At 39.9% G+C, this 72,089-nt stretch overlaps 1 protein-coding gene across 2 annotated transcripts; it reads right to left on the bottom strand.

Annotated features, from left to right (window-relative positions):
• Positions 1 to 26,002: 26,002 nt before the first annotated feature.
• Positions 26,003 to 52,836, bottom strand: LOC149276722 (sodium-dependent phosphate transporter 2). 2 transcript variants are annotated; one of them, XM_089503366.1, is made up of 10 exons: positions 52,548 to 52,836; positions 51,155 to 51,295; positions 50,191 to 50,276; positions 39,709 to 39,805; positions 38,129 to 38,248; positions 37,329 to 37,529; positions 35,388 to 35,979; positions 28,805 to 28,990; positions 27,932 to 28,016; positions 26,003 to 26,167 (listed from the first exon to the last, which is right to left on the bottom strand). In XM_089503366.1, the coding sequence occupies exons 1-10, from the start codon at positions 52,834 to 52,836 to the stop codon at positions 26,003 to 26,005; spliced, it is 1,962 nt and encodes a 653-aa protein (XP_089359492.1). The 2 variants fall into 2 exon arrangements, with proteins under 2 accessions (XP_089359492.1, XP_089359493.1); XM_089503367.1 differs by lacking the exon at positions 27,932 to 28,016 and adding an exon at positions 27,345 to 27,429.
• Positions 52,837 to 72,089: the final 19,253 nt, after the last annotated feature.

The raw sequence follows: 72,089 nt of genomic DNA, 5'->3' as shown, positions 1-72,089 counted from the left end.
GTAGCTGTAAAATGCAACTCAAAGGACACTAGGAATGAAAAGATGGAAAGAAAAAAAGAGGGCAAATAAGAGTCAGATAAGAATAAAATAATGAATTAAGAGTAAAAAATTTTAAAAAAACTCCCTTTAGCTCACTAAGTAGGAGGGTGCAGAAGCAATGCAAACGTAACTCACCAACTTTATTCATCATTATGAAAATGTATCCATGACAAGTTTCACTTAAGTTGACAGAGATGGTCCTCCATGATGGCTTTCAAGAAATTGCTAATTTAATTACACATCATATTGTGGATTTTTTCTAAATCAAAAAGGTACCAGATCACCTAGTTAATTCACCGTTTCATCTTAGAAACTCCTCTTGCTCACTCGTGTCCCATCGACTAAAGGAATTGATGCTGAGAGCACACATGAAGTTCTAGTTTGTTTGCTGTCCTTATCCAATCTAAGAAAGAAAACTCTAAGGTCCTGAAAGCTTATGTAACTTTACATCTTTATAAAGTTGGCCGAATAAAAGATATCAACTATATCTACTTATGGGTCAAAATGGTTATATTGTTAGTCAACAATAACTCTTGCCACGTTTTTTCAAAAAGGAACCTAATTCTACCACCACCATTTTTTAAAGTGTGTTGTTGTTTTTGGTGTGCTTTCTTTTAACACACTTTTGGTATGATTTGCTCTAGCTCCTTTTGGCAGCTTTTCCAGGGAGGTACCTGCAGTGGATGGAAGATGGGAAAAAGGGTCTAGGGAGGAGAGGAGGAACAGTGGAGGGAGGGAAATGGGGGACAAGGGAGGAGAGGTGCTGTCTCTGGAGGAGGAGGAGGGGCACCTTGGCATAAATATTGTGATTTATTGCGTCACGATGAACCCATTTAACCCACAGGGCATGTGATTGTGTGGTTATCAGAACGTCAGTAAATTCAACAAATAAGGTATAAGAACAATTTACAATAATAGTGACATATTTGAAGAATAAAAACAAATGACAACAATTACACAGACACTGATGCTGAGGCACACCGCATCGGACAGAAGTCACAAGCACCAAAGTAAGAGACTTTACTTCTCGCAAGACGGCTGCGCTCACACTAAAAAATAAACAAGTTCTCAGGAAGGTCTTTCCAGATACTGCATTAAACCATGCAGGTCAATGGAGCCCAGCTAACTTATCACAGTGATTAGTAAAATAAATTTATAAAATTTAAAAAAGCGGGGGGGGGACCATCCAGTTCCAACAAAATGTATAACATAACATTATGAGCACTGACACATAATAAAGCACTTCCCCCATTACACATACCCAAATATTTGGGTTCCAGTAGCAACACACCTAGTAGAATAGTAACCATGCCCCCTCCACATCAGGCGCTTAAAAGAAGGTTCCCCTCCCATACTGCTTTTCTTCACTGAACAAGCGCTGTTCAATAAAGCTGTCTACACTCCTCTTCTCAAGTTTTACACATTTGCCTCGGCATCCAGACGGGCTCAATCCTTTACAGGAAGCCCATCCATTATAACATACATTGTGCAAAACGTTTCGGCACATATGCTCTCTCTTTCCCATTACTAGTCTTCAACAGTAAGTAAAGTCTCACTTATATAATTTATGTATGTCTCCAATAGAGATTGGTATGTCAAATGTGAATCAGTGAGTCCCTTGTATTCTGGCCATAATACGTTACACATTTCTTGTGTTTTATTTATATAAAGAATCATTTTGATTACATACATGATTTTGCTACATATGTTTAACCTTCTATATTGCCCATTGTAAACATACCTACCTCAAGATTTTAAGCTTGCAAGCAGGGCTCTCTTCACCTAATGTATCAGTTTGTATTAGTCTGTCAATTCTTGCCTTGTCATACCCCTTGAATATATGTATTGTATTAAGCGCTGCGTAAATTGTTGGCGTAATATAAATAAAAGATAATAATAATATCTGTTTTTGGTATACACCCCTTGCCCATTTTTCTGATTACCTCAACCTTACGTATTTTTGTAAAATATCAGGGTGCGTATGCTAATCCACACTTGGAAAAAAAAAATATATATATATGTAACCAAAGAAAAATAGGCACTCACGGGTCTTTGTAGTAAAGTGCGTTTAACACCAATTTATTTGATTCAGCACAGCCAATGTTTCGGACCACCTCCGATCCTTTCTCAAGACAAGTGCTGTATGGCAAAGTGAAACAATTTATGCAGTGCAGTGATTAATGTGATAAACAACAGGAGTGACTTACCCCACCTCTCAAACAACCATCATGTGGGAATGAAGACTGGAATCACCAGAACAACATGTGCATATCCCCAGTTAAACATAGTGTGTACCTAGTAAAACATCCCCCATGCAACAAGCGGAACCTAAAAACGTTCCGTTCAATATAATGAGTTCCCTTGGACATATAAGCCTATAAGCCCTATGGGGAATAATCATGTGAGATGATACAAGTAAAAGAGGAAAATATCTCAGTGAAATAGCAACTAAATAGTGCAAGTAAAAAAAATGTGTAAGTTTAAGAAATACATGGTACCATACCACAAGAACCTATAATAGACAAACTTTGGTGAAGGCAGAGAATTCTGCAGACTGCAAAGAAATATCACGCATGCAATGAATAGAAAACAGGACATATTGAAGTCCATAGAAAAATTATTATGCTCGATTTCATAGAAAAAATGGGGAAAAAGAAACATATTTATTTAGTCCCATTGGTGTGAGGGTATTACGAGCAATAATTTGGCTCTGTCACCTCCTCTTCGCAAGGGGGGAGGCATATCAATGGCACCCTTGTCGGCGGGGTGAATCACAATCTCCGGATCGGTGGATAAAGTAGTCAGTTCTAGGAGAACCTCCAGACGGAAACCTAGGCGAGGTTCCTATTCACTGTTACAACACAACACTACCTGGTTGGCTAAACTTCCGACTCGAAAAGAATGCTATAAATGTGGTAGCTGCGTTACCTGCAGCCACATGATTCAAACTAAATCATTTCAACATCCACATACAAATAAGCAGTTTGACATTAATCATCATATCACCTGTAAATCTGATTTTTTCGTATATAAAAGCACATGCCCGTGTGGCGTCTGTTAAATTGGAAAAACGGACTTGACAATACGGGACAGGATCCGGGACACCAGTCAGCTATCAATACATCGTTCCGTGATAGAACAACTGATAAGCCAGTGGCTAAACATTTTTTGAGCGAGAAACACCACTTGAACTCTTTACGCTTTGTAGCCATCGATATGGTCCCCCTCTTGCCAAGAGGAGGTGAAAGAGCCAAGTTATTGCTCCAACGCAAGACTTTTTGGATTAAGACTCTTAATACCCTCACACCAATGGGACTAAATGAATGTTTCTTTTTCCCCATTTTTGGACACTCAATGAAATCGAGCATAATGTTTTTTTCTATAGACTTATGATTGTTGCATTTATGAAATCTCAATATGTCCTGTTTTCTATTCATTGCATGCATGATATTTCTTTGCAGTCTGACGAATTCTCTGCCTTCACCAAATTTTGTTTATTATAGGTTCTTGTGGTATTGTTATGGAACCCAGTTTTATAACTATATATATATATCAGCAAGAAACGCTTATGGTTTTAGTGAATATAAGCTGGCTTTGACTAGTATAAAGAGTTAAACCTCACATGAATATGTGAGAGACGCAAGTAGCAGTATTCTAAATGTTCATGTTTGTCTTACTAACCACAAAGATAGCAGTTTGTTCTAGCTACAGGAAATGTACCGTTTGTCGCGCTAGCCACAAGATAGCATCTTGTGCTAACGGTTTTCTGCCTATATCCGCATAGTTTTAAGGAATAACCAATTAGTATGATTTATGTGTTAAGACGTCCCTCTTTTTGTACACTATATAACCTATACCCTAAACGTAATAAACCAGAGTGATTTCGGACCAGACCCAGACTGTGTCGTGTGTCTTATTTCTCTCTCCGTGCACGTACATTTATATTCATATAATTTGGAGCAGTTCAACAACTGAAGAAAGCTTTTATTGAAAGCATCCAAAACAGTTGGCGCCCAAGGAAGGAAGCCGTACCCGTCGGAGGTCCCTCCCGGGGAGAGTTCACGCCGTGAGCTGACGATTAGACCCTGGGACTGCAGCCCAGTTACAAGGTAAGATCGTTTCTTATCTACCTTGTGTGTCACTCGTTACTCACGTGTGTATTCGGAGGAGGGAACTCAGGTGGTTGACGCACCCTCGAGAGGCAATAAAAGAACCCCATGTAAATATACTGTTGTAGTACTTGTTGAACTGTGGTGCCTCCCTTTTCTGGCAAGCACACTGTAGTAGGAAGGAATCGGTAAAGTGCTGTGAGTCTGCACCGGATCAACCCAGTTGCCTTGATCCCCAGACGGTGACGTCAGACTAGCCAGCCAGTAAAGTGTTCACGGTCTCCACCGGATCAGCCCAGTTGTCCTGATCCCCGGACGGTGTCGCGAGACTGACACTAATTTGGACAGCCCAGTTGCCTGTCCCCAGTATATTGTATTACTACAGTGTGTGTGTGTGCCTTGTATCTGAAGGTTTCGGAACAGTTGCGGACAAGGTTACGATATTGTTGCGAAATGGGGAACGATAACAGTGTTCCAAAAGGGTATTGTACGCCCTCCCAAGTGGTTGCGGTGAGACGTGGGAAAAAGTACATCAAACAATTGCCCAAGTTGGTAAAGCGATATCAAATACCGAAAGGAGGTACATTATCAATTGCTGTCTGGCAAAACCTCCTGACTAATATGGCTGGACAATTGGGTGATGAAGGGTTGAAAGATACTGTCAAAATTTGGTTAGATTGTAGCAAAGAATTTAGATCACTCAATGGTGAGGAAATGTATGATGACAAACTGTTAAGATATTGGTGTAAAATTCCAGTGTCATGTTCGCCACCGCCCTATAATGGCGCCGAGTTGGCGAATAAGGGGTGGAGCTGTCCCGCCTGTATTGAAGTGACATCAGGTCCCTTTTGTCAAAATTGTAAGGCGCCTCGCCCCCTTCCTGGTCTAGCCACCATGTCATGCCAGACACAGGCGTCGGCGCCATTTTGTGACCCACCCGGCCAACCAGTTATAGTGTAAAGTTATCAGTCACTGACAGGGGGAGGTCTTAGCTCACTTCCTACCCAACCCTCTGTGCAGTATCCTGCACAGGCAACGGCGCCATCTTTATCTTCCGACAACGCCCAAGACTCAGGCCTACCTTCGGCGCCATCTTTAACGCCTGACCGCGCCCCAGTTCAAGGCCTACACCCGGTTTCGCTACCCACTACGACCGTTCCTACGGTGTCCCTGTACCCAGTAATCAACCCGGATGGTACATATATATTGCCTACCCCGGCTGAAACACCTGACCATATAACCCCAATTCTTGTGAACAGTGATAAACCGGGGACGGGGACCACAATTTTTCATATCCAGAACGCCCAAATTATTTCAAAACGAGACCAGGCCGAAGCCCCGATAATGATGATGAGTCCAGATGACGGGGCTGAAGGGGCGACTGGCGAGAGAACTGCGAGTTCTGATATAGACGACACTGACGGGGAAACCGCCGCCCCTACCCAATCCGATGCCGACACGGTTATGGTTCTTAAAACGGGCAAAAGGTTACCCAGACGGCCAGTCACTACACCCCAGAAAGGAGCTCGGCCCAAACACACGCTGTCTCCCCAGGTCCAACACCCGTCCGTTTCTTTTGCTGAGGAGACAGAAGATAGGCCTAGACAATCCACTTATATGGGTCGGGACCCAGTTATGACACAATTTGTCGAATTAATGAATAATATAGTGACCAGAATCCCTGACAGTACACGAGATGGGCTCGCCTCCACCGACCCACGGTCTAAGTACGTGGCATTCAATCCACAACAATTGTTTACCATTATCAAAGCCCTTCCAGACCCCGACACTCATCCCATGCCATTTTATCGACAAGTCTCACAGGCCTGGACCACCTATGGATGCACCTGGTCCGACCTTGTCAGTATCATTCAAGCCAAAACTGGTGATTACGCAGATCTCATACTTAATCAAATTATATTAGACCCATCCTATGTACCTGCTGATCCTAGATCCATTGAATCGGGTCAACAATTCATTAAACAATTGGAAATCTGGGCAAAGAATAAATTGACCGAGCAGACGGTATCCTTACAAGATATCAGCCAGGAAAAAGGGGAGACAGTGGAGAAGTATGCCCATAGGATTAAACAGCATTTTCAAGATTTAGGATTTTCTTTAAAAGAAACGGCACATATTCGTATGTTAGGTCGTGCTTTTGTAGACGGTCTCCGTCTTGATATTAATAGAGCATTCATTGCCTGTCGACCAGAATGGAGAACAATGGATTTTGACGGTATGGTACAGGTTGCAAGAGGGATAGACGCCGGCGGAGGCAGAAAGAAGCCCGCCACCGTGGCAGTTATGGCTGATGCCTCAAATGGGGTTCCTGATGGACAACGTCAACCTCGTAAATGCTACGGATGTGGGAAAATTGGGCACATAAAAAGAGCGTGTCGCAGTCCCCATTTGTGGGCTGCTTATCAAGCCCAGAATCAGAATCAGGGCAACAACTCGAGTCTTACTTCTTATCCCCCTCCACCTCCTCCTTCGCAATAGGAAATAGGCGAGCGAATGGAGGAGGAGGACTCTATTTGCATGGCCGTCTCTGCCCCTCCTTCCGGCCCCTCCCCTATGATCACTCTCGATGTAGCCGGAAAACCCTGCTCATTTCTTGTAGACACTGGCGCTGCTCGCAGCGTGCTCTGTGAGTCAGATGCACTACCGTCTTGGCTGTCCGATATACAGCTTCCATGTAAAGGGTTAGAGGGCGTGGTGCAACATAACCCACTCACACGCCCCTTACCTGTCACTAGTTCTTCAATACATTTACCATCATCTACTTTAGCACAATTTGTAGTCAGTGCCACCTGTCCTTTCAATCTGTTGGGAGCAGATTTTCTCAGCAAAATCCAAGCTAGTATTGTCTTCACCGAACATGGAGACGTTACTCTCAGCACTGCTCTTGCCCCTGAAGAAACCTGCATGTTGATGGCAGTGGTACACGATCATGGTACTGACACTTTGGACAACCTATCTACTTCCTTGAATGCTCTGCTTGATCACCTCCCAGAAACTCTGTGGGCCACTGGACCCATGGACATTGGACGTCTTAAAGTCCCGCCGGTGCAAGTTGTGCTTAAGGACCCCAACGTTCTGCCGTACAAAGCCCAATATCCTTTATCGGTGGCCCAACTAGATGCAATATCCATTTCAAGTGCTGCTAACAACACCTACCTCAATAAAGGTCGAAGGGAAGCCCACCTGGATACACGCCTCGCATTGCAAGAGAATCAAAGGATACGATCCTCCAGTCGGTGATGCCTAGAATGTATATCCTTTGCCAAAGAGTGGGCATCCCACTATTGTTCTTATTATTCATTTTCCAACACACGCAGGGCATTTTCCAAAACACGCAGGGGAAATCACCCCTGGCTATCAGTCATAAAGGGGGTCGAGTAGCCATTACAAGAGAAGACCAATCAGGTACACCCACCTTATGGTATAACTCTAGTAGTACCACGGTAGCCACATACTCATTCCAACCATGTCACATTCTGGACTGTGTCTCCAAACGCTATGTTACTGATGACACTGTAAAAACCCAGGACGGGTATATCACTGAAAATTACGATCCCGGATTTTGTGATGCTAAAGTAGGTACATGTGTTGGATATATTTGTTATTCTGGAGGGCAATGGGGCTACTTTTGCACATCTTGGGAATCTGTCATAACTAATTCAGGCACCAGTTGGGGATCTAAGCCCCCTGAAGCCCTAGCTCTTAAAGATAAAAATGGTAAACCATTGCTCTCACGAATGACTCTCATATCCACTGGAACTGGTGAGAACCAACGGTATGTTCTTACTATAGAAAATCCACAACCAACTGACGCTAGAAGATATATTTTTGGGATTAGGAAATATGAGAAAATAAATAGCAAGGCTCCCTTTTATCTTCAAGATATGTATAATAATGTAGAATGGAAGGAGCCACCAAGTAAATCTGCAAACACAAACCCATCAGTGCCACACTCAGCAGAAATACCATATGAGGTAATCCATGCTATCCAACGGATGACAGCTATTGCAAATCCCACTTATGATGATACGGTAGCCATAGAAACCGGATATAATGATATTAATCTATGGCTGGAGTGGATGCAATATTCCGCTACTAAGCACAATAAGTCTAATTGTTATGTATGTGGCCGAGCTCGCCCACATCTCGGAACAGTACCATTACAGTTACCCTATGAGTCACTGTTATGTGTATTGGGTTTATATACCAATACCAGCAACAAATTCCCCAAATGTGAGAAATGGAAAAAAGAATATCCCCTATTAACTGAAGCTCCCAGATTTAGTGACGGAATAACAATATATTCTGGAGCTTATGTTTGCATTTCAAATACCCAAGGTACTGGTAAATTTCTTGGGAATTTCTCTAATGGTAATTGTGCTAAATATAGCAATCTGACGGGAGCCCTTACGCAAAATCAGGTCTATGCACTGGGAGATGTCTATTGGCTATGTGGGGATATGAAACTGCGCTCCAGATTAGAATGTAGTTGGACCGGTGAATGTGCATTGGCCAAGGTTATCATGCCACTACTTATAATGTCGGAAGGGTCAGAAGTCCCCATTGAGGCCCAGTCTACTTTATCCCGTAAGAAACGTAGTCACTCAAAGACCCCTGAGGGAAGCTTTGACCCCCATGTGTATATAGATGCCATAGGAGTCCCAAGGGGGGTCCCAAATGAATATAAAGCCCGAGATCAAGTAGCCGCTGGTTTTGAATCTATTTTTCCAGTATTACAGTAAATAAAAATGTTGATTGGATTAACTACATCTATTATAACCAACAGAGATTTGTTAATTACACCCGAGACGCGCTCCAAGGACTTTCTGAACAATTGGAGGCTGCGACCCAGATGACTTTCCAGAATCGTATGGCATTGGACATGATCCTGGCAGAAAAGGGCGGGGTCTGTAAAATAATCGGAGAAACTTGCTGTACTTTCATTCCAGATAATACCGGTCCTGATGGGAAAGTAACTGTAGCTATTAAAAAGCTAACTGCACTAGGAGACGAATTGGAGCGTAATTCCGGAATCGATCATCCTTGGGCTGAATGGTTCGGATGGCTCAAAGGATGGAAACAAGGCCTAGTTCAGCTTGGAATTATTTTGTTGATCATTGTGATTATTGTTGCTTTCATACTCCTGTGTGTGGTTCCATGTTTTCGGCAGTTGTGTGCTAAGATGTTTGCTGTAAGCAAAACAACCCCATTGATGCTGATATACGGTGATAGTGAGCCAAGCAGGCTCATACCCTCTTATGAAACTGCTTTTGATGCGGCAGTCACCCCAAATGGTAATTCCCGCCCGATTTAGGGATATATAGATCCGAGGGACATGTCCAAGACCTGAAACCGGGATTTTATCCAGTAGGGATAATTTGTCGCCACTGCAGGTGAAGAGGATGCGGGACTATGTCCGGTAGGATCTGTTAGGATTAGGGACAGTAAGCCATCATATATTCAAGGGGGGACTGTTATGGAACCCAGTTTTATAACTATATATATATATCAGCAAGAAACGCTTATGGTTTTAGTGAATATAAGCTGGCTTTGACTAGTATAAAGAGTTAAACCTCACATGAATATGTGAGAGACGCAAGTAGCAGTATTCTAAATGTTCATGTTTGTCTTACTAACCACAAAGATAGCAGTTTGTTCTAGCTACAGGAAATGTACCGTTTGTCGCGCTAGCCACAAGATAGCATCTTGTGCTAACGGTTTTCTGCCTATATCCGCATAGTTTTAAGGAATAACCAATTAGTATGATTTATGTGTTAAGACGTCCCTCTTTTTGTACACTATATAACCTATACCCTAAACGTAATAAACCAGAGTGATTTCGGACCAGACCCAGACTGTGTCGTGTGTCTTATTGCTCTCTCCGTGCACGTACATTTATATTCATATAATTTGGAGCAGTTCAACAACTGAAGAAAGCTTTTATTGAAAGCATCCAAAACAGTATGTATTTTTTAAACTTACACATTTTTCTTTTACTTGCACTATTTAGTTGCTATTTCACTGAGATATTTTTCTCTTGTACTTGTATCATCTCACATGATTATTCCCCATAGGACTTATATGTCCAAGGGAACCCATTATATTGAACGGAACGGTTTTAGGTTCCGCTTGTTGCATGGGGGATGATTTACTAGGTAGACGCTATGTTTAACTGGAGATATGCACATGTTGTTGTGGTGATTCCAGTCTTCATTCCCACATGATGATCGTTTGAGAGGTGGGGTAAGTCACTCCTGTTGTTTCACATTAATCACTGCATAAATTGTTTGGTGGTCCGAAACGTTGGCTGTGCTGATTCAAGTAAATTGGTTTTAAACGCACTTAACTACAAAGACCCATGAGTGCCCATTTTTCTTTGGTTACATATATCCAGCTATTTTTGGAGCACCTAGGCAAATAAAAACCTGTGTATACTAACAGTATTTTTGAGTGTGCAGCCGCTCCCTTTGGTTTGTGTATATATATATATATATATATATATATATATATATATATATATATATATATATATATATATATAAATTGTTGGAACGCTAGACAACTCCTCTGTTCTATCCCTTTTCAACGGGTTACTCCACTCGGTATGCCCCTTTGAAGTAATTGCTCATATATATATGTTTATTTGTTATCATGCAGTATGTTTTATCAGTGTATATAATTTATAATCAAATGGGAAAGTCAAGTATGTATGTGACAACAATCGAGCATCTTGGTCAAATGTCAAAATTTATGCACACCTCCCAAATGTGGCCTCTTACCACCCAAACAACTCAACAAACCCATGCAAGGGTGGTATCACTGTACTCAGGTGTATGAACTCACATTGGGTGTTGTTGGACAGTGACACATACCAGGAGCTATAAAGTTCACAACCGAGTAACAATTTGTGTGTGTGTGGGGGGGGTGTGTGCTAAAAAATTACTACCACAAAGTTTGGCAAAGGCTGGTAATAGAATCAGCACATGGAAATACCAAAATACTTACATATGAAACATGCTGGGGTGTCTAGTTTTCAAACCTATTTGGTTTGATGGGGGGTAAATTCAACTGACTGGCTTCAAAGATGTCCAGAATGGGACATGGGTGCAGTATGACCATATTTTAGAAAAATGTTTTGCTACTTGTACTTATTCTCCTTTAACTTGCAAAAAAACATGCAAACATTGGGTATTTCTAAATCCAGGACATATATTAGAATCTATTTATCAGGTGTTTTAATTGCTTTTGTAGATGAGTAAAAAATGTTTCAGGAAAAAGTCACTGAGACTCTGTTTTGGGCATCCTGGTTTGTTATGTTTACAGGACTTTATTGTGTGGTTGTCACACAAAGGCAAAACAGCAAACAGCCCAATAGGACTAGTACTCCAGTCAGCAAGATAACAAGTAAGCATTTAAAGGAAGAATGCAGATGCACTCTTTTTCATTAGTGCTTTGGTGACAAAAATGTGTAAGGTGATGTGATCTGTATTTTCTCAGCTGCTGATTAAGTATGGGATAAAAACAAGGTATGCAATATTAAACCTTATTGTGACTTTCTTTAATGTATGAGCATATATTATATCTAGATGAATTTATATTTCCAGTTAGATAATATCCAGTCAAATCTGTGATTCTGCATCTTTTCTTCCCTCTGTCTGTCTCAGCAGTGGATTTCATCAATTTTAGCAATCAGAGGACCAGGCCTCATGTGCTCTAGCTACACAGAGCCCTTCCTCTTTAGGGGAGCAACGTAGTGCACAGTGGAACTTGTGATATGTACTGTATATATGGGCTAGGATACCTCTTAACATCTTAAATTATATGGGGTAGGAGTGACAGAGTGCAGCTGTGCCTAAACAGTGATCCCATGACGCAGATTTAGCGTCTTGACCCAGAACAACAACTCTTCACCCGGAGCCACTAGGCAAATCCCTGAGAGTTCCCACGTTTGCAAGGATGGCTATATGGCATTTGACTGCTGCACATGTTTTTGTGGGGACCTGGCTGTACCGAGCCCAACATTTCCTTTGTGCACATATTGAGATCTAGGTCTGCAATCCTTCACAGATTAGTATTTTGTTTAAAAAAATATTTGGCTATAATTATATTAAAGAAGCATGCAAATTGGTGCGATCATCCTTTGGTTATTGGCATTCTTCTGTTTTACTTAATCCTAGCAGGACAAAGCACTGCAGGGGACCTGGATTTAGAGAACTGCATTGGGAGGCGGGACTCGCCAAAAAACTTGCCGGCGCAGGCGGTCAGGCACTGTGCCTGTGGGTCCCGGTAATCCCTCGCAGTTCCGCAAGGCTACCTTCTCACTGCTTCCTTACAGTGTCTCCTCTCTTGCTCCGCCCAGGAACAAAACGGAGTCACGTGATGTGATGTCACTTCCTGTGACTCTGCCTTGTTCCTGGGCGGAGCTAGAGAAGAGACACTGAGGGACTTGCGGGACTGCACGGGAACTCTGTGGCATATAAAGGCATGTCTGGGAGGCACAGTGGCATATCTGGGGATAAGACATATCTGGGGTGCATAGTGGCATATAGGGGGTATAAGGCATTTCTGGGGGCAGAGTGACAAGCCTGGGGGCAGATGTGCATAGCTATGGGCAGATGTACATAAATGGGGGCAGGATGGCAGATAAAAACAAAAATGCATATATGAAAAAATAGTTTACATGTGAATGAATATTTACTACTAACACTTTTTTCCTATAGGGTAGTCATATTCAGGCTTTTTTTCCCCGTAAATATTGAAATTTTGGGGGTCGTCTTATAATCAAAAAAATATGACACGTAGTTTCATACGGCTTTCTTTTCTAACCATATTCATCTATATAATTCATCATTTAGTATGGGGGAAAAATATAAAACATTTTTGAAAAAAAAATTTCTTACAGTTTTACCTTTGTACACAAATAAGAAATAAAAGCCCAAAACATATTCATATACCTCTCATGAGGTTGGATACACCAAGGACTTTCATTTATTTTTGCAGTTAGAGGGTGAATATTGAGTATGCATATTATTTTTTCCAAACTGAAATATTTTCAAATTTGGTTAGAATGTTATTACACAAGAGGTTAAAGTGCCACTGTTAATGATAAACCAGCCACATAAGTATTGTCCGAAGGCAGGAGAGGAACCAAAGTGGGCTAAGGAAGATTGGATGAAGGGCGTCAAGGTTAGTTTCTAGGCGTCCCTAAAGAAGTGGGTCTTGAGGGATTTTTTTAAGGATTAAAGGCAGGAGGAAAGACTGATAGGGTGGGGAGGATATTTCAGAGGGTAGGGCCAGCCATTGAGAAATCATGCAAGCATGCATGAGAACTAGAAATCAGAGCACAGGATAGATGGAAATAAAGTGTATTTAGATTTAAGTGAGGAGATGTAAGTAAAGGAACTACTATGAAGAGTTTTGAATGCCAGACTCAGGATTTTAAAATGAATCCGGAAATGTACAGACAGTAAATAGACTGACAGAGAGGAGAGGTGATAAAAAAGCGATGGGTGAAGGTAAGTTTGGCAGCAGCATTCATAATGCATTGTAGAGGCTGAGCAGGGTAAGAGGGAGACCAACTAAGACACAATGTTACAATAAGGACAGAGAAAATGAGGGAACGGACAAAAGCCTTAGTGCCATCTTATGTTAGGAAAGGATGAATCCAGGCAATGTTTTTAAGAAGGAGATAGCAGATTTTTGAGATAACATTTTATCTGGGCTGGCAGCATCAATACACAAGGAGGGCAGCCATTTCATAAATTAGTACTAAAGCAAGGGTCAGGCTGGGGCATAAATATACACATAGTGCTGGCTAGGGGAGATACACAAGGGGCAAAAACACAAAACAAGGGGGTCAACGACAAAGCAGTGTGGAAAATACTTTTAATTTTTTATTGTTGTAGCTAAGCCCATTCGGATGTGGGTGTCGGTGTGGCAGAGCCTGTCCTGGTGTGTGTTTGGGTGTCGGTGTGGCAGAGCCTGTCCTAGTGCGTGTCTGGTTGTCAGTGTTGCAGAGCCTGTCCTGGTATGTGTGCATTTGGCCATCTGTTTCCCAGTACTTTACTTACTGTAGGAATAAATTGAACTATTTTTTTTTACTTATCCAGAGATAAAGTGCCCTCCTGAATTTGTAGTCACTTCAGAGGACAAAACTTTCTAGGCCTAGAAATCGGTGAGAAGAAAAGTTAAGGTATTGTGTTATTTACTCTATTTCAATCTGCATATCTCATGAAAAAATAATTAGTGGCATTAAATTGTGGCTTCAGGCGTCTTTTTTTTTTTTTTTTTTAAGTGTCTGGAAAAGATGGGCATGGAGGGTGAGCTGATTTGGTTGTGCAATGGGCCACTTGATTAGACTTGCCCCATTCCTTAGGCTGCCAGCCCTCCCCCGGTAGTTTTGCCCCCCGTGCACAAGGTTTCCCTTCCTGGTTCAGCTGGTCAAACCTCTTTGCACTCTCATGATTTGGGGTGTTATGTAATGAGGACATTCCACACGTGTGGTTTCAACATCCTCAGCAGAAGCAGGATATTTTTTTTGTGTTTTTATTCTTTGTTTCAGGTAGTCTAATTTAAACCATCTATCCCAAAACGTGCCTGCCATGTGAAAACGTAGAACAAAAATAAATTCTGTGTTCCATTTAGATTTGTGGATGCAGTGGACCACCTAGAAAGGCAAGTAGAGTCTTTTAGGAAATAGTTTTATGGGGTTAAATTGAAATGTGGGACCTCTACTGTCTTAAATGAGACAATGTCCAGTAAAGTAAGTTTGAAACTGAAATGGACATGCCCCAATCAAAGTCTTAACTAGTTCTTTTTTCGCCCAAGGCAGGAACAGAAAATTGTGTCCCTCCTCAGGTTATTTTGACAAAAGTCAATAAAAAAATAAGGACAACTGAGGTGCCAGGACCGTCATGGCTTTAAACGGGTGCAGAAAGTGATCTACGTTTGCTTTCTGCACCCAAACGGTGTTGCTGTAATTCCTCGACGTCAATAACATTACCGCCCCCCAACGATTCAGGAGGTTTTGTACTCTGTCACCACGACACGTGTATATATGAGCGGTTGGCACATTCGGCCTCTTCCACTCTACTTGGGAAAATTGGGACAAGTACTACACTCACACGTTCATTCCAGTGTCTAGTGGTTGTATTTTAGGAAGCATGCGCACCCCTTGGTATATGAAAGCAGTTAGTGAGAATTGAAGGATATTTCTCTGCATAACCCCTCCCCCCCTTTTTCTTCTTTCTTTCTTTCTCTCTCTCTCCCCCTCTCTTCCCTTCTGTTTTTTCCCTTGCAGTTTGTGAATTATTACTATATCAGCTTATTTACACAGATATATCTAGAAAAATGTTAAATGAGATTTCTCTGGCGGACTACTAGTTTCTTATTTTTCTTGTGGATGTTGATCTAATTCTGCCAGTACTCTGCATGATCTGGTTGCAATGTTCCCTTGACTATTTGATGGACAATTGTATATCTACCTGTGACGGATCGTCCTGTGCCCCAGACTGGACACATCCGCCCGTCAGCTCCTTCCCTCTCCCAGTAAGCGGACACGCTGTGGCTGTCCGAAGAAAGCAGTCACAGACCAGCACTTCCCTCAATCATGAGACAGGACTTAATGCTTTGAGGTTAAAAACAGAACTCTCTTTATTACAAACACACAGAATTTATATTCAATCTCCATTCACTGTGCACCGAACCCAACCCCCAATCCTATCAGCCACATCCCATCACAAATCCCATCAGCCACATCCCCTCACAAATCCCATCGGTATACAGGGGGTGTATCAAGTGAGAGGATTAAGGGATACAATGGGTTCCCCCACCTGTGTTATCCCCCCTGTAGTGCGGGTGCCGTCTGGGCAGACAGGGCTGTGCTGGCTGATTAAGAGCCCCAGCCGGATTACAGGATCGTCTCTTTGAAGGCCGGAGCTGCAGCCACATTCAAACAGGGTACACATAAATATAATAATAATAACAGTGAAGATCAGACATGGTTCTTCACACTACCAAATCACATTGTTACAGTTATCTAACCGTTGCAAATCTCAATAAAAATTCTATGTTCAAAAGAAAAAAGAAATAGGGACATTAACACCTTAACGACAAGACTGTTTCTTTCTCGTAGTACATTTTGGGACAATGGCTCTTAACTTTTTTCAGCGTTGCTGTTTAGCTATAATTCTCATCTTTCTCATATTGTGCTCCCACACATATTATATATAGTTTTTTTTTTCAGGACAAACAGGGCTTTCTTTAGATACCATAATTTTTACCATATCATCTAATTTACTATATAAAAAAAAGAGATAAAATATGGTGGGTTTTTTTGTAAAAAAATGACTTTTTCTCACTTTTCTTTGAGAAATCTTTTACCCATCTGCAAAAACGAATGAAAAAAACATGCTAAATAGATTCTACTATTTGTCCTGAGTTTAGAAATACCCAATTTAGAAGTACCACTAGCGTTTTGCTATTTCAAAACCATTTGTGTTAAGCAACATCTCCTGAGTGTAGCGATACCGCACATGCATGGGTTTGTTGGGTTATTTGGGAGGTAAAAGACGACCTTTGTGAGGTGTGTATTTTTTTGCCGGTTAGACATCTGGACAGTCTGTGCCCACTTCCCATATTTGGGACATCTTTGAAGCCGGCCAATTCAATTTACCCCTTCAAATCATACATTTTTTAAAACTAGGCACCCTATGGGCTTTTATAATGCCAATATATTTTAACTTTCTGTGTGGAAATTTTTTGGGAAGCTATAGCACTAATTGTAGGACTTGCTCGTAAAAAAACACACACATATATATATATATATATATATATATATATATATATATATTTGCACCTTTTTTGGTGACGGTGGGCAATTATTTTTACATGTTACCATATATATGTTTTTTTTTTATTATTATACACTGAGGTTGTGTAGCCCCCTCTGGGGCATTGCAGGCTTGCCTCAATGAAGAGGCATCCTGGAATGCCCCTCACCAGATTTGCATCTGGCGGGGGGGCATGATTGACAGACCAGTGACTTCACTCAATGGTCTGTCTTTTAACACACCGATCACCGTGATTGGGGGGTGGCGTGATTGACAGACCAGTGATTTCAGTCACTGGTCTGTAGTTTAACCCACCGATCTCCGTGATTCACTGTGAATCACGGGGATCGGAGATTGTGAAGCCCTCTCTGGAATGACACTATGACAGTAACCCGATTTGGAATGACACTAACCCAATTTGCATTGGGCTCGGGGGCGTGTTTAACAGACCGGTGATTTGCATCACTGGTCTGTTATTTAAACCGCCGAGCTCGGCGATCGGAAGGTCGCCGTACATGTACGTGGATTGTCGTTAAGGGGTTCAAAATATTAGAACAGATTTATAAATAAATGAGCATGAGCAACGTATATGTGACAAATTACAATCACAAATTGCATACAAAAGGGTAAATAAGGTATTAAAAAACCCCACAAAATTAAAGTGCTCTCACTATTAATCTGTATTTATTAAGATTGTATACAATCTTTAACCCCTTGATGACAATTGACGGTCCGGGCACGTCATGCACTAACATCCAGTTAGTGACAACTGAGGTGCCAGGACCGTCATGGCTTTAAACGGGTGCAGAAAGTGATCTACGTTTGCTTTCTGCACCCAAACGGTGTTGCTGTAATTCCTCGACGTCAAGGCATTCAGCAACACTGAGATAGGCATCAGGGGCCATGTCTGGCCTCTCCCCGGGGGCGTCAACATCCGCCATACAGTGTATGGCAGCGGACACCCGTTTCAAAGGATGAGCAAGTCCTAAAATTAGCTCTTTATCTTAAAACAACAGTTAAAATACTGGCATGTTAAATGCCCATGAGGTGTCTACTATTAAAAAAATATATAATTTGATGGGGTAAATTGCATTGGCCAGGTTCAACAATGTCCCAATTAACACTGGGGGAAGGATGAGCACATGTCTAAATTTCCAATTTGAAAAATGTGCATGCCCCAAATGTGACCCTTTTGCCCCCAAATAGCCAGGCAAACCCATGCATGGGTGGTATCACCGTACTCAGGAGATGTTACTGAACAAATATTAGGGTGTTGTGTGAAAGTGACATACCAGGATTAATTCATATATGAAGTAAAATGTGAAAAAGGCAAAAAATTACCACCACAAAGTTTGACAAAGACTGGTGGTAGAATTAGTGCATGGAAAGAGTTAAAATACTAGTATTTGAAATACCCTGGGGTGTCTAGTCTTCAAACATAGTAACATAGTAACATAGTTCATAAGGTTGAAAAAAGACCAAAGTCCATCAAGTTCAACCTATATACATATTGTGTCCCTACTGTGTTGATCCAGAGGAAGGCAAAAAACCCTTATGAAGCAGATGCCAATTGCCCCATACCAGGGGGAAAATTCCTTCCCGACTCCAAATATGGCAATCAGAATAAATCCCTGGATCAACGTTCTGTCCCTATTAATCTAATATCCATAACTTGTAATATTATTGCTTTCAAGAAACATGTCCAGGCTCCTTTTGAACTCTTTTATTGAGTTTACCATCACCACTTCCTCTGGCAGAGAGTTCCATAATCTCACCGCTCTTACTGTAAAGAACCCCCGTCTGTGCTGGTGTAGAAACCTTCTTTCCTCCAGCCGTAGAGGATGTCCCCTTGTTATAGATACAGTCCTGGGTATAAATAGGTCCTGGGAGTGATCTCTGTACTGTCCCCTTATATATCTATACATAGTTATTAAGTCCCCCCAAGCCGTCTTTTTTCCAAACTAAATAACCCCAATTCTGATAATCTTTCTGGGTACTGTAGTCCTCCCATTCCCCTTATTACTCTGGTTGCCCGTCTTTGAACCCTCTCCAGCTCCACTATATCTTTCTTGTACACTGGTGCCCAGTACTGTACACAGTATTCCATGTGTGGTCTGACACGTGCCCCTTTTGATGCACCCCATGATTTTATTTGCCTTAGCAGCAGCTGCCTGACACTGGTCGCTACAGGTAAATTTACTGTTAACTAAAACTCCTAAGTCCTTTTCCATGTCAGTCGTCCCCAGTGTTTTCCCATTTAATACATATTCCCAGCCTGGATTTTTCTTCCCCATGTGCATAACCTTACATTTATCTGTGTTGAACCTCATCTGCCACATCCCAGCCCAAGCCTCCAACCTATGCAGATCCATTTGTAATCGTGCGCTGTCCTCTATTGTGTTAACCACGTTACAGAGCTTAGTATCGTCTGCAAAGATTGATACTTTACTATGCAATCCCTCTACAAGGTCATTAATAAATATATTAAAAAGAATAGGACCCAAAACTGACCCCTGTGGTACCCCACTAGCAACAGTCACCCACTCAGAGTATGTACCATTAATAACCACCCTCTGTTTCCTATCACTGAGCCAGTTACTTACCCACATACACACATTCTCCCCCAGCCCAAGCATTCTCATTTTATGTACGAGCCTTTTATGTGGCACCGTATCAAATGCTTTGGAAAAATCAAGATATACGACATCCAGCGATTCACCCCGATCCAGTCTTGAGCTCACCTCCTCATAAAAGCTGATCAGGTTAGTTTGACAGGACCGATCCCTTGTAAACCCATGCTGATATGGAGTCATACACTTATTTTCATTGAGATACTCCAAAATAGCATCTCTTAGGAAACCCTCAAACAGTTTACACACAACAGAAGTTAAACTAACAGGCCTATAATTCCCCGGGTCACTTTTTGTCCCCTTTTTGAATATTGGCACAACATTTGCTATGCGCCAGTCCTGGGGAACAGACCCTGTCACTATAGAGTCCTTGAATATTAGAAATAGGGGTCTGTCTATTACATTACTTAACTCCCTTAGAACGCGGGGGTGAATGCCATCTGGACCTGGTGATTTGTCTATTTTGATTTTTTTTAGGCGGCACTGCACTTCTTCCTGGGTTAGACAGGCGACATGTACTGGGGCATTTATCTCATCCTGCTGTATATTACCTGGCATTTCATTTTCCTCTGTGAATACAGCAGAGAAGAATATATTTAATAGATTAGCTTTTTCCTGATCCCCGTCTATAACTTCTCCCTCATTACTTTTTAAGGGGCCAATGCTTTCATTGTTAACCTTTTTACTATTTATATAGTTAAAGAACATTTTGGGGTTTGTTTTACTCTCTTTGGCAATGAGTCTTTCTGTCTCCAATTTTGCTGCTTTTATCTGATTTTTACATATTTTATTTTTTCCCCGATAGCTTTTTAGTGCTTCCTCACTGCCTTCCTGTTTTAGTAGCTTAAATGCCTTTTTTTTGCCATTTATTGAGAATAAAAAAAACTGGCTTTTATTTGAAAAACCTTTCACTTATTTACAAGAGCCAATGAAAAACACCTGCTAAATAGATTCTAATGTCCTACGTTAAGAAATACCCAGATTTAATTTTTTTGCAAACTATAGGACAATAAGTACAATTAGCATATTGCTATTTCAAGACCCTTTTTTCCCAAATCGGGTCATTCTGCTCCCATGTGCTATTTGGGAGATCTTTGAAGCCTGCCAATTTAATTTACCCCTTCAAACTATATATTTTTGAAAACAAGACGCTGCCTACTTAAGGTATGAATTTACAGCTCCTGGTATATGCCACGGCCAAAAACACTCCAACATGTATTCAGCATTCTCCCTAGTACGGTGATACCACCAATGCATACTGTAGGTTGTTTGGGGGCTAAAAGGCCGCATTTGGGACATGAACAATTCAGTTTTTGGAATTTTGACATCTGGTCATACTGCCCCATGTCCTATCTGGCACATCTTTGAACCTTGCCAATTTAATTTAGCCCATCAAATCATAGATGAACAACTAGACACCCAATTGGTATTTCAAATACCAGTATTTTTATTCTTTCCGTGCCAGGATACATATATGTATATATATATCAAATAATATAATCTTTTTTTTGGACTTGTACAGTAATAGTCATCAAGGGGTTAAACAGCTAAACAAACCAAAAACCAACACACAAACTAGGTAGCCTTTCAGTTCTGCAGATATTTGCCACATTTGCTTGATAAGTTTTTTTTTTTCCAGAAAAAAAAATACATATCTGGAAAAACAATCTTGTCTTTATGGTTTTTTTTGGGGGGGGGGGGGTTTTAAGACCTCTTGTCAGCACTTTTGCTAAAGTACTCCAAGAGGCTAGAACATTACAGATTTGCTGAGAGGCGCAGAAATCCTTCTCCACAAATCAGTGTGCAATATTCTTACATCAAGTACTTCTGCAAATGGGCACAGCCACAGCGCTCTCCATGAGGACAGCATCTCCCAAGTCCCTTTCCAATTGTGGGAGACTGTGTGCAAGAACGATTCTCTTTCTTATAAGTACCTGGATAACTGGGGAGAAGTGGACAAAGAAAGAGGACAAGAACAAGAAGAGGCAAGAGAAGAAGTGGAATGCAGAAGGTAGTGAGACATTGTGAGAAACTAAATGCAAATGGGAATTCGGAACTCTGTGCTATGGGTTTGTTTGTTTTGTTGGGCAAATTAGCATATGTTCATATTTGTGTGTATCCAAAACAAGTTTAGTGATCATTGGTGAACACATGCAATATATGAGAGAAGAGAGGAGAGAGAGAGGGGCTCGATTTCCGTGAAAGTAAAATAAAAGCAATAAAAAGCCTTTTTTCATTTTTACATCCTTTATTGCATTTTAAAACAGTAAATAAAAGGTTAAGCCTCTTAAATGGTCTCAAAAAAGCTATCTGTCCATAAAAAACAAAACAAAAAAAAAACCTCACTTTATCACCCCACTCTTAAAAAACCTCACTTTATCACCCCACTCTTACATAAATGTGTGCATTAATTTGTGGCAGTGTGCAAGTGTACATACAGTATGAGTGTACAGCAGCATGTAAGTGTGCATACAAGTGAATTGTGTTGGTTCCCCCCCCCCATAGGGTCATCTTATATTCAGGGCCTTTGTTTTTTCTTTCATTAAGATCCAGAGTTTAGGGAGCGTCATCTATTCAGGGTTGTCTTATAAATACAGCAAATATAGTATACATTTACGCTGGAAATTGCAGATTATAATTTTCTACATGCATAAACCTTTCTAATAATATCGAAGTACACACATGATTCACTCTGTATTATAATTTAAATCTCAACTGGTTTAAATGCAGTGCTGTCTGGTTTATGGCACAATTCAACCCACAAAAGGTCAACAACTCACTGGATCGAGTACAACTCACATGACCAACACTACAGAGAATGCAAAGCACAGACAGAAATAGATTTAAGCCTACAAGTTCCCTGCAGTCTGTCTAGAGCAGACCTGGGCAAAGCACGGCCCGCGGGCCACATCCGGCCCGCTGAATAGCTCGGACCGGCCCGCAAAGAGTGTCCTGGTGACTCACCAATGAGTCCGGTGTCCCCCCCCGCCCCGGTCACTTACCTTAAACTCCTGTGTTGGAAGCGTTTGTCTCGGGTGCCGGCGCTTTACGCTGGGCGCCGGCATATGACGTCAGACGCCGGCGATCAGCAGTGAAGCGCCGGCACCCGAGACAAACGCCTCACGCTTCCAACACAGGAGTTTAAGGTAAGTGACCGGGGCGGGGGGGGAGATCCTGAGAAGGGGGGGTTAGGGAGTTAGAGGGGAGATACTGAGAAGGGGGGGTTAGGGAGTTAGAGGGGAGATACTGAGAAGGGGGGTTAGGGAGGGAGGTCTTACTGTGTGTGTGTGTCTTACTGTGTTTGTGTGTGTGTATCTTACTGTGTCTGTGTGTGTGTATCTTACTGTGTCTGTGTGTGTCTCACTGTGTCTGTGTGTGTCTTACTGTGTCTGTGTGTGTCTTACTGTGTCTGTGTGTGTCTCACTGTGTCTGTGTGTGTCTTACTGTGTCTGTGTGTGTCTCACTGTGTCTGTGTGTGTCTTACTGTGTCTGTGTGTGTCTTACTGTGTCTGTGTGTGTCTCACTGTGTCTGTGTGTGTCTTACTGTGTCTGTGTGTGTCTCACTGTGTCTGTGTGTGTCTTACTGTGTCTGTGTGTGTCTCACTGTGTCTGTGTGTGTCTTACTGTGTCTGTGTGTGTCTTACTGTGTCTGTGTGTGTCTTAGTGTGTCTCACTGTGTCTGTGTGTGTCTTACTGTGTCTGTGTGTGTCTCACTGTGTCTGTGTGTATCTTACTGTGTCTGTGTGTGTCTCACTGTGTCTGTGTGTGTCTTACTGTGTCTGTGTGTCTCACTGTGTCTGTGTGTGTCTCACTGTGTCTGTGTGTGTCTCACTGTGTCTGTGTGTGTCTTACTGTGTCTGTGTGTGTCTTACTGCGTGTGTCTTACTGTGTTCATAGCTTATTCAGTTATTGTAATAAATATTTTAGCCCATTTTTTAGCTCAAAATATTTTTTCCTTTTTTTTCTCCTCTAAAATCTAGGTGCGTCTTATCAGCAGGTGCGTCTTATAGAGCGAAAAATACGGTATGCACTCCGAAGCCTTGTTCATTTTGTTCACTTCTGTGCTGTGCTAATAGTTATTCAGGCCTTACTTATTCAAGCACCTCTACCAATGACGTAGGCTTGAATAACTTTATTAAACAGCACATAAGTTAACAAAATGGACAAGGCTTCGGAGTTTGTAGTTTGTAGAGGTCTGGCCCTCTAAAACCATTCCAATTTCTCATGTGGCCCCATGGGAAAATTAATTGCCCACCCCTGGTCTAGAGTAACATCCAGTAACTATTTTAACAAGGAAAATCACTCACACTAAAATTCCTTTTGTATATGAGTTTGTTTTCTATAATTTTCAATTTGATAGACTGCTGCTATCATTATAACACATCATAATTTGCAAAAAGCAACAGACTATGAAGTAGATTTAATTAGATAAATATATACTATGTAACTGACTTAATGTCCTTCATATACTGCAGTAGGAAAGGATAAATAAATTGTTCCAGATTCATTAACTGAAAATCTAATTTTTCTAATTACAGTGTATGGGAGGATTGGTATTCAAGAAGTTTTTAATATATTTATCTCTGACAATTGAATCCAGTCCAATATTGGGCTTATTCATAAGAGAAATTCAGAGACGATGTGCCAAACGTGGTGCAATTGTATTGTTTCACATAGCACTTTGCACCAGAATTCTTTTATACAAACTTTGTAAAATAGTAATAATGGTACACTCATCACAGCAATTGGCAGAATGTCCCTGTTGATTGCTTTGCTTTTCCCACTTTTTGCACATTGTGTGTTTACATTGTATGCTAATGTTAACCAAATTCCTTTTCCATACTAGTTTTGCAATCAGCAGGTTAACACAAGGCATCCTATAGACAAAAGTCACACTAATGGAACACGAAACAATAAAAAGTAACACCATAAAGGCAAGTATCTTGTGCTAAAAAAAAAAAATAAAAAAAAAAACACATAGAAAGTGTTATCACTAATTTGAAAATCGCAGCATTTTAATTTAGGATGCCCAAACAAACACAAAGTGGTAGACACCCTTGTGACAAATAAGTAAAATGGCAGCATCAAAAATTTTTTTTTTACCATACTCTTTGCCGATCTGTAATATATTACACACGCACACATATTGGCAGGGGTCTACCATAGCTTTTGTCATATAAGATCTGCATATAGCATTTAATCCCATTAAATATTGATATATTACACTTAAGGAAACCTAAAACGAATTACTGAACATAAATACAGTTTATTGTTAGCAACAGTAAGATCTAAGTACCATGTGGGGGGGTGGTATAAACCAGCTGACCGGACATGCCTGGTTTTGTTCTAAATACATCCTTCAACAACTAACCCCTTAATAAATTATAAAGTGTATTGCTATAAGCTTTCCAGTGATTATGTAACAAAACTGCCTTCATACCTGTAAAAAAATCAGAACATTCTTTATGATAAATGTGCAGACTACAGTGATGTGAGTTAGTAGTGAGACTCAATTTTCTGCTTTTCCTGAAACATGACAGCTTTATGCAAATTGTTTGGTTTTGGATGGCAAAATGCCGTTGGGTCAGCCATACATTGGTTGCCCTGACCAATATCAAATTGGTTAACTCGTGACATACAACCAAAATGAAAATTAATTTTAATACTGACAAGCCAACCTGACATTGTCTTTGGTACTTCCTTTACTGTCTTATCGAAAACTATCCAAGGAAATGTAACTAAAAATTTGCTTGTACAAATTTACAATTAGAAATAAAGTATTATACAATATAAATCAAGTAAGGTTGTGCACGTTTTCATAAAAATGAATTATGCACAGTATTTCTTGTTTAAATCTGTTTGTTCCAGTATTCTATTTAACTATTTATCATAGAGCTAAACTTTCTGTAGAAAATTTGATGAACTAATTTATATGTTCTGTACCATGCTCATCATCTATACCAGGTAAAATGCATATATTCAAATTCATATTAGTTTTATGGATTAAAAACCTCAAAAAATACATTATATACAAATCTTTTCTAGGTAAAAAAACCCCAAAAGTATATGCAACTACTCCCATCCCAAATTATATTCTTGTAGTGTTATCTACTATACGTACATTACATTATATATATTTGTTTAAATATTTGTCTTGAGACACATCTCACCAGTTTGACATACATTATATGCAGCAGTTACAACACCAACAATATGATGCTTTGATACAAGCAGAAAGATCTGTCTTTTTCCTTCTGAGATGATTAAGCAGGCAGCCTGGTATGTTGCTGTAGCATAAGATGGTTTCCAATTTGCATTAACATTAAAATAGGCTTTTTTTATTATTATTACTTTGCAGTTAGAGGAGGAACAGTCACACATAGGGGAGAATGCCATATTGGAAAATGGCCATGACTCCTGCGCTGAACAGTCCGGCAACAGGGACCGTCACAAACCATGCTAGGAAGATGTTGCGGAATAAATGCCAGTCGACAGCTTTACGTGATCGAATCCAACCGACAGCCACCACTGATCCAACCTTAAGTGAGCAAGTGAAACGATGAAAACAAAAATGGTATTCAGCAACAAAAGAACACGCAAAGTAAAAAAAATGGTAACAAGGACACATTGTTGGTCTACGTTAAACACCATAAAAGGACCACAGTGAAACTGTAACTAAAATAAAAGCTGTATATTTACATATACTGACTGAAATTCAGATGCGCTGCTGCTTTTGAAAACTTCTACTTGTCAAAAAGACAAGAACATTAGTTCCTCTAGAACAAATTTGTTCACACAAGCAGTCTTCAGCAACATTTTTTAAGCTCTGCACTTTTTGAGCAGCAATCTAGGAGTTAATAAAGATCGAGAAGTGGTCTTATCAACATAGTAAACAATGGAATGGTCAAATTGGTTCATATTCCATTAATTGCTATGGTGATGAAAAAACTAAAACTCTCAAACATTGCATCAGTTTCACAGAGATAAAAAAAAAAAGCCTTAACCTAGCTAACGGTATTTTTTTTAGTATTTTGTGAATATCAACAATAAAATTCTTCATGTAGGACAAACTGTCATTTTTGCTATGACATGGAAATGTATTATTCCTAAAGTAATTTGGCTTACAACAGAGAACTGTAGTTAGTTTTGCTATAACTAAGGTTATTGAATTTAAATGTTAAAAGTAAAGACAAATGTTCTACTGACCTGAATGTACAAAAAGGTAACAATAGATTAAACAATGATTTAAGATGCATGTTTTAAATATATTGATGTTTCTTATTAAGTATTAGTAATGAAAAGCAATGAAGCAGTTAAATGAAAGCTTGTTAGATATAATTGGTAAGCAGCAGTAGTTTGTGGTAAACTAACAATGTATGCATTTTGCCTTCAAAAATGAAGCCTATATATACCAAATAATGTACTAAAATAATATGCAATCTAATATGCAATATTGAAAACATCTGTGTAGGATGGAAAAAATGTTTTCATGGTAGTATATCTGCCACCAAAAATATGCCTTAAATCAGTTAAATTGTGCACACTGGGCAGAGGGGAGGTATGCTCCCTTAAGTTGCTAGTTACTAATTCACAATGGACTTCAAATGCCCTGAACATTTATTGAAGGCAATTGCAGAAATAAGATCACTCTATTATTGCCAGCCTAGCACACAAAAATAATGGATTGTGTATGATGACATTAGAAACCCCAATACCTTGCAATGAGTGGAGCTTATTGGAATACCCACATTAGATGCTACTAGTACAGTTAGCGCACACATAACTTCAATGCAAAATCCACTGTGAAGAAAAAATGAAAAAGAAGAGAACCTTTGAGGAGTGAAGGTTACAGGAAGGAAACCATATGCCATGCAATCATGCATCAAGTGAGGTGGATGGTGGATGGTGGATAATAGGACAGCACGTAGTCCAAGGTAAATTGCTTCAGATCAATTTTAGTGGTATAAGCAGCATTAAACCAAAAATGGCCCGCAGAGAGAACTTGGATTTAACACAATTACTACAGATGTGAAGACATTATATATCCAGATTTTGGAGATCGGTTGTATGAAATGTTCATGAGGACAACTGGGGGCTTCCCAGGATGCTGGTAACTGAATATGCCCAAACCCAAGTAATACCAGCATTCAAATAAGATTGATATTTGCTACAGTAGCAAAGGTTTTCCCAGAGATCTCTCTGCTAGGTGCTCTCATGCCTCTAATCATTGATCAGGAACTGCAGAAAAAGAAAGTGGATAGTCCATGCTACCCCAAGCTGCAGTCTCATGGCAAAGGCATACCTTGCAGTGTGTGGTACTGATAGGAAGTCCAATATTGGAAGCTACCACAACTGTGAACGCCGAAGCCAACTCAATAGTGAATCCACTGCAGGGAGCATAAAAAACACTTTACAGTCACACGTTTATGCATCGGCGTACTCCTGCTGAACAGCATGATAAAATTCTTACCATTAAATCCTTTTAAATTCTTGCTTCAGCAACTGACACAGAGAAATACGGCATTATTACCCAAAAATCACAAATACATTGACTTTTTGGGCCCATATAATTTTTGTAGTACAAAGGCTTATTGTGCCCCCTCAAAGATAAGATATAAAGCATACAATTAGGTGATCCAGAGATGTTGGTAAGTTGAACTCATATGTAAACTGTAATCTTTACAAGGGTAAACTTGATTATTCAAGCCCAGATTGAAGATATTCATTCATGCTCTTGTATAACAGGGTCTACAATATTTGCCTTAAATACATGCATGTCGTTATTGAAGACTTTACAGATAAAACTGTGGTCACTTTGACCACCGGTAAAATCATCAATAAAACAATAGGTCGCTAGATTTAATACCCTGCAATATTCACGCATCTAGTAGTTGACGATCACCTAGCATGACTTTGAGGTGATGCAGGCCATGTGTTTACCATGTATAAAATGGGAAACCAAGCTTTGTATTTGGCAATTTAGGCCTTTGTGCTCTTTAGACAAGATTATGGCAAGACTGCTTCACCAGACTTTAAAAAGTGTCAGGTGACAATTGGAAACATTGCCCAATGGATGCTTCACATTATTCTTAAAGGAAGTTCTCTATAGAGATGCCATCAGCTGTCACTGAACAACTAAATTAGTAAGTCCCTTCCATGAACATCATTTGCTTACCTGGATGGTGTAATAGGGGTAAGATCTTTTCCCATTGTCTGGATTACACGCCGACCCCACACCCACAAACCAGCACAGATGCCCACTCCTCCATATAACAGCAACCACACAGGTGTTGAGGCCTCCTGCATCACCCCACCTTGCTGGTAAATCAGCCACAGAGCAACCAGTGGACCAATAGCATTGCTGTGAGAAAATAGGATTTATTCAATGCACTAAGAAAAGTAACCAACAAAATCACAACAGCAGCAAATGAATTGTGATAGATGACAACATCTTAAATTAGGGCTGCAACTAACGATTATTTTAATAATCGATTAGTTGGCCTATTATTTTTTCGATTAATCGGATAAAAAAATGCAAATTGTTTTTAATTTAAAATAATGTAATAAAAAACTTACAATTTACACTTTCATCTCTTTATCGCAATGGCCTCTCTCTATTCACCTTCATATTTTACTGACATAATAATAAAAGCTACAAGAAACCAAACAGTGTTTCTCGAACTAGGTTTTAATACAAAGTTATTAGTAAATATTAATTCATATGTTAACTATTTTTCATAGTTAATAAAAACTATGCGAAAAAAGCCTTGTTTATATTTTCTTTTATTTACCAAACTGCCCCCAGTTATGCACATCTGACCCCCAGCTTGCCACTCTGCCCTATACCTCCTATATGCCAGAGATTCCACTGTGCCCCCGATATGCCTTATACTCCTTCTATGCCAGTGATATGCAACTGAGCCCCCTGATACCTTTTACCCCCAGATATGTCTTATGCCCCCCTGATATGCCCTATAGCCCCTATATGCCACTGTGCCCCCTGATATGCCTTATAACTTCCAATATGCCACTCGTCCCCATTTATGCCTTATACCACCCTATATGCCACTGTGTACCCTGATATGCCACTCCGCCTCCCATAAATGCCCTGCACCACCCTGAAATTCATTATACTCCCTGATTCACCACTCTGCCCCCCCAGATATGCTACTCTGAAATTTATTATACCCCCCATACACCACTCTACCTCACCCTATACACCCCAGATATGCCATTCTGCCTCCCTGAAATTCATTACATCCCCATACACCACTCTGCTACCCTGAAATTCCTTATACCCCCCATACACCACTATAACTCTCCCATACACCACTCTTCCTCCTCCCCCCTCCCATCCACCACTCTTCCTCCTCCCCCCTCCCATCCACCACTCTGCCTCCTCCCCCCTCCCATCCACCACTCTGCCTCCTCCCCCCTCCCATCCACCACTCTGCCTCCTCCCCCCTCCCATCCACCACTCTGCCCCTCTCCCCCCTCCCATACACCACTCTGCCTCTCTCCCCCTCCCATACACCACTCTGCCTCTCCCCCCTCCCATACACCACTCTGCCTCTCTCCCCTCCCATACACCACTCTGCCTCTCTCCCCCCTCCCATACACCACTCTGCCTCTCTCCCCCCTCCCATACACCACTCTGCCTCTCTCCCCCCTCCCATACACCACTCTGCCCCCCCCTCCCATACACCACTCTGCCTCCCCCCCATACACCACTCTGCCTCTCTCCCCCCCTCCCATACACCACTCTGCCTCCCCCCCCTCCCATACACCACTCTGCCTCCCCCCCCTCCCATACACCACTCTGCCTCCCCCCCCTCCCATACACCACTCTGCCCCCCCAACGGAGGTTCACAAGACACCAGGGAGCAGGGTAGAGAGGCAGAGTGGTGTATGGGAGGGGGAGGAGCCAGAGTGGTGTATGGGAGGGTGGCTCCCATACACAACTCTGCCTCCTCCCCCCCTCCCATACACCGCTCTGCCTCTCTCCCGACTCCCTGGTGTCTTGTGAACCTCCGTTGCTGACAGGCACTTTCACTGCAGCTTCATAGAAGCCTCAGCGTAAGTGAAGGGCAGTAATGGAGGCTGTCTGTGCGCATCGCCACCAGCTCACAGAGAGGATGATCCTCTGCAGGAGACCTCGATTCTCTGTCAGCCGGTGGGGGTCTGCACGATGTGCGCAGACAGCCTCCGTTACTCATCTTAACTTCCACTGGGGCTTCTACATCATGTGATGCTGCCACTGCATCGTAGGAGCGGAAGTGGAGGAGAGAGGCGGAAGTTGTCTGTGCGCATCGCACGGACACCCACCGGCTGACAGTGAGGGGAATCCAGGTCCCCTGCAGCGTTGCAGGGGATCTGGATTCTAGTGTTATAATCCGATCTCTGTTTGAGGTCGGATTATATAAGGAGAGGAGTTTTTCCAGAGCATTTGCTCTGAAAAAAACCTCTTTTTATAATCGATAAAAATCGATTAGACTAATCGATAATGAAAATCATTGTCAACGATTGTTATTATCGATTAGTTGTTTCAGCCCTATCTTAAATTATTTTTTTAATATTCAGTTATAATATCTTTTTAGGGAACATCACTCTAGGCACTAGGTGCAGTAAACCTTAAGTGGAGACTTCATTCATATGCAACAACTCCTCCTCCTGTGACTTGCCTCATCTAAACATTAAATGAGTAAAATTTTCATAAAATCGATTAGTTGGCCGATTATTTTTTCGATTAACCCCTTCGTGACAAAGGCTGATTTTACTTTTTGTACCCTTCGTGACAATGGCCGTTTTAACATTTCTGCGCTGCTCGTGTTTAGCTGTAATTTTCTTCTTTCCCGTTTACTGAACCCACACACATTAGATATTGTTTTTTTCAGGACAAGAAGGGCTTTCTTTAGATGACATTGTTTTGATTGTATCGTATTATTTACTATTAAAAAAAGTATAAAATATGGTGAAAAATTTTGAAAAAAATGACTGTTTCTAACTTTTAGTTGAAAAATCTTTTACTCATCTATAAAAGGTAATAAAAAAACCTGATAAATAGATTCTACTATTTGTCCTGAATTTAGAAATACCCAATGTTTTTATGTTTTTTTGCTTTTTTCTGCACGTTATGGAGCAATAAGTACAGGTACCGTTTTGCTATTTCAAAGCCATTTTTTCCAAATCTGGTAATTCTTCCCCCCATGTACTATTTCGGGTATCTTTGAAGCCGGCCAATGCAATTTACCCCATCAAGTCATATATTTTTGAAAACTAGACAGCCCAGGGTATTCCAAATGCTGGTATTTTAACCCTTTCCAAGCACTTATTCTACCATCAGCCTTTGTCAAACTTTATGGTAGTAATTTTTTTGCATTTGTTTTTTCACACACATTTTACTTTAGGTATAAATAAACAGGTTCTGGTATATGTCACTATCAAAAAACACCCCAATATGTGTTTAGCAACATCTCCTGAGTACAGCGATACCTCACATGAATGATTTTGCCTGGCTGTTTGGGGGCAAAAGGGCCACATTTGGGGCATGCACATTTTTCAATGTTGCACTTTGGCATTTGGGGATCCACTGCCCATGCCCTATTTGGTACATCTTTGAGCCGGGCCATTTCAGTGTGCCCAATAAAGCTATATATTTTTGAAAACTAGACACCCCAGGGTATTTCAAATGCTAGTATTTTAACTCTTTCCATGCACCATATCTACCACCAGTCTTTGTCAAACTTTGTGATAGTCATTTTTTTCCATTTGTTTTGTCACACACATTTTACTTCAGGTATGAATTAAAAAGTTCTCGTATATGTCACTATCACAAAACACCCCAATATGTGTTCAGCAACATCTCCTGAGCGCAGTGATACCCCACATGAATGATTTTGCCTGGCTGTTCGGGGGCAAAAGAGCCACATTTGGGGCATGCACATTTTTCAATGTTGAACTTTGGCATTTGGGGATCCACTGCCCGTGTCCTATTTGGTACATCTTTGAGCCGGGCCATTTCAGTATGCCCAACAAAACCATATATTTTTGAAAACTAGACACCCCAGGGTATTTTAAATGCTGGTATTTTAACTCTTTGCATGCACACATTTTACCACCAGCATTTTTTTAAAGTTTGCAGTAGTATTTTTGTGTGTGTATTTTTCCCACACACACCTACTTTATGTATGAATTTACAGCTCCTGGTATATGCCGCTGTCACACGACACCCCAATATGTGTTCAGCAACATCTCCTGAGTACAGTGATACCCCACATGCATGGGTTTGTCATTTTTGGGGGGAACTAAAAGGCCACATTTGGTACATGTGCATTTTTCTAATTGGAAATTAGATGTGTGGCCATCCTTCCCCCCGTGTTAATTGGGACCTTGTTGAACCCGGCCAATTCAATTTACCCCATCAAATCATACATTTTTTAAAAGTAGACACCCCATGGGCATTTAATATGCCAGTATTTTAACTCTTTCCATGCGAGAATTGTTTTAAGCTAATATGCTAATTTTAGGACTTGCTCACAAAAATATATTTTTTATATATATATTTTTTTTTTTGCCTTTTTTTTTTATTTTTTTAACATTTTTTTTCAACTTGAAGGTTCCCCTGATAGTGACATCAGTGGGAAATTATTTTTACATTTTACTGTTTTTTTACTATTTTTTTTCTAATTATTATTAATTTTATTTTATTTTTAATTTATTTTTTCTAATCACACTGTGATTAGAAAGCTGAGCTCCATTGACTTGCATGGTTGAATGCAGTACCTATATTCAACCTGCAAGTGGAGCCAGAGTTCTCTAGAGGGTCTGGAGACCGTCTAGCGAACTTTTTAGACTTTATTGTTTCTTTATTGAATTTTCCCGGACCGCCGCCATCTTGCAGATGGCGAAGATCACCGGCAGCTGCGGCTGTGACCGCTCTCCGGAGCGGTCACAGCCCATCCAAAGGTAAGTGTTTGGTGTCGCTGGATGCCTCCTGATCGAGGCATTCCAGCGACACCATTTAAGTTTAGGAGGCGATCGTTGATCGCCTCCTAAACGCTTTTAAAACGGGCGTCCGCCGCCATACAAAGTATGGCGGATGTTGACGCCCCGGGGAGGGGCCAGAGATGGCCCCTTTGTGCCGATAATGGCGTTGCTGAATGCCTCGAGGTCGAGGCATTACAGCAACGCCGTTTCGGTGCAGAAAGCGAAAATAGATCGCTTTCTGCACCCGTTTAATGACGTGCCGGTCCTGGCACGTCATTTGTCGTTATCGACATGAATTTCCGTGACGTGCCCGGACCGGCAATTGTCATCAAGGGGTTAATCGGATTTAAAAAAAATAAGCAAATTTTTCGTTCATTTAAAATGTAATGAACAAACTAGGTGTTAAAAACAAACACAAGAATAAAAAAAACTTAATTTACATTAATGTGTCATTAACCCTTTATCTCTATCAAAATTGCATTTCTCTAATTGCCTTCTTATTTTCCGGACATAATAATAAAAGCTATATTTTAAAAATAAAAGAACGCAAACACAGTATTTCTCAAACTAGGTTTTAATACCTAAAAATGTTTTATTAGTAAATATTAATTCATATGTAAACTATTTTTTCATATTTAATAAAAAACTAATAGAGAAAAATGCATTTCTTGTTTTTATTTCCTTTTATTTGCCAACCTGCCCCCCCCAATTATGCACATCTGACCCCAGACGTGCCACTCTGCCCCAAGATATGCCTTATACCTCCTATATGCTACTCTGCCTCCCTGATGTGCCCCCGATATGCCTAATAGCCCCTGATATGCCTTATACCCCTATTATATTTGTTTTATATAGCGCCATCAAATTCCGTAGCACTGTACAATGAGTAGACAGGACATAACAAGTAGTATGTAACATAACAAATTGTTAGAGACAACAGGTGAGGAGGGCCCTGCTTAAAAAAGCTTACAATCTATAGCTTACCCTTTATGCCACTGTGCCCCTTGATATTCCACTCCACCCCCATATATGCCTTTTACCTCCCTATATGCCACTTGAACCCCTTATATGCCTTATACCGATATGCCTTTTACCTTCCTATACGCCACTGTGCCCCGATATGCCTTTTACCTTCCTATATGCCACTCTGCCCCACAGATATGCCTTATACCTCCCTATATGCCACTTTGCCCCACAGATATGCCTTATACCAATATGTCATATCCCCATATGTCACTGTGCCCCCTGATATGCCTTATATCCCCCTATATGCCACGCCACCCCTCAGATATGCATTATACCTCCCTATAAGCCACTATGCCCCCCGGTATGCCTTACACCCCCCAGATATTCCTTATGCCCCCCCCTATACTCCCCTGCTGGCCGGCATTTTCGCTAGAGCTTCTATGACTGAGCACCGGAAGGTCATGTGACGCCAGTGCTCCATCATAGAAGCCCCAACGGAAGCAGAGGTTGTCTGCGTGCATAGTACAGACGCCCGCTGGCTGCCAGAGAGGATGATCCAGGTGTCCTGCAGAGATGCGGGGGATCTGGATCTTAGTGTTATTATGCAATCTCTATTTGAGGTCAGATTATAAGACGAAAGGTATTTTTCAAATACGCTGAAAAAAGCCTCATCTTATAGTTGCTAAAATCGATTCAACTAATCGATAATGAAATTTGTTAACGATTTTCATTATCGATTATGTATTTTATCGATTAGTTGTTTCAGCCCTACAGTAAAATAAAAACAAGTGTGAGAGTAATCCTACCTGACATCATTTCCGCCATGTGCAAAGGACCCAAAGCAGGCTGTGAGAATCTGTAGGAAGTGGAAGAGGAGGTGGACTTCCGACTTGTCCTTTTCTTCTTTGTCTTCCTCTAATAAATCATCGGGTAGTTGGTTTGGATCACACATTTCTGTAGCAAGCTTCATCTCCACACCACCTTCCTCTGCCTCTATTTCTGCTTCTGCCACTGCATTGCAGTAGCTTGAGTAGCTATCGTAACGTATGCGTTTTTTAGAGTAAGACACAGTGTCTCCCACTAGCTTTTCGCTATCCTCAGGTGTGGCAGGATCTGATGCTTTGAAGGTAGAGTGTACCGGCATGCCACAAATAGCAGCAGTGTAGCATGTGTAACTGTTGTTACGCCTTAGGACTCGATAATTATTTTCATGTGAAGGGCGGTCGTCTGTTACTCTGTCGAGATGTATTTTGTGCAACAGGTCCTTGTAAAGTCCAGAGTCCTTGTGCACAGTGTGATACACGTGAGCATCACTTTTCATGCAATGGCCATCAAAACTAAATGTACCATTTGAAACAGGAGATCTAATCGATCCATTTGTCATAGAAGCGGCTCTTCCTAGTAAAAAACAAAAAAAAGCAAAGGGAAGTCTAAATTAAGATGTCCTTTGGCTGGGCTTAGAGATCACTGAATGTTCTCTGCATACTAAATAGGCTATACAGGTCTAACTTTTCTTGGGAGAATCAAAAACAAACATGCCTCTAGTAAAGGCAAAAGCAAATATATACCTATTTAAAAGAGTTTATTCACATTAGCCATTTGTGTCTCATAATAAACATTACTGAAAAGGGACAAAATAGGCCCTAATTACTTTCCAACCCAATTTCATTAAGACTCATGTATGATTAAAATGGCAACAGCATGTGCAATTGGATATTAAGAGCTACATTGATTACTTACTCTGCTATTCCTTAACATTTAGCAACATCATGACATCCTGTCCCAAAGGATGTCATGATGTTCCTAAATGTTAAGGAATAGCAGAGTAAGTAATCAATGTAGCTCTTAATATCCAATTGCAAATGGTCATTGTATGTTAATAAACATAAGTGGCATACAAGCTTTAACCCCTTAATTACAAGACCGTTTCTTACTCGTAGTATATTTTGGGACTAACATTTTTCAGTGTTGCTGTTTAGCTGTAATTTTCTTCTCTCTCGTTTTGTGCACCCACACACATTATATATGGTTTATTCAGGACAAACAGGGCTTTCTTTAGATATCATTTCACCTAATTTACTATTAAAAAATTATAAAACATGGTAATCTGTTAAAAAAGGACTCTGTTGTCTTTGAAAAAAAACCTTACTCATTTGAAAAAACTAATGAAAAAACCTGCTAAATAGATTCTACTATTTGTCCTGAATTTAGAAACACCCAATGTTTTTCTGCACGTTATGGGGCAATAAGTACCAATAGCGTTTTGCTATTTCAAAACCCTTTTCTCCCCAAACTGGTCATTCTACCCCATCAAACCATATATTTTTGAAAACTACACACCCCAAGGTATTTCAAAAGCTGGTATTTTAACCCTTTTCATGCACTTATTCTACTACCAGCCTTTGTCAAACTTTATGATAGTAAAACATTTTGTATTTTTTTCACCACACATGTACTTCAGGTGTGAATTTACCGCTCCTGGTATATGTCACTGCCAAACAACACAATATGTGTCCAGCAACATCTCCTGAGCGCAGTGATACCCCACATGCATGGTTTTGGCCAGAAAGCTGCTACAGATCATCGTGCAGCAGAGAGCCAGCAATCACTGTACCGGACCTCCCGGTACGTCCATAGGGGACAGAAGGGGTTAAATACTAGATTTTTTTTCCTAATAAAATTGGTTTGTAGGCCACTAATGAGAAGATCTGGAATCAAAAGGAACGAAAAACAAAAAAAAGATATACCATAAGATATTCTAGTATTTCTATTTGCTACAAGATCAGACTCAATAGCAGCCTCTGTATTAGAACTAGTGAGAGGCACTGCACTTTCATCATTCCCCTTTGCACCAGGCAGTTCTTTGAAGACAGGAGCATCATCCTCCTGAATTTTATCAAGGCTTTCCTCTGATATGCCCGACAATGCTCCTTCCTTCTTCAATCGACCTGCACAAACATAAAAAAGAAAGAAGAGCACTTCACATGACAACACAAATATGCTAAATACTAAGAAACAAATAATCCTTATTGAATGCATACAAAATGATCTGTGTGCTGGTGCAAATCTTTAGGCAGGATAAAATGAGAGAGTGAGAGAGAGTGAGAGAGAAAGAAAGTGTAGCAATATCTTTAATTTCCTTTACTTTGATAATGCTCTTTAATTGCCTAAAATGAATGAAGAAAAACCTAGAAACATATGCTGCAACCACAATGTTGGAGCAGCAAAAACACATTATACATATTAAAATAGTAAGAAAAGTCATAAATAAAAAGTTATAAAAAAAAGAATATCAAATGCATGTTTTGTGTCACATTACATAGACACATTAAAATAGGAGTCTAGTCTTGTCGAATATAAAATATAAATATGCCAAGTATAAACCCTTATACGTAGCAATCCCTCAGTGTTTAATTCATGCCTGGCTACTACTACTAAAGGTAATTATAGCTATAATTATTATATTTCAGAAGTTTTTGGCCATCTTAGTACAATACAACATGATTAATGTTTTTTGGTTTTTTTAAAAGGCAAGATAAAAGCATACTTGCAATCTTCTTCCTCATCCAGGGACACACAAGAAACCACACTACTAATCCAAATACAATGGCAATGCCAGTTGACAGGAGTGCGGTGCCCCACACTGGAAAAGTATGCAACCCTAATACTGTGAAGAAAAAATAAGTTTTTACACAGCACAATGCTACACATGCACATACATGTACAATACATAGATTTAGATTTGTGTTTGGCTCCAGGTCCAGCAAGTTCACCCTGCTATGCATCATAGACAAAGAAAGGCACTAGGGCTGCAACAACTAATTGATAAAATCAATAATGAAAATTGTTCTCAATGATTTTCATTATCGATTAATGATAATTTCAGATGCTCTGAAAAATACCCCTGATCCAACCTCAAATAGAGGTCTGACTATAAGATCTCAGTCTTGCCTTGCAGCTCTGCAGGGGACTTTGATTCTTTTTTATTTATTTATTTTTATTTTTTTTAAAACCAATGCATCCCCAGACTTGCCCCCGTGCTCCAGACTCCCTAGTGTCTAGTGGAGTCAGTCGGTGGATGTCTGCGAGATGCACGTAGAAAATTTCCACTGGGGCTTCTATGACGGAGTGCCGGTGCAACATCACCTTCTGATGCTCAGTCATAAAAGCCCCAGCAGAAGTGGTGGGCAGCAGCAAAGGTTGTCTACACGCAGATGTGCAAGCCAGGGGAAGGCACTGGTAAGCCAGGGGAAGGCACTGGTAAACCAGGGGAAGGCACTGGTAAGCCAGGGGAAGGCACTGGTAAGCCAGGGGGGTATAAGGCATATCTGAGGGGGGGGGCAGGCTGGCAAGCCTGGGGTCAGATGCGCTTATCTGGTGGGCAAATAAAAGGAAATAAAAAAATGCATTTTTCTCGATCAGTTTTTATTAAAATATAAAAAAATAGTTTACATGGGTTACATATAAATTAATATTTACTAGCAAAACTTTTTAGGTATTAAAACCAAGTTTGAGAAATATTGTGTTTGGGTTCTTGTACCTTTAAAATATAGTTTATTATGTCATAGTAAAATAAGAAGATTAGAGAAATGCCTTTGTGATAAAGAGATAAGAGATAAAAGTGTTGTGTGCAGAGTACAATGACACGTTAAAGTAAATTTTAAGCTTTTTATTCTGCTTTGTTTTTAATGCTCAGTTTGTTCAATTAAATTATTTGAAATAAACTGAAAATTTGCATATTGTTTTTTATCCGATTAATTGAAAAAGATAATCGGCCAACTTAGTTGCAGCCCTAAAAGACACATATTCATGCATCAGTATATCGCCTTTTTGCTTAGTTATATTAATGTATGTATATACCATACACATACACGCAATTCAGTTATAGTCTTCTGGAAGTCAGAGCTCTGGTAAAGGCAATTTATAACTTGAATTTTATGTATATGTGTGTAAGGAATAAATAAATATACATATATGTTTTTTATTTTAACAATTTTTACAGGGTGGAAAGTCTCTCATGTGCATGAACATTACACATAAAGGGAAGTGTTGGTAGCATCCATAACCTCTACTATTCACTCATAAAATTGAAGATACTAATGTGCTAATTTTAGATCTTTTACTTACATGGGGCCCCTGTGAATAATATGGAGAAAACATTAATTCCTATGGTAGCAGCATAAAATACTGGAAGAGCGCGAAGTCCATTCGGTACTGGATCCTCCTGTACAGCAGAAGGAAAAAAAATATTTTTTTTTCCCATAACACAAACCCTAAATATGTGTAAAATATCTATATACATACACTATATATTATATATAAATACATACATACACACACACACATGCCTACAGTGAAGGAAAATATTATTTGATCCCCTGCTGATTTTGTATGTTTGCCCACTGACAAAGACATGATCAGTCTATAATTTTAATGGCAGGTTTATTTGAACAGTGAGAGACAGAACAACAAAAACATCCAGAATAATGCATTTCAAATAAATTATAAACTGATTTGCATGTTGCTCAATGAAATAAGTATTTGATTCACTAACAATCAGCAAGATGTGTGGCTCCCAGGTGTCTTTTATACAGGTAACAAGCTGAGATTAGGAGCACTCGCTGAACCCCTTCGTGACAGGCTGATTTTACGTTTTGTACCCTTCGTGACAATGGCCGTTTTAACATTTCTGCGCTGCTCGTGTTTAGCTGTAATTTTCTTCTTTCCCGTTTACTGAACCCACACACATTAGATATTGTTTTTTTCAGGACAAGAAGGGCTTTCTTTAGATGACATTGTTTTGATTGTATCATATTATTTACTATTAAAAAAAGTATAAAATATGGTGAAAAATTTAGAAAAAAAAATGACTGTTTCTAACTTTTAGTTGAAAAATCTTTTACTCATCTATAAAAGGTAATGAAAAAACCTGCTAAATAGATTCTACTATTTGTCCTGAGTTTAGAAATACCCAATGTTTTTATGTTTTATTTGCTTTTTTCTACACATTATGGGGCAATAAGTACAGGTAGCGTTTTGCTATTTCCAAGCCATTTTTTCCAAATCTGGTAATTCTCCCCCCCCCCCCATGTGCGATTTTGGGTATCTTTGAAGCCGGCCAATGCAATTTACCCCATCAAGTCATATATTTTTGAAAACTAGACAGCCCAGGGTATTCCAAATGCTAGTATTTTAACCCTTTCCAAGCACTAATTCTACCATCAGCCTTTGTCAAACTTTATGGTAGTAATTTTTTTGCATTTGTTTTGTCACACACATTTTACTTCAGGTATGAATTAAAAGGTTCTGGTATATGTCACTATCATAAAACAGCCCAATATGTGTTCAGCAACATCTCCTGAGTACAGCGATACCTCACATGAATGGTTATGAATGGTTTTGCCTGGCTGTTTGGGGGCAAAAGGGCCACATTTGGGGCATGCACATTTTTCAATGTTGAACTTTGGCATTTGGAGATCCACTGCCCATGCCCTATTTGGTACATCTTTGAGCCGGGCCATTTCAGTGTGCTCAATAAACCCATATATTTTTGAAAACTAGACACCCCAGGGTATTTTAAATGCTGGTATTTTAACTCTTTGCATGCACACATTTTACCACCAGAATTTTTTCAAAGTTTGCAGTAGTATTCTTTTGTGTGTATTTTCCCCCCACACACCTATGTTATGTATGAATTTACAGCTCCTGGTATATGCCGCTGTCACACGACACCCCAATATGTGTTCAGCAACATCTCCTGAGCACAGTGATACCCCACATGCATGGGTTTGTCATTTTTTGGGGGAACTAAAAGGCCACATTTGGTACGTGTGCGTTTTTCTAATTGGAAATTAGATGTGTGGCTATCCTTCCCCCCCATGTTATTGGGACATTGTTGAACCCGGCCAATTCAATTTACCCCATCAAATCATACATTTTTTTAAAGTAGACACCCCATGGGCATTTAATATGCCAGTATTTTAACTCTTTCCATGCGAGAATTGTTTTAAGCTAATGTGCTAATTTTAGGACTTGCTCACAAAAATATATTTTTTTTATATATATATATATATATATTTATTTTGTTTGTTTTTTTGCCTTTTTTAAAAAAAAAAAATAAAAAAATTTTCAACTTGAAGGTTCCCCTGACATCAGTGGGAAATTATTTTTACATTTTACTGTTTTTTTTACTATTTTTTTCTAATTATTATTAATTTTATTTTTTTATTTATTTTTACTAATCACACTGTGATTAGAAAGCTGGGCTCCATTGACTTGCATGGTTGAATGCAGTACCTGTATTCAACCTGCAAGTGGAGCCAGAGTTCTCTAGAGGGTCTGGAGACCATCTAGCGAACTTTTTCATCTTTATTTTTTTTTTTTCAGGACGGTCGCCATCTTGCTGATGGTGAAGATCACCGGCAGCGGCGGCTGTGACCGCTCTCCGGAGCGGTCACAGTCCATCCTGGGGTAAGTGTTTGGTATCACTGGATGCCTCCTGATCGAGGCATTCCAGCGACACCATTTAAGTTTAGGAGGTGATCGTTGATCGCCTCCTAAACGCTTTTAAAACGGGCGTCCGCCTCCATACATGGGAGGGGGAGGGGAGGGGCCAGCTATGGCCCCTGGTGCTGATCGTGGCGTTGCTGAATGCCTCGAGGTCGAGCCATTACAGCAACGCCGTTTGGGTGCAGAAAGTGAACGTAGATCGCTTTCTGCACCCGTTTAAAGACATGCCGGTCCTGGCACGTCATTTGTCGTAAACGACTTGTTTTTCCGTGCCGTGCCAGAACCGGCAATTGTCATTAAGGGGTTAAAGGGAGTGCTCCTAACCTCCGTTTGTTACATGTATAAATGACACCTGTCCACAGAAGCAATCAATCAGATTCCAAACTCTCCAACATGGCCAAGACCAAATAGCTGTCCAAGGATGTCAGGGACACCCACACAAGGCTGGAATGCGCTACAAGACTATCACCAAGCAGCTTGGTGAGAAGGTGACAACAGTTGGTGCGATTATTCGCAAATGGAAGAAACACAAGATAACTGTCAATCTCCCTCGGTCTGGGGTTCCATGGAAGATCTCCCCTCATTGAGTTTCAATGATCATGAGAACAGTGAGGAATCAGCCCAGAACTACAAGGGAGGATCTTGTCAATGATCTCAAGGCAACTGGCACCATAGTCACCAAGAAAACAATTGGTAACTCACTACGCCATGAAGGACTGAAATCCTGCAGCGCCCAGAAGGACCCCTCTGCTCAAGAAAGCACATGTACATGGCCCGTCTGAAGTTTGCCAATTAGCATCTGAATGATACAGAGGAGAACTAAGTGAAAGTGTTGTGGTCAGATGAGACCAAAATCAAGCTATCTTGAATCAACTCAACTCGCCGTGTTTGGAGGAGGAATGCTGCCTACGACCCCAAGAACCGCATCCTCATTGTCAAATATGGAGGAGGAAACATTATGCTTTGTGGGTGTTTTTCTGCTAAGGGACCAGTACAACTTCACCGCATCAAAGGGACGATGAATGGGGCCATGTACCGTCAAATCTCGGGTGAGAACCTCCTTCCCTCAGCCCGGGCATTGAAAATAGGTTGTGGATGAGTATTCCAACATGACAGTGACCGAAAACACACGGCCACGGGAGTAGATCAAGAAGCACATTAAGGTCATGGAGTGACCTAGCCAACTACAAGACACGTCTGACCTCCGATTGCCAACAAGGGTTTTGCCACCAAGTACTAAATCATGTTTTGCGAAGGGGTCAAATACTTATTTCACCAAGTAAAATGCAAATCAAATCAAATGCAAATTGGATATTTTTGTTGTTACTCTGTCTTTCACTGTTCAAATAAACCTCCATTAAAATTATAGACTGATCGGGGGATGCGTGATGACGTAGCACGCGAACGTATCGCGTGAGACGCCGGCGGCTGGTGCCGAACATGAACCACTTGGGAGTCTGATACCTGCCGCGATGTGCTCCCTAATTCCGGTCGACAACTAAACCGGTAGAAGGACGAAGGACGGTAGGCGGAGTGCGTCTAAGGAGAGCGGTGCTTGACCTCGAAGATAGAGGCCTTTCCACTACTATCCCACGTGTAGTTCGTTTGAGGGGAGTCTGTCTCATATGCCTTTGGGCACATGTATGGCCCTCATGAGGCATGGAACATAGAGAAAGGAGGTGCCGCGTGGATTGGCTGTGACCACGCTCAACTCCTCGGTATATACTGCTCATAAAACAAACAGCAGAAGACTACTCCTATTTAAAACAGTACCTCTTCCTCTCTCAACATTTGAAAGAATGAATTCCTCTCCCAAAGCTAAGTGACAATTGCAATACATCTATACATTTTAGTCTTTCCGGACGGCTATATATTAATAAAAAAAAATTTTTTTTTTATTTATTTTTTTTGTATTTTTTTTTTTTAACACTACTTTATACTTATTTCATATGGCTGACCATTCAAACGATGATTATCTGACAACGTTGAATTATTGAGTGCAACTATTTCATATGACCACCTAAATGATGATTATCTGATAACGTTGCATTGCTGAGTGCAACTATTTCACATGATCACCTAAATGAGGATTATCTGATAACGCTGTATATGTTGAACGCAATTACTCCATATGAATATCCAAACGATGATTATCTGATAACGTTGTATAAATTGAATGCAATTACTCCATATGATCATCTAAACGAGGATTATCTGACAATGCTGTATATGACGAAGGCATTCATGCCATATGACTCCATATGACACTGACTCCCTTAAACAAGAAATGACTCATATTTCAGATAAACTTTCATCGCAATCAAATATGATACAGAGTCTACAGCTGGAAATTGAATCTCTTAAAAAAGAAAATAAGGAGCTTAAACTGAATATGCAAAACATGGATCTGAAACTAATTCAATTAGAAGACAGATCCAGAAGTAAAAACGTAAGAATAAGGGGAATCTCTGAGGAGATCTCAAACGCACATTTAGAAACTTATCTAAACGATCTACTAGCAACCTATCCAGGGCCGGCCCAAGGCAAAATGCCGCCTGGGGCGAATTTTTAAATGCCGCCCCCCCATTATCTACCCTTCCTCTCCCTCCGTCCCTGCCGCCCCCCCCATTATCTACCCTTCCTCTCCCTCCGTCCCTGCCCCCCCCCTTGTGCTTACCTTTCAGCAGTCCTGCGGAGAGTCTCCCTGTTCGGTCTCGGTGCCGGCTTGTAATGCTGAGCGCCGGAAATCTTCCGGCGCTCAGCATTACATGCCGGCACCGAGACCGAACAGGGAGACTCGCCGCAGAGGAGAGAGAGAGAGAGGGGCGCCGAGCGGGTACTGACAGCTTGGTAAGCGAAAACCACTCGGCGCCCCTTTCTCTCTCTTTCGCTTTAAAAAAAAAAAAAGGGGCTTGGGGCGGCAAAGTGCCGCCCCTTCAAAAGTGCCGCCTGGAGCGGTTGCCCCACTTGGCTCCGTTGTCGGGCCGGCCCTGAACCTATCTTCAAAAAGACCGTACAGGGAGCACACCGATTGAAAGCTTACATAGATTGCCCAAACCAAAGAACTTAATAAATTCGGACGTACCAAGAGATGTTATGGCTCGTTTCCACAATTTTTACATTAAAAATCAATTTTTATCTGAATTTTATAAAAAACATTCTCAAGACACCAGATATAAGGATTTAAAACTTCTTCCTGACCTTTCGCTTGCAACAAGGATCTTTAGAAGAAAATTCCGAGATTGCACCCAGAAGCTCAGGGAAGCAAACATTAAATACAAATGGGGCTCTCCCTCTAAGATTATTATTTCTTATGAATCAAGAAAAGCAAGTCGAAGAATTTTTAAATTCATTATCTCAACCTACAATTGTACGAAAGAAATAGAAAAAAGAACATGGCAACTATGTATATTTTTCTTTTTTTTTTTTTTGGCTCAAGAATAACGCTCAATGAATTGGTGGTATCAGACTTTAAAAAATGTAAAATTCTTCAAATTTTTTTTTTTTTTCACACGATCACTGATTTTTTAGATTCTTATTCTTTTTATAAGACATAGGTCGACTTACTTGACCATACACAATTTACGAGAAACCATATAACACAGTGGACAATACACATAACAACTAAATTTAAGACACATATATTTAATTTACAAATACTTATAACACAGTAGATAATTCACACAACAATCACCTTTTTAATCTTGATCACTCAAATTTTTTTTTTCCCCTCACTTCTTCACACACCACAAGCTATAACACGATCGCATCTATATTTGATGCTGCCTCGATGATGAGTATCACCATTAGAGGATGCTGAAATAATTTAACTTAATGATTTTCCTTTTTTTTTTTTTTTTTTTTTATATTTACGACACCAGACACGCTCATTAATTTAGCTGGGCTTTATTTATACACACATTACGAGGATAACACAATACACAAAACAAAAACACATATATATAATTTCTTTAAGTCCTTTTTTTTTTTTTTTCTCTTCTGAAGAGGATTGATGTTTTAACTCGGCACCTACGCTCGATTTCGCCTTGATTATTATTAAGGCAAATGTTGCATGTTTTATTTTCATGCATAGTTAGGATGATTGTGCTTTTTTTGTTTGTTAAAATCTGTTTAAACGGCAATATATCGATAATCAGGGAAGGAAAGAACAGGATATCATGTTATTTAAATGACACTTAGGCTGATGTCTATTAATTGTCAAGGCTTAAACTCTCCACATAAAAGAGCGTTTTTATATGAAACCATTAATCGAGAACGCATTGATATATGCTTTGCACAGGAAACTCACTGGAAATTAGGTTCTCTGACTCGATGGTTCTATAAAAAATACCTACTTTTTTTTGTATCTAGTTTAAAACATAAGAAAAAAAGAGGGATCGCAATTTTTATAAAAGACAATATTAAGTTTGAAAAATTACATTATGAATCCGACCGAGAAGGTCGATATGGTATACTAATATGCAAATTGAATGACGTGACATACACCTTAGTAAACGTATACGCACCAAACACGTCCACAGTCAACTATTTAGATAAACTCTTTGATCAAGCTCATGAAATAACAAAAGGTTTCCTTATAATAGGTGGTGACATGAATTGCATCCAAGATGCCAAGTTAGATAAAGGTCTGAGACAGGGTCTACATCCCGATTTAAAATTGAAATCCCTAGCTAAATCTTTTTCAACATGTTTAGCTCGTAATAATTTATATGATATTTGGAGAACAAATAATCCTTTCGTGAAAGATTATACCTTTTATTCACTGGTCCACCATTCATACTCCAGAATTGACACCTTTTTCACGGACAGTAAATCAATAGAATATTGTAGCCGCGCGTCTATTGGATGTCAAACCTGGTCGGACCACGCTCCAGTCATTATAGAAATTAAAAATATAGAACAACCAAGAATAAGATCAAACTGGAGACTGAATGAATCATTATTACTATCCCCAATTTTTAAAGAAAAGTGCATTACCACAGCCAAGGAATATATAGAAATTAAAGATAACGGAGAAACCTCTGATTTAACTTTATGGTGTTCATGAGAGGTCTCTTTATAAAACAAGGTGCACAGGTGAAAAAATCTAAGGGATTAAACCTCTCAGACCTGTATATTGATTTGGCAAAATTAGAAACTAATAACAAACTAAATACATCTAATTTGCTTTTTGAAGAGATTAGTGCAGTCCAAGATAAGATTAAAAAAAAACTTAATTGAGAAAACTAGTAGATCTCTACTTAGACTCAAACAAGAATGGTACTATAGTAGTAATAAAACTAGTAAAAATTTGTCTAATAAGCTTAAAAACCGAACACAAAGGAATAGAATTAGTAAAATTGTGCTAAACAAATTATATTCGACTCCTAAACAAATTGGAGAAGCATTTAGGTCTTATTATTTATCTTTATATAATCTCCCATATATATAACTAAAAATAATTTACAGATAAATACTTTTCTGGAGGGGTTAAACTTAATATACGCGAAGAATTTTGAACCTTATTTATGAACTCCAAAACTCTAAATCAACTGCCACATTTATAGCTCTTGACGCCGAAAAGGCTTTTGACCGGGTTAATTGGTCTTTTCTACAAGGAACTTTAAAAGCCTTTGGTCTGGATGGGAACTTTCTTCTTAATATATTAGCTTTATACACAAACCCCCAAGCTAAAATCTCAGGAGCTAATTTGGACTCTAACTATTTTTACATTAAGAATGGCACGAGGCAAGGATGCCCATTAGCCCCTTTGCTTTATATTTTATCTATCGAACCTCTAGCAGTAATTAAAAAAAAATTAGAGGAATAACAACTGGTCCATTAGACCATAAAATCGCACTATATGCGGACGATATTCTTCTTAGTCTCACGTCACCTGAAACTTCAATCCCAGAATTGATAAAATGTATAAAAGAATATAGTCTATATTCTAATTACAGCCTCAATATACATAAGACACAAATTATTAACTTCAATATGAACACCTCTCAAATACAAAATTTGAAAAATGAGATTCCATTCTTCGAAGTATGCCCATACATAAATTATCTAGGAATTAAAATCTATAATAATCTTTCTGATTTAATAGAAAATAACTATAACAATCTCCTAGAGGAATTGAAAATTCAATTATCGTTATGGCAAAAATTAGAAATATCCTGGTTTGGAAGATTAAATATATTAAAATCTTATGTTATACCTAGAATAATTTATTTGTTTAGATCCATTCCACTTTCAGTTCCTTTAAGAACTTTAAATCAGTTTGAAAAATAGTTTCTTTCTTTTGTGTGGTTAAATAAAAAACCAAGAGTACCACGTTCCATTTTAAATAGAAATCTATCACAGACCGGATTTAAATTTCCTAATCTACGATCTTTATATGAAATTTGTATGTTTGGTCATTTCATAGCTTGGGACTCAAAACGTGATTCTGACCTTCCTTGGCATAAATATGAAAGTTGGAGATGTGGTAATCAGGATTTATTTCAATATTATTGGTTTAATTCTATTAATAATAAATGTTCTGAACAACATACTCAAGATTAAAAAAAAATTTATTTCTAATGATTCATGTTCATCTCACACACCTATTGCCTCGCTGAAATTTTTTATTAAAGATATTGACTTTACAACTTGGCATTTACAGGGAATCTATAAAATTGAAGACATTTGGTCTCCTTTAGGATTAAAATCCTTTGTAGAACTTCAAACCAAATTTTTCCTCCCAAATAAAGAGTTTCTTTCATATTTAAAAATAGTAAACTTTATTAAAACTAAGACCTGGCACTTACCAACCGTTCTAGACAAATTTTTAGAGAAACATCCTAAACAAAAAATAATTTCTAAAATGGGGACTTTGTTACAATACTCAACTACTATAGATAAACCTACTACTATTCAAAAATGGGAAATGGATTTAGATATCTCATACGCGGCAGAAGTATGGCACTCTGCTTGGAACAGTTTAAGGAAGGCAATTCATTGTATTAATTTACATGAACAATATTTTAAGTTAATACATAGATTGTATTATGTACCTACAACTTTACACAAAATCTCTATTACTAACTCCAATATATGCTGGAGGTGTAAACAATTGCCAGGTACAGCAGCCCATATATGGTGGCAATGTGAAAGATTAAAGTTAATAAAATCTGAAATTCCAAATCTCTACAATAGGTTGTTTGCACAACAATGGAGTTTATCTTCTCAATCCTTTTTATTCCATATCGATATACCTATGAATAACAAATCTAATTTAAATTTAGTAATCAACATTTTTGCGGCTGCAAAAATTTGTTTAGCACGCAATTGGAAGTCGGAGGTTATTCCAACCTGGTCGCAAATAATTAACCAAATTGAATACCAACACAAAATGGAGAAACATTTTTATAACCTATATAAGAACATAAAAAAACATGACGAAATTTGGACACCGTGGCGAGAAATCGTCCTTTCAACTTCAGATATTGCAATCCTTGACAATTAAGACTTGGCAAATATATATACCTTCTCTTCTTTCCTAATCCCTGTTATATTAGGGCTAATACATCTGCCCACAGTTCATTCTGCCGTACAATGTATGAATGTTAGGATTTTGACAAAATATAATACTGATAAGACTGCAACTATCTTGAATACTACGACTTAATCCTATGTGCTTGATATGTTTGTCATATGTGTTGTAATGTCATAAAATTCTGAAAACAATAAATAATATAGAAATGAAATAAATAAATAAATAAAAATTATAGACTGATCATGTCTGTCAGTGGGGGATCAAATATTTTTTTCCTTCACTGTAAATTTTACAATAGCTCAATATCCTGGGTACATTTATATTTCCAAACGGAAACTCAGACCAAGGGAGAAAACCATGTAAATCAAGAAAACACTAAATTAAGAAGGTTTCTCCCATAGTGTAGATTCAAGGTGGGTTTCTAATATATACACACCATAAGTTCATCTGTAAACATCATAACATGAGTTCATTAAGTGTACTAAAAATTATAGATACACGTGCCATTTGTAATCTACAAATGTATCTGTAAATTAGTTTTACATAGTCTGATAACTAACCTTATTCAGTATGAAAATCTTGATCAGCAAAAACAAACCCCCAGACATCAGTCCAGACAGCAATGGTGAGATGAACCAAGAGGCCACTGTAGTAGAGAATGTAAAGATGTTTAACCATGTACAGAAAGAAAGAAAAAAAAAAAAAACCCAAAAACCAAACCTAGTTTTCCAAAAATAAAAGAGGGAAAACAAAAAAAAAGACTACTCTTTTAGGCCTTGAGGTGATGATGTAAAAATATACCCCAGTAAGAAAATCAGAATTCATAATCCCTTATGTAACATTTACCATTATTGATGCCAGTTTCACCAAATAACCTAATTTAGGTTAACACTGTTGAGGGAGATCATCTTTGAAACGGAAAAAATGGATTTCAATCAACAGATTTTCTCCAAAACGTATAAGCGAGCAGGTTTAACATTTAATAATTGGTCCAAAACCATTCTAAGAGAATGAACTGGCTGTTCTTTGAGCTCCTACCTGGATGGATTATTATATACGGTTAACAATGCAAAATACAGGGTGGCAAACATTTAAAAGGACTGCTACAGGCTATAAAAGTGACAGTTGCTAGTTTTTAAACATGGGTCTTTGTAATAACCTGCAGTCATATCATAGTGTTACTTAAAAATGTTTAGAGCACATTTACATTGCAAAGACAATTAGGAACAACCATGAACAATCAGGCAACCTGCTACAAAAATGCTCTAATGTAAAGCATTTTTTCTTTACAAAAAAAATTGTGGAACAGGACAAAAGTGTACACTGATAAAATAAAGTATATGTTCCAAATATTTTTATATATTTAGCTTCATTATGTCAAAGTAAAACTGGCAGATAGAACTGACAACCTGGAACTGCTCATATCTGTCAAACAGAAAATTATATTAAAAACTCTATGCAGGCCAGATATATCTTTAAACATTATTCCACATACCCTCACTCATAAAAGGAAATGTCAATTACCAATCTTGATAAGCTGCATCCACTGAACACCATGTGTACCAATGGCCACAAGGGAGAAACCAATAGTGGAGCCGACAATGCAATGTGTTCCGGAAATAGGGAGTTTTAAGAAAGATGCAATCAGCTGCCAAGCAGCAGAACCTGCAAAAAGAAGTGACATGTTTAACAAAATGTTTTGTAAGACTAATGATTTCATCAAGAAGGCTACAGCTATAAAAATAGTCGGTAATAAAATTACTCTGATACACAATTCTCCCACTTTTTAACAGGGAAATCTTAAAACTATGCTAGGATTACAACCCTTAACTAGAAGTATGCTATCCATGTTCGAAAACACATTAGCGTTATTTTATTTAGAGGTCTCACGTGGACCTGGTATTCTTGCCAACATTTTTGCTTATTTGATATAATGGAAAAATTGAGCCATCCCTCAGATACCCTTTAAATACATTTGAGTGTTATACAACTGAGGTGGAAAATTTGAAAAATTACTACTATATAGTCAACTACTGCTGTTACTATTTGTTCTCAAATATTAAGTAAGGGTTTCGACTGTTTACCAAGGACACGTACCTTATTGTTCTTAACGTCACAAGACCAGAAGGTTTCATGAGCTGTAAGCTTATTAAACGTGCAAAAAACACTGTGGAAACTATATGTTTATATTTTCCAAAATTTAGCTATTAAAAGATCATTATTTATTATAGGTAAAGAGTTAATCAAAACCCTTTATCACGCATGTGGTTGACTAAGTAACAGGGATATAATTTTTAAATTATAGGGAAACAGATTCTTGATTCCATTCTGGGGTAAAGAAGGATTTTTCTCCTAGTTTGTGCAAAATTGGAAAGAGCTACAACTGGGTTTTTTGCTTTCTTTTGGATCAAAAGCAAGACATTAACAGATATGGGGAAAGGCTGAACTTGATGGACGCATGTCTTTTTCCAGCCTATGTAACTATGTAACTAAGGAGCAATTACTTTTTCCCCGCATAGGGCCAGGTAGGGTTGGATAGCATTTATATATAAAATGGTTATTTAAAAACAAAATTTTTGTTTACTCATGTTGTATTTGCCTTATATTAAATTACTTTGATGATTTGAAATATTGAAATGTGAAATCAGCAAAAATTAGTTTAAGTATGACAAATATGCATAAACAGAAAAAAATTGGGAAGGGGACAAATACTTTTTCACACTATCGTACACATGTACTCTAATATGGTACAAAGATAGATTTTAAAAAGGTTTTCCATTGTAGCATTAGTCTGCAATGTTGCTGTAATTTAGAATAAAATAGCATCAACAGTGTGGCATTACGCAGCACATATACATAAATGTTAAATATTAACTCATATTCTTTACTCACAATGTGAATTGAAAACATTACTTACCAACCATTGCGCTGACTTCTCCTGCCATCAACAAGTCGACTGTGTTGTTGTAGAGATTAACATCAATAATACCCTTCCGGATAGTTTCTCCAACTTTTGCACCCAATAACACTGATCCAGCCGTTTCAAAAATGGAAGCCAATATGCAAGCTTGCCGTAATGTCACCACACCAGATCCAACAGCAGTGCCAAACGAGTTGGCCACATCATTTGCACCTACTGAGAACGCCAAGATGAAAGCAATGATGAACCCCACAATAACCATCCACAAATACTCATCCAGAACCATCTTGACAATTTCTTTTTCTTTCTCCTCACAAAATAAAGAAAAAGAATGGACTGGACTCTAGGACTGAAATACTACTCAGTGGAACCACATAAACAGTTATGTGATCTGGAAACAGCCGTTCAGTGTTCAAGAGACAGAAAAAAACTGCTAATTGAGGATTATCAATGTAGTGTCGACTAAGTTCTTTTGGGTGTGCTCAGTCAACAGTAAACTGCTTTCCATATTTCTCTCCAATAGATTGATCCCAAGATTCTTCTAATTCTTCTATCCTAAAATAATAGAAATCAGAGGAATCTGTTCAGAAAGGGCAAAACAATATTTCTTTAGAAAGGAGAAAAAAAACCAAATCCATGAATGAGATTTTCAGCATGTGACATTTCAGTCTTAGAGGCAAAAATAAGATTACTGTTTGAGCAAGTGTTTGTTACACAAGTGCGTTTGAAATGTAATACTTAAGGCAAATGAACATGATTACTTAAAAGAAAAGAGGATGGTTAATGTTATCTGCTGTTGCTAAACCTGTGGGTAATTAATTTGTATTTTCTTAGAAGTTATATATGAACTTCAATAACTGTAGCTGTAACAAAACTATAAAGATGAAAGATATTCTATGTGATAATATATTTATACAATGTAATACAAATATAAAAAAGGTTACAAAATAATATCCAATAACCACAATGTTTGGGTGTCTGAATTAGTACAGTTTGCTCATTAATATGGACGTTTGTTAGAAAGCATGACAGTGCCTTAGCAATTTGAGAGAGGTAGTTATAAGACAACAAGATAGAGCTTTTGGTCAAAACACAATGTGCTCTGTATGTACTTTCATACATAAAACCACATCATGCCTCCAAGTGAATCTGTGGGCATCATGTTAATCACTGCATTCAGCAAAATCCAATGAAATGCTGCAAAAAACAGGTAGGAAATTCATAATAAAAGAACAATGACCCCAAGCACAAGGCCAAATCAATATTGTTTTGGTTTGGTAGAAAAAGGAGTACCGGTCAAAGTCCTGATCTCAACATCATAAAGGACCTGGGGCACTAAATAGTGGTGCACAAGCCATAACCTCAACAAGCTACTAAAACTACTGAAGCTATAAAAAATGCATATAAAAGTGTGCGGTTTGCATATGTTCTGTAGGAAGTGAGCTGCCATAAAAAATCAACAGAAGTAGAAGCAGCCAATCACACGCACTGATGTTTTCCTAGCACAAATTGAATTGGCTGCTGCTTCACCTTATACAATTATTTCACCCTCATATGAAGTATGACTCAAATACATAAAATCATGTAATAAATATATAAAAAAAAACAACTCACTGGTACAAAAGATTAAAATAAACTGACCTTAAACCTGCCCTTCTAATAAGTGCGTACACAGCCAAGTCCTGTTCCTAGGTCACTGTTTACATAAACAAACTCTGCTTCACATGAATACATATCGCTCAGTAAAAGAATCATGTGCTGACAGACATGTGATCAGTGGTTCTGTTAGACTCTCTACCCATGCTTCAGAGAAACACCTTCAAACAGAGTAGAGCAGTGTTATCCAAATCTTTTTTTTTTTTTTTTTGTATTGTACCAGAAGTAAAAAAAAAAAAAAAAAGACAACGTAGAAAACAAAAAAAATGAAACAGTAAAAAGGAAGACAAGTAAATATAAAGCATACATCCCGGACTTTGTAAACCAGATGGCTACCTATCCAGGTATAATGTTACGGCTTGAGCAGTGTATTCTAAACAATAGAAGCTTCTAAAAAACAGCTCGCCCTTAACATACAAAGCACTATAGTATAGAAGAATGGCTAGCATACAAAGCACAGCGAATATTCAACACAAGAACATACTGCACCAAGATTAGCACAGGGGACCCAGGGCCCTCGACCCAATTTGTTATCCAAATCTTAATAGGGGACCAGTTGCCATTCACAAGTCATGGTCACATGCTTAAAGTTTATGGTGTAAATTTCAGAAAGGTTGTCGTCTGAATTTGGGGCCAATAACAATCCTTTATCTTTGTAAAACTTTCAAGGCATGCTGGTGTACGACTATACAAAAAAATGTAAATATTTTGTACATTATATTCCCCAACACTTTCTAAATAACTAAAATTTGTTGAAGTGCCAGTTCTTCATTAAGGAGAAGAGGATGAAACATTAATACCCCTCGGGGCGTGGCCTGGCTGTCAATGGAGTAGGACGCATGGTGGTGGAGCTCCTCCAACAATTTCATACAACGGCCCTTTTTCTTTCTTTTTTTCGTTGCGACTTATGATTTCTCGACAATAATTGCTTCCAAGATGACTGCGGGCAAGGCTAAATCGTCTGCTCATAATATACCTACCTTTTTCGAGTCCAAATCGAGGAGGAAGACATCTTCCCGCGCTTTGCCAGTTATCCAAGATGGAGAGGAGGACTCAGACGCCTCACAAGGCCTTGATGTTGTTCCTGCTCAGCGATCTCCTTCACCCTTAGCGGAAGATTCGGAACATCAAGCTCTAACCATCTCCGCTAGGAAATTGCTACTCGACGAGATGCGCCTAAAATTCAAGAGTGATAGGACAGACGCTCTCTTTGAGATTCAGAAAGACATCCGAGAGCTTGGAGGCCACACTGCGCATCTTGAAGACAAGATGGAGGAGTTCACGTCGGCACACAACTCTGTGGTCGACACGTGTAATTCTCTACAAGATGAAGTGGACTCTCTGCGTCTAAAGCTTAGCGATTTGGAGGATCGCTCTCGTCGGAATAATTTGCGAATCCGCGGTATACCCGAGGATGTTGTCTCGGAAGATTTACTTACCTATGCCACCACGTTGTTCCGCTCGGTGTTAAAGCTTCCCGCGTCTGAGGAGGTCAAAATTGACCGTATCCATAGATTGCCTCGTCCTAAAACGCTGCAAGGATCACCCCCACGAGATGTCATCCTTCGGATTCATTTCTACGAGCTCAAAGACAAGTTTATGCAGAAGGCAAGACACAAGAATGCTCTCCCGGAGCATTATCGGGATCTTCAGTTTTTTCAAGACCTCTCCCAGTACACTCTGCAACAACGTAAGGCTTTTCTGGCCGTTACTGCTGCGCTCAGGGCTCACAAAATTCCCTACCGATGGGGGTATCCCACTCGTCTACTCATCAACAGAGATGGCACCACGCACCTGGTTAAAACACCGGCCACAGGCTCTCAATTGCTCTCTGATTGGGGCCTGCTTGAAGCACCTACGAAATTCTCCTCTACGCGGGACCCGCTTCCACCCATCAGGTCTCCCCCCAAAAGGCTCGCCCGAGAATGGGATGTAGTACATTCCAAACGCTCTCCTACACACACGTGAACTGCTCGGATACATCTCATGCCTATACGCAGGCTATGGTCTAGAGTCGCCCGGGACGCTATGTTCACCATGGAACACTTTTTATTTTTATTCTATTATATATAGTTTTTTGTTTTTTTAATTTATTTTCAGCTTCTCCTGGCTCCGATATGCTGTCATCGTGATTTTGTTGTCGACGCCTCACCCCATCTGGAGCGTTCTTTCCGATGTCTCATCCCTTCTGCTCTACACCGCACCTGCTGATGCTGTACCCTTGTGTCCTGGACGTTCTCCATCATCCGTTGACATCTGTGGACTGCTCCAGGTCTCGACTGTTGGTCCTTTCATATCATCAGACCGGTTAGACTCTCGCTTTTTCCTCTGTTTGGATTTCTGTCTCCACGTGTACCTCAATCGGGTCTTTCCACGGTTTTGGAGGACTGTTTTTTTCCTGGGCTGCAGTGGTGAGACCCGCTGCTTTCTGTTATACTTTAACCCTTTGTGATTTTTTTTTCGTTTTGTAATTATTTATTTTTGTCCTTTAATTTTTCAACTGTATAATTATCTGCTTTTTACACCACACTAGACACGACTTTACATGCGTTTTCCCGGAGGCCTATGGCTCTGACCTTATATTGCCCTACCGGGCTTACATACCACCCTACACGACATTCTCATTTTTCCCTCATACACCTTGCGCTGTTCCATTTACGTGCAGCTTTATGTCAGTAAGTATTTGATCTGGTGCTTTGGAACTATTTGGCCTGATGCTACACATATATATTCCGTACTTCATAACAGCCCCTCCACTACCCCAATGTATCATAATATATTCTCTCTACTTGTACGGGGTAGTGATGGCACATTTTATATCTACTCTTTTGTTCCATCACGTCTCCTTTGCCTGCACACACACGTATTTTCACATAGGTCGCGACATTTTTCTTTAGTTGCTTATTGGGGTCTTTTTTTTGTGTTCTCATTTTTACCTATGTTGGAGGTCTCCCCGCCCTATTTGGGAACGACCTTTACCTCTCTGTGTGGTCTCTCTACACGGTACGGGTTATCACCCCCCCTGACGGCCCAAAGCTATATGGGCCGATTAAGTTTTGAGTTTCATACCAGTTTTGTGTTTTCCTTTATTTTTCTTTTTACTCTGGGAGCGTTTACATTACATTGCTACATCTTGGATGTTTGTTTCCATATGACTATTGACCTGTCAATTATGTTTTATTTCCTTTTAAATGCACCTCACGTCAACATATTTTTTCTTTTGTTCTGGACGCGGCTCGTCCCACTGTGTACTTTGGGATTTTCTTCCTTGGGGGTCTCTGGTGAATTTCTTCTCCACTACCGCATTTGGTCCCTTACCCTTTAATTTTTACCACTATGGCGTCCCTTAACCTTTTATCATTAAATGTTAATGGCCTGAATACTCCCCATAAACGGAGACTGCTCCATTCTGAAGCCAAGAAACACCACGCTCACATTCTCTGTGTGCAGGAAACTCATTTTAAGCAACCTTCTCCTCCAAATTTCTTTTTAAAAGATTTCCCGTGGCACTTTCATTCCATGGCAAAAACGTGTAAAGCGGGAGTTTCTATTTTTATTTAACACCTTTCTTTTCAGTTAATTAAAAAACTGATATATCTGATCCTTACTTGTGTCATTAATTCTATTGATTATACCTTGGTCTCCTTTTATGCACCTAACACCTCGCAAACACATTTTTTTAAGAAATTGTTATCCAAAGTAGATTCCCTTAAAAAAGGTCATCTTATTCTGTGCGGTGATCTCAATGCATTTTTTAACCCCCTCTTGGATACCTCCTCTGCCCTAACTGGCACATACGGCAGACAAATGAGATCTCTTGCTAACACCCTATCCACTACTTTACATTTGTTTCAACTGTATGATGTTTGGCGCCTTCATCACCCTTCTGAACGGGACTATTCTTTCTTTTCTGCACCACACAATTCTTACACCAGAATAGACTGCATTTTAATTGATAAAATTACACTTCGGGCAATCCGGGACTGCTCTATTGGCGTCATTAACTGGTCTGATCATGCTCCCTTACACTTACAAGTTACAGGTCACGCATCCTTTCCAAGGCAAAGGCTCCTGGCGCCTTAATGATTCTCTTCTTTCTGACGATTCCTTCACATCACAAATTCACTCGCACTTAGATATGTTTTTTCAGGAGAACATAGATTCTGTGAACCCGGTTGAAACCTTGTGGAATGCCCATAAGGCTGTGATTCGGGGTCGATTTATTAGTATGGCTTCACATCTCAAAAAGCAAAGGGAGAAGGAGGATGATACAGACTCTTTAATTCTCCAACTATATGACCTAGAGGCCCTGAATAAATGTTCTCCGTCTTCCCATCATGCTGCTGAGATTCGGCGCATTAGACTCAAATTAGCTGAAATTCAATCTCGCCACACAGCTTTAATGATGTTAAAAATCCGACAACGTTTTTATTCCAAAGGGAATAAGGCAGATACTTCGACATTTTTCAGCCCTGGCGCGTCCCTCCTCTCTTCGCTCCTCACAGGGAATGGTTTTACAAGATCCGTCCCATATTGCTAGCGAGTTTGCTAATTACTATTCCTCTCTATATAATCTTTCTACTGACACCTCTACTCCTCAGCCTGCGGCCGACTCTATTAATGCTTATCTTAACTGTTTCCTTACCCTCTCTCACAGATGATATGAGGCTTAGTCTTGACACTCCCATAGATTTAGATGAAATACAAATCATCACACGCCAACTTAAAAACAATTCTGCCCCTGGCCCGGATGGACTGACAGGTCTATACTACAAAACTTTCTTCCCAATTCTTGGTCCTCACCTTCTTTCTCTCTTCCAATCTTTCATGTCCAAGGAGTGCATCCCGACTGACAACCTTCGTGCACATATAGTTACCCCCCCTAAGCCAGGCAAAACTCCAGATAGATGTGAGAATTTTAGTCCTATCTCATTGTTGAACAACGATATTAAGATATATGCCAAGCTTTTAGCAAATAGGCTCTCCGCAATTCTCCCTCTCCTTCTCAATTCTGACCAGGTGGGTTTTGTTAGACACAGACAAGGGAATGATAATACACGGTTTATTGACCTTTCCTGGGAAGCCTCGCGACACAAAACCCCATGTCTCTTCATCTCGTTCGATGTGGAAAAGGCGTTTGACAGGCTGCATTGGCATTTTCTTTCATCTGTCCTCAAGAAATTTGCTTTTTCACCTTCCACGATTCGCTCCATTATGGCCCTCTACTCTTCTCCTTCTGCATCTGTCCTTTTTTCGGGTTTTCTCTCGCCTCCGTTTTCGATTTCTAATGGGACGCGTCAGGGTTGCCCGCTATCCCCTCTGTTGTACACATTGGCTCTAGAACCACTGGCCCAGTCTATCCGTTCTGACCCGTTGATACATGGTTTTCAGCATGCTGGTGGACACAAATCTATTCTTGGTCTCTTTGCCGACGACATCTTAGCAGCTATCACGAACCCCTCTGTTTCATTACCTGCATTATTGGCCCAATTCACAAAATACTCAGCGGTGTCTTACCATAAACTTAACATACACAAAACACAGGCTATGCACATACACCTCCCGGCTCACTTATCCACCTCGCTTCGGGCCACATATAATTTTAAGTGGCGACGTGATTACCTCTCTTATTTGGGAATTAAGCTACCTAAGTCCCTATCCAAATTGAATGATTTTAATATCATTCCTCTATGGAAGCATATACTCAACACAATGCAAGGGTGGCGGTCATTCCACTTTTCCTGGCTTGGACGCATTGCGTCAGTCAAAATGATGGTCCTTCCAAAACTGTTGTACGTTTTCAGAGCAGTCCCGGTTGCTATCCCTTCTAGGTTCCTATCGCGCATACAAACCTCGCTTACTGACTTTATTAATCTGAGTGGTCGTTCAAGGATTTCAAGGGGGGTATGGGTGCACCAGACATTGTGGCATACTACAAGGCCGCGATCCTCTCACAAGCGGCTGCTTTTCATTACCGCAATTACATCCCCCGTTGGGTATTGTTGGAAAATTCCTATTTGCGCCCTTATTCAGTATCGCAGCTCCTGTGGCTTCCACCTCGCTACATTCCTCCTCTCCCTCCCACTACACTTTGTACATTTCGGACATGGTCTCAGGTCGCTAAACGACTTCCTCCACTACGACACCTCACTAGGGCTACGCCGCTAAGCTCCCTGGAATTGTTAATCCCACACTTACAATTACATGCTTGGGAGTCTACCTCCCCCCTCCGTTTAGGTGACCTTTTCCATTGCTGTTCTTTACGCCCGTTCTCTGATTCGTGCGCCACATTTTTGGTTCCACCACGAGACTTTTACAAATATTTACTTCAGTCTAGCAACCCTTCTCTGCCGATTAATATTTCTTCCTTGCACCCAATCGTTCTTTTGTGCTAAGCTTCTGCTCCCCGTAAAGATGCAATTTCAGTGTGTTATGCCTCGCTCCTCTCTGATCTCTGGGAGAATAAACTCCCTCATATGTTGGCGTGGGAAAAGGAGTTGGACACTACATTTCGGCTTGAGATGCGGCTCGAGCCTGAGGAGGCGATGAGGGGTGTGACGCACTGTACCAACCATGTTGAATTACAAAAAAAGCTAGCATGTAGATGGTATTTGACACCAAAACATCTCTCACACATGTTTCCCTCTTGTTCCTCCCTATGTTGGAAGGGGTGCCACGCTGAGGGTACGATGTTGCATGTCTGGTGGTCTTGCCCACCTATATTAGCAGTATGGAAGAAGGTGTTTCATTTTCTTGAGTCCTCCCTAGAGGTTCGCCTCCCTTTTTCGCCACAACTCGCGCTTCTACACATGTTCCCCGACCACCCCCCCCCCAATAGGAAATTGATTATACATTTTTTTCTGGCTGTTAAATTACTCATCGCCCACCACTGGAAGTCAATAGAGGTACCCCGTATATCATCTATTCGACAACATTTAGATCGTATCCATGTATTAGAAAAACTTTCTTTCAGAAATGACCATCAAATGATTCAATACGAAAAAGTTTGGGCTCCTTGGCTAGTCATGCGTGATGCCACGTTTTGGGAGGGCGACTAATCCCAGGTATTGACGGGCCGCGTCCAGGTGTTATTAGCGTTTTTTATCAGTTTTCTTTATGTTAATATTTCCTGCCTAGGGCTGTGGTTTATGGGTTGTATCACACCCCATCCCGGAGGACCTACCTATGTCATGTTATTTTTTTATTTTTTCATTTTTTTATTTTTTGTACACGATAATGATCATTATTCCCTATCACCTATACAGATCTACATTACACTCAGGTCACTACGTCCAAGGTGCTTCGTTCCCAGAGTCAAGTGTTGGTTTCTATTTTTGTTTATAAGTACTTCCAGGCATCCCGTTGTCCTGGTTTGCTTCTTAATGGAACTTTTTCTGTGGCTTTCAGGCTGTTAACGAAACGATCTTCATTCATAACTACTGTCATCGCTTTTATGTTATCATGATACTATGTGCTATTTAACAACTCTTATTGATATGCACTTTATATCATTACTATCCTCATCTCGCTGACTATGTATCATGATGCGGCCATTGTTTGATGCGCTTTCTCATGTTTATTTCCTCATGCTGAGGTGTGATACTATGTATTAGCCAATGTACATCCTGAAAGTCTGTTCGTGTTGCACAGCTTTTAATGGAAAATGTTTGATTTATACAAGTATATACTAGTCATTAAAATTTACACATTTTTCTTCCTTTCTTTTTTTTTCCCAATCTTTCACTCCTTTTTTTCTTCTCATTTGTTTCTCTCTCTGACTTTACCATCTTTCATCTCGCTCTCTTTTCACTCTTTCTTCCTTCTTGTCTCGGACTCGTTCTCTCGTAACTATGATCCGTCACATCTTATAAAACCTGGTACAAATTTTCAGCAAGATATGTCAGAAAGAGGGGTGAGCCTAGGGTTAGTGGAACCTGGGTGCTGTATTTTTTTTGGCTAAATCTAAGCTTATCCCTGACACTTAACGCCATACATTAATAACATGCACCAACATACACCAACTCAAACAATTTATGCGGGCACACATAGTCACACCAACACCAACACCATACATTAACACTCACCACACTCCAGTCTAGCCCTTACTTTAAGCCACTTTCAGTGTGACATTTTCCGTGGTGGCAAGGCTATTATATATTACAGATGTGCAAAAGGACAAATGAGGGAGCTCTGTAAGGCTGCACACAGTTCTTCCAATTAGGTGCATTTCAATCAGGGTCCATATTTTAACAGTAACTATTTTACATACAAAAAAATTGTCTGTGTAGCCATTATTGCACTACATTAAACTACATAAAGGAATTGTCGCTAAAATAGGGGTATAGAAGCAAAACTGACTTAACAAAATAAATACAAGTAACAATAATGGTTTGGCTTATTTTTTCCTCATGGTTGAATAGCAGCTATACTAAAGAACCATGATTTTTTTTTAATAAATTAATTTAAAAGTTACATGTTCACACACACATGCAATTATACAATAACATTGTTATGTGTATGTATTTTCAAAAGTCTGTACACTTTCTTACTGCCCTGCATGGCTGACTAAGTAACAGCAGAACACTGGGCTTAATTTAAAAGTTAGCTTTCCTTACCGAAACCTTGGGGATAACCCAAATGGGAACAAAGCCAAGCTTGTTAAATCTCTCTGGAGGGCTTACCTACTAAAATTAAGGCACAGAGGTAAAAGGAATTCATTGTATTAGCCATAGCTTAAGATTTTGAATTTAAGATAACCCAGTACTGGCATTTGGTAGTACAGCAGAATGTAGTATTCTACAAAGCCGTTTATATAATTGGGTCCGATAGGTGTCTTAGCTCAGCTTAATTTAGGCAAAAGGTCATAGTGCCACTAAGCTATTAATAATCTAGCATTCCATTTTTTGCAAGCTATTTCAACTTTAGAATACTATGGACCAGAATCAAGATGTGGATAAAAAATACAGTCCTAGAAGTGTTACCCCGAGATGTAATTTTAGGCTATACAATTTCAAATAAGTTCCCTGGCCTACCAGAATCATGGAAAGATCACTGTAGGCATTTGTGGACAAATAAAGAAAAATATAAACAACTTATTTATCCTGCATGAGTTTCATTTAGAAGTAACATTTAAAAAGATAAATCACATTTTTTATCTTGATAAAATAAAGGCATTCTCCATAGAACCCCAGAGAGCGCAACACCATATGACCAAAAGAATGGGAATACCTTTCTTAATGATGAAGTTTAGGCGCTTCAGACCACACCCATTGTTAACAAGCGTATACAATCAAGCACACAGGCAGGCAGTCTCTATAGACCAGGCATGTCCAAACTTTTTTCGAAGAGTGCCAGATTTGATGAAGTTAACATGTGCGAGGGCCGACCATTTTGCCTGACATTCTTTGAACTATTAAAATTAAATGCAAATTAACTATTTTATGCAAAGTTTCTTGAAACCGGCATACTTTTCATTTTGTGACTTGGATGGCAAATCTAAACAGGTGTTAAATCACTCTGCCTTTAATATCAAAAAAACAGGAAGCTGAAACATGTCAGGAACATTGTAAAGTACATTACACAAAGTAATAAAGGTTGTCTGTCAACTTTTAAGTGTTCAAATATATTTATAACTGATTTAGACCAACTGACATTAACTGAGATTTTACAATGTATTCATCTCAATTGGAAAAAAAAACTTGCCTGCACTAATGTGAAGGGTGAAACTGAGATCTGGACTGCAGCACATAGACTAGGTCATCAGATAATGGAATTATAGCACAGTCACGGACAGTCAGGGGTTAATGAAGGGTATGACAGCTTGCTACCACAGATTCCTATATGCTCCCTTGTCTGCTTTATACATGTATCCTGAGTTGTCTGTGCAGTTAATGCTCCTTGTCAAGGTGTTTGGTAGGCAGAAGTTTTTTTTAAATGTGGCTGTGTGTGGAGGCGCAGGGAGAAGGAAAGCCCAAATCTCACGACGTCTGAGATCTCGCAAGATTTGGGCTTTCCTTCTCCCTGCGCCGGCTGATGACGTCAAGTCCCGTGGCGAGAGATCCCAGGAGTCCTGTAAGATCTATATTTGGGCAATTTACCTGTGGGGCCGCAATTTGGACATGCCTGTTATAGACAAACACTGGTGGTAGAATCTTTGCAACGTCTCCATACTGAGGCATTCAGCAACACTAAAATGACATTGCAGGGGCCCTGTGCAATCACTCTTGGCAGCAGTCACATTTACCATATTCAATATGGGGGCAGCAGGCTGCTTAAAAAAAAGCTTAGTAAGTGAAAAAGATCATCTCCTAAGCTCAGTCGATGTTAATGAAACAGGGCAATAGCAAGGCGTTGAGCAGCACAAAAAAAAAAAAAAAAAAAAAAAAGTGCCATAGTAAGAAGCATCCTGCCTCTCAGAAGATGGCAGTGCTCAGTAAAAAGTAAACAGAGTTCCCAGAGGGTCTATCCAGGCACTGCAGCCAACCATGCAGGTCAATAGAACCCAATTAGTGATCAGGACATCAAAATAAAAATGTAATAAGATTTAACCCCTTAACGACCTTTGACAGTTCAGGGCCGCCACGCAAAAACGGTCTGTTAACGACCTTTGACGGTCCTGAACCGTCATTAAATTAAAAAAGCTTAGAAGGTGATCAATGATCACTTTCCTCGCTTAAACGGCGTTGCTGTAATGCCTCGATGTCGAGGCATTCAGTAACGCCAGTTGTTTGAGGTTTCGGTGAAGTAGGCACGTATTTGCACGCCTGGTGGACATGCCCGCTAGTTCACCCTATCTGGGTTACATTCTGCCGTGACCTGTCGACAGCACTGGATGTCCCATTGGCTGCATCTCCTCAGATAGCCCTGCTGAATATGGATATACAGACACCTCACGTAGCAGCTCACAGTCAAAAATTAGTTTATAGAGTTTGTGCTGCTATCAAACAAGACCTAGCGAGAAAATCGAAGGGTGCACCACCTACCCTTATCGAAATTCAGTCAAACACTTGGTCGGTTGTCACAATAGAGAGAATCACAGCTAAGCTTCACGACAAAACGCTTAAATTCGAGGATATCTGGGGTCCCTGGATTGCAGCCTTCTCTAGAGCAGATGAGGTGATGCCATTGGTTCTTCTATAACTGGAGTGGTCTGGCTTCCTAAGTTTCTTTTTTTCTCTCTCTCTCTCTCTCTCTCTCTCTCTTTTCTCTTCTCCATTGTGGACGTATCTGTTGTCCCTTTCCCATCCCACCCCCTTTTACCAAAAAATAAAAAATTTCTGTGGTATCTTTTCAAAGTTTATATGCTTTTTTGTTCATTGAACAGCATGTTCCACATACACCTCTGCAACTTGACCATGTACGATACCACAAAAAAAAATAAAAAAAAATATAAAAAATTGCCTTGGTCCTAAAGCATACAAAAAAAAAGTATGACACCGTAAGGTGAACCATCAAGATGCAAGAAAGTATAAAAATCTGTCTCTTTGCAAAAAGCCTAGAATGGAAATTGTTAAAAAACATACAAAATTAATTTGAAATACCCTGGGGTGTGTCGGTTTCAAAAATATTTGGTTTGACGGTCGGTAAATTAAATTGGCCAGCTTTAAAAGATGCCCCAAATAGAAGCAGGAAGACCAGTTGAAAAACTGAATTGCACATAAGGCCTTTTAGCCCCTAAACAGCCTGACATACCTATGCATAGGTAGCATCACTGTACTCAAGAGTAGTTAAACACATAGGGGGTGCATGGCTGCGACATACACCAAGAGCTGTATATTCTCACCTAAAGTACAAATGTGTGTGGGAAAAAAAGTACCAAAAAATTACTACTATAAATGCTGCCAAAAGCTGGTGGTAGGATTAGTGCATGTAAAGTGTTTAAAAATAAAAATCATTTGAAATACCCTGGGGTAGTTCTTAAACATATATGATTTCATGGAGATATATTGAATTGGCCAGCTTCAAAGATGTTCCAAATATCATATGGCTGCAGGACGACCAGGAAAAAAATGGTTTTGAAATGGCTATATGTTATTTGTACTTATAGTACACCATGTACTATATGCTTATTGTCCTATAAACTTGCAAAAAAAGCAAAACAAAAAAAAATGGCCATCACTGTTCCGAAAAAAAACCCCCAATATATAATTTGTGGGTACACTAAATAAGAAAGATGAAAATTACACAAACACCGCAGAAGCGTTACAACAGCCACGGGGTTAACCATAGCACCGTCATAGGATGACACCTTTGCCACAAGTCAGTTTGTGAACTCTCTGCCGTCGTCCACTTTAAGTGCTCTTACTGGGAAGTGGAAGCCTCTAGAAGTAACAAATGCACAGCTGTGAAGAGCAGGGCTGACGAGTGCTTAAGTGCATAAAAACTGCCTGTGCTCTGTAGCATTAGCTACTACAATGCCAAGTGTCAACTGGAGCGTAAAGTACATTGCAACTTGAACGGAGAAAATGCATTCTCTGGATTCATGAATCTAATTCAAGTCTAAAATGGTCTAATGGACAAATCTGGTGTTCAGCAAATACCAGGAGAACACCTCCTACCGTAAGAGCCCACGGTAATTATATATACACATGACACAAGTATTGGTCTTCACAAAGTTTGCTGCTTCAGTGTTCTTAGATATTTGTGTCAGATGTTACTATGGTATACTGAAGTATAATTACAAGCATTGACCACAAATTCTTAATGGGATTACGGTATGGGGAGTTCCCTGGCCATGGACCAAAAATGTCGATGTTTTGTTTCCAGAGCCACTTATGCCTTGCTCCATTATGCTGGAAAAGGCATTGTTCGTCACCAAACTGTTCATGGATGGTTGGGAGAAGTTGCTCTTGAAGGATGTGTTGTATCATTCTTTATTCATGGCTATGTTCTTAGGCAAAATTGTGAGCCCACTCCCTTGGCTGAGAAGCAACACCACATATGAATGGTCTCAGGACGATTTACTGTTAGCATGACACAGTATTGATTATGTATTCACCTTGACTTCTCCGGATAAAAGCTTATGCCCCAAACAATCAAAAAGGGGATTCATCAGAGAAAATGACTTTACCCCAGTCCTCAGCAGTCCAGTCCTGGAAGTTTTGCAGAATATCAGTCCCTTTTTTTTTTTTTCTCTTTCTTTACATCTAGTGGCAGTACACTAGGGTGCACTCTTCTTAAGGGGACAAGTAGCCTAAAAAAAACCCCCAAAAAACCAAACCTTAAGAAAGTGTTAAAACCTACAGACGGTAGCAGAAGTGAGGCAGACAAGTTGCTGCCTGGGGGGGGGGTTCTCCTTCCTCCGAGTGCTCACCGGGTGTGAGCAGAGCAAGGTTCAGCCTGCCGGTTACAGAGGCAATCTCCGTTGTGGAATTTAACCAGCAGTGAGTGGGAGCATGCGCCCAGCAGTGGAACGCACACCTAGGTGGCGCTGCGTTCCACAGAAGATCCGATCATGCTACTGATCATGCGTGGTTCAGGCAAGATGGCTTTTGTATGTAAGCATTTCAAGCTAATTTTTAAGCTACAAGATGACAAGTGGGAAGAGCTACCTAAAGTAGACAGACATTCTAATTGCCCAACTATCTAAAAAATAAATAAATAAAAAAAATTAAAAAATAATAAAACACGATTCCAATTGGAGAGGTTGCCAGACTGAAAGATCCCATGGACAAACGAGCTGAGACATCAAGTAGGCGTGTATTCCAAACAGCAGGTTTCCAGAGTAAAGCTTCACTTGCAGGATAGGCAGTTGGATACAAAAACTAGAAGATTGTCTCCCAGAAGATACGGATAAAAGTGTTTTACATTTTCTAAAGAATATTAAAATTATTTAATATTTTTTTGCCGGATACAAGAGAAGAAACCATAAAATTATCTGCTCGTAATATGGGTCTGTCATCAGTCGCTAGAAGAGCTCGTGGCTTAGGTTCTGGATGGCAGATCCAGCAGAAAATTGTTTGACTCCTGGAAGAACTTATAAAACAGATGTCCGATACAAAAACTCCACTTCCTAAAGATAGGAGAATGAAATCAAGACCTTATCAACCAGTTAATAGATCCCATTCCTTTCATAGACAACTGGGAGATAAGTTATAAGATAAAAACACTAAACAAGACAGAAATAAGAAATTCTGACAAGATAGGATGAAGGCTTCAATGGTTCAGACAGACATGGGAGAACACTATAGATAATCCATGGATCTGGAGAATCTTCACAGGAGGCTACAGAATAAGGCTGTTTCTAGTCCTGAAGCATGACCAGTTCTGCACCTAAAAAGTATAAACAAATACATCAGGTATCAACGTTGCAGAATGGAAAGCCTTATGTCAGTTGCCCACATTCTACAAGAGGGGGATTCCATGGCAACTCTGGATTTAAAGAGACACATATCTTCATGTTCCCATAGTGAACTCATCCAGGAAGTATCTAAGGTTTGCAGTAAAATCAAATCAAACAATTCTACATTTGCAATTGAGAGTCCTTCCTTTTGGTCGTTCCCCAGCCCAAGAGTCTCTATGAAAATCCTAACTCCCTTAGTTGCGGCCTTATGAGAAGAAGGGGTCTCAATCATGCCTTATTTGGATGACTTTCATAAAAGCAAAATCGCCCACAGTTCTTCAAGCACATCTACAGAGAACAATCATATTTCTACAACAGCAAGGTTGGCTAATCAACTGGGAGAAATCCAATCCGATACCAAATACCAAGATACAGTTTTAGGTCTTCTGGTGGATTCACAGGTTCACAGGTTCTTCCTGCCAAATCCAAAAATAAAAAAGATAAGAAAAGAAGTGTTGACTCTTCAAAAGGTTCCCAGTCGCATGGGCAAGAGCTCATATGAGACCACTTTGATGGGAAATTCATTGGTCAAGGAAAGGAGGAGACCTAGACACAGTTTTTTTATATACCAGAAGAGATTCTGGCAAAACTGAGTTGGAGTGTTTTGGAACATCTTTCCTGGGACATGCCTGTTCAACCCCCAAAGTGGGTTATGATTACCACAGATTCATCCAAAACTGGATGGGGAGCTCACTTACATTGCCAATTCAGACAGGGGCGCTGGTCACTGGAGGACACATCACTGAATAGATGGGATTTTCCAAATTTTCTAGACAGAAGTCATCAAAAACCAATATAAATCAAACCTACCTTTTAGCCATCACCATCATCATGAATAAGCCGGTCGTCCAGGTTAGGAATAACTGAAATTCCTTGACGTCTGAAATGGGCAGCCCAGGCTTTCAGCTATAAGGCCCGTCTAGCCGCGATGGAAAGTACAGACGCCCTGGCTGTCATTCTGATTGTCTCAATAGAAGCATTGCAGAGAAAGTCCACGGCCAGTTTAACAGTGGCGATAGCCTCTCTAGAAGGTAAACAACCTCCGCTGCCGGCACGTCTGCTCAATGTGCTTTAACAATCTTCCTTGCCGGGAATTCCCACGGGGGGGAATCCCAGCTAGGGAGACTGTTAAAGCACATTATGCAGACGTGCCGGCAGCGGAGGTTGTTTACGCTCGCCGGTGAACATCTGCGCGATGCGCTTTAACAATCTTCCTTGCCGGCACCGTAAGTTGTATACGCGTATTAGTCGCTACTAATTAAGTGGGGGACACCTTAGAAGAAACCTTTGCCAGTACACAGGGATTTCTGCCATTTCACCATTCTCTGTAGAAGGGGATCACCCTCTTAAGTGTCGGACAACTGTGCATCTTCAAGCGCATAAAACAAAAGATCAATGCAGATTATGAAATTAGGTCAAATCTGAAATTCAAAGATACTGCACACTGCCACATATGCACAGGGGAATTACTAAATTCCCATCACATTGAAGATCTAAATTTGAAAGGACCTTTTTATGTACCCCTGCTGATTGATGTCATGTTGACTGACATGTTTTGCATTTAAATTGCATTTAAATTATTTTATCAGTGGCTAGCCATTTATGGTAACATGTGTTACAGTATAACACACATATATAACCTCTCTCTCTATCTTCAGGTAAACATTTTTTCTCATCAAAGACTTATCTTATGCTAGGACAATTTGCCAGCAAACAAGACAACCTTGTCTTGCACTGAAAAAGCAAATACTTGGTATTTTGTTTATGTACTGCGTCACCTTACATGTGTATTTTACGTTACATTACAATGTAAGTGTTTAAATATTAAATAGCTTAATGTAAGGAAAATGTGTTGATCACTACCATATCATAGCACTAGTTATATTCTGGCAAAATGTATGCTTTACAATGCTTACAATGTCCAACAACAAGAAACATCCTATGTCAATTCAATTCCCAGCACATTTCTTTACGAAAGAGCATATATGATATAATTGATTGCTCATTATATACAAAACAAGTTTTTGTCAGCATACCATACAGAAATTAACAAATATTTTTATATAGTCTACATAACACATACAGCCGACAGGTTGCTAACAAAGTGTAATGTATTTTTAGTATGCCAATAAGAGATGAGGCCCAAATTTGTCTTTTTCTTACAGACAGGTATAACTTTCAGTGTAAAAATAGTAGAAAACAAACATAAGCTTAATAACTAAAGGGGTGACAATTTTTTTAAATCGGTTTTTCTGTATAGGTTACTTCACATTCTAGACACTAATAAAAGCAATCTTCTATATCAAACAGTATGCCAATATAAATGTGTATTTCTTGTTATAAAGATAAAGAATTCCAAATGCAAATGTGCAAGTTGCATAGAAGATAAACTAAGCAAATATTAAAGGTTTACAAGCTTCCACTCTCTGATAGACCAACCTAGTGCAACAAGGCTCAACAATAATCATTGCTGCGCTACACTCACAGTAAAAAACAAGGTGCTGTCTAAGCATTTAAAACAGTAACAGGACGAAGAATTAAGAAAAAAAAATGGCGTATCTATATTCAATATTGTTTTAAAAAAATAATTGCAGCATTAATACAATACTTGCCCTCTGTGTATAAAGATGAGTCCAGCTCTCCAATAATCAGTCTAGAAAAAGCCATACACTGCTTCTTACTGGTTCTACTTCAGCAGCTGTTCTATTTCCATGCAAAGGCATCCAACTTGAGCACCATAAATAACATAATGCCATGGGGGTTGTACGTAAGGTAGTTAACTGACAGTTACCCAAAAAAAAAAAAAGTCAGCACCCTCTGCTGCCTGTCAAAAGACTAATAATTTCTAGAAACTGCAGGGCTATGCGAAAGTCAAAACCCTAATGCTACAAAAACTTGGTTTTGCAAAAAGGAGATTGCAAATGATTATAAGCCAACAATGGCCGCGGCTCCCTCTCTGGGCGTCAGCAGTCTCACCGCCGTTCCTTACGCGTGTCGCCGGGTCACGCGCGCTGCCGCGGCTCTCTTCTCGGCCGCTCACACCGGTTCGTCGGACATCGGCAGCTCCACCTCTGCTGTCACTCACGGGGTTTGCGGTCCTGCCTCCTCCGGCACGCACGCTCGCCCTGCGGGCACGTCGCCGCGTCCTCCACGCGCGCACGCCGGGATCACGGCAGTGACGCGCCATCTAGTGGTAATGCCAGCCGTGACGCACCTGAAGGCATTCGACGCACGCGACGCACGCAACGGCGCGGCCTATGACGTGAGTGCCTTTTTCCTATTTTAACCTCATTTGTTTGCCATGTCTTTGCCCGTTCTATGCGTTTTAGCTTTGGGTGTGCTATTTCTTGTTATCACTGCCTTGTGTACCGACCTCTTGCCTGTTTTTACGACCACGAATCTTCTCTGCCTGCCTACGAACCCGGACCTGTTTACCATTTTGCACCTGATCTACCTGCCCCGACCTCGGATTGTTTTTGACCTTGCTGCCTGCTGTTGCCCTCGACCTCGGACTGTGTATTGGACTTTCTCTAAGCTGTGCT

The sequence above is a fragment of the Sceloporus occidentalis genome, unplaced genomic scaffold, assembly GCF_023333645.1.
Source record: "Sceloporus occidentalis isolate IW3139 unplaced genomic scaffold, rSceOcc1.0.p SCAF_228, whole genome shotgun sequence".
Taxonomy (NCBI): Eukaryota; Metazoa; Chordata; class Lepidosauria; order Squamata; family Phrynosomatidae; genus Sceloporus; species Sceloporus occidentalis.
Note: the sequence above shows the minus strand (reverse complement) of the source record. Positions and strands in the feature narration are given on the sequence as shown.

Excerpts from the sequence above, each read along its gene's own strand:
- LOC149276722 (XM_089503366.1), bottom strand. The coding sequence starts at position 52,836 with ATGGTTCTGGATGAGTATTTGTGGATGGTTATTGTGGGGTTCATCATT. Across the intron at positions 38,249-39,708 it reads ATTATTCACAGGGGCCCCAT|TATTAGGGTTGCATACTTTT; the intron begins GTAAGTAAAAGA and ends TTTTCTTCACAG. Across the intron at positions 28,017-28,804 it reads ACCCCTATTACACCATCCAG|TGGATTCACTATTGAGTTGG; the intron begins GTAAGCAAATGA and ends TGCTCCCTGCAG.